Source organism: Salvelinus namaycush, chromosome 13 (genome assembly GCF_016432855.1).
Source record: "Salvelinus namaycush isolate Seneca chromosome 13, SaNama_1.0, whole genome shotgun sequence".
Classification (NCBI taxonomy): Eukaryota; Metazoa; Chordata; class Actinopteri; order Salmoniformes; family Salmonidae; genus Salvelinus; species Salvelinus namaycush.
Window position 1 is genome coordinate 7535430 of NC_052319.1, and position 72089 is coordinate 7607518.

Sequence of the window (72089 nt, forward strand, 5' to 3'; positions counted from 1 at the left end):
CTGTTTGTTTTGTTTTTACACCTGTCCTTCCTCTACCCTCAAACTCTCCCATCTATTTCTGATGTCCATCTGGTTTGATTTCTATTTGCCATATCTTTCAAGCTGTGTTCTTTCAAAAAAGTTCTTAACCTATATACGTTTTACGGACACAGTATATTTTACATTAGTTATCTTGTTATTAGTCCCAACCTTCGGTACCATTGTCACGCCCTGGCCAATGGCCAATGGCTAGGGTGTGATTAGAGTGGGCATTCTATGTTTCTATTTCTTTGTGTTTGGCGAGTGTGGTTCCCAATCAGAGGCAGCTGTCTATCGTTGTCTCTGATTGGGAATCATACTTCAGCTTTTTTCCCACCTGTGTTTTGTGGGTAGTTGTTTTCTGTTTTGTGTCTGCACCTGACAGAACTGTTTCGTTTTGTTCTACTTTGTTATTTTGTTTCCGTGTTCAGTTTGATTAAATATCATGAACGCTTACGACGCTGCACCTTGGTCTCCTACTTCAAACGAGCGTTACAGCCATTCAACCTCTCCCATCTATATCTCAACACCATCCATATTGGATTTCTATTTACCATATATTTTTCAACTGTGCTGTGATGTTTCACAAAACTTCAGAACCTTTCTATTCTCGATTGAAAGTTGAAAAAAATTTTTTTTACTAACAGTATTATTGACCGATTGACTCTGACTTTTCAGATCGCCCAGTAGTGCTATCTGCAGCGTTAGCTCCAGGTAAATATTGTAATTCTTCAGCCATTCCTGGCCCTGTGACCAAAAACAAGCTACATATGGACAGTACCAAAACAAATGATCTAGTGATTCTGTCTCTTCGCAGCAAAATCTGCAGAGCTGGGAAGGTTGTATCCCCCATATAAATAACATTCTATTGGTTGCAAGAATTTTGTATAATAATTAAGATTTAAAAAAAATTGAATCCGGCGTCGTTTTGCGTATCAGTTCATACATCATGTGCCATGGAATCGGTACGTCAAAAATCTCTACCCAACTATTTTGCAATCTATATGGCACGGCTGTCAATTTTTTGGTCCTTAAACTTTTTAATTTATCACAATTTTCTTTAACCAATTATGGTCTTTAATGCAGGGCCAACAGTTCATTACTTTCCCCCCGTCCACTTTCCTCTTCCATTTTTGCGGTAATGCTGCAATTAGTTGGTTGTAATTTTGGGTAGAGCAGACATTTCCATATGTTTTTGTTAGCTGCATGTATGACATAACTCCACCAGTCGTCTTTGTGATATAATTTACGAAGATTATACCTTTTTTAAACATCTTTTCATCCATTAGTATATTTGAGCTTAACCATAATATTTGTTCTGTCTTTTCTGGTGGATTAAATTGAAATTGCAACCAACTTTGTGGCTTGTTTTAAAATATCGATATTTGGGAGATGATTTCCCTTTCAAATAACTGAAAGTGGGAGGTTGTAATCTGAATAAAGGGAAAAAGCCCTTTCTTGAACATAGGATGAGACATTCTTACTAATTTGCTAGAGAACCAGTTCGGACTTAAGTATACATTTTGTATGACTGAAGCATTTAGGGAGAACTTATAATTTCTGCCCTCCAAATTCATATTCATTATATAAAAAGGCCCGTTTTAATTTTGTCTGGCTTGCCATTCCAAATAAAATAAAATTGTTCGCTAGGTGTAGGCAAGACCATAAGCAAATAGGTAAACTGCGATATGACTAGTGTTAATCAGGATGATTTTTCCACAAATAGAAAGGTATTTACCTTTCCATGGTAGCAAGATCTTATCTATTTTTGCTAACTATACGGGCACAAGGCGAGACCCAGAGGCAGATGGTTAGAGTCCATGATGTTTATTAACGATCCAAAAGGGTTAGGCAAGAGAATGGTCGTGGACAGGCAACAGGTCAAAACCAGTTCAGAGATCCAGAGGTACAGAATGGCAGGCAGGCTCGAGGTCAGGTCAGGCAGAATGGTCAGGCAGGAGGGAATGGAGTCCAGAAAACAGGCAAAGGTCAAAACCGGGGGAACTAGTAGAAGAGAATAGAAAAGTAGGAGCACGGGAAAAAACACGCTGGTTGACTTGAACATACAAGACGAACTGGCACAGAGAGTCAGGAAACACAGGGATAACTCCACCAGGGAAAATAAGCAACACCTGGAGGGGGTGGAGACAATCACAAGGACAGGTGAAACAGATCAGGGTGTGACACTAACTTTCTATTAAAATTTATTGGAGTGAGATCATTTATTTATTTCAGGATATGAATACCGAGTATATCCACATCACCATCAGACCATTTTATTGGTAAACTACATGTAAAACTACTTTTTTTAATGATACAATTTCGTAATATAGTACACTGGTTGTAAACCAGAGAGGTTAGAAACATGATCTAGGTCCTCTATGAGGCTGTGGAGGGATCCAAGTTGTGGATTTAAAAGAAAACATGAATCATCAGCGTACAATGACACCTTTGTTTTAAGCCCTGTCTTTTTATTCCCTTCATATTATTGTTGGATCTGATATTAATAGCTAACATTTCGAGGACTATAATAAATAAATATGCCGATAGTACCTTATTTTACTCCTCTTGACAGTTTAAAACTTTCTGAGAAGTAGCCATTATTTACTGTTTTACACCTAGAGTTACTATACATGATTTTAACCCATTTTCTCCAAAGTTCTCCAAAATTGAAATGTTCCAGGCATTTATATATAAACTCCAGTTGTACTTTATCAACAGCCTTTTCAAAGTCAGCTATGAATAGCAAGCCTGGTTTCCCAGATTTTTCATAGTGTTCTATTGTTTCCAGTACTTGTCTCATTATCTACCATGTATCGTCCATGTAAAAAACCTGTCTTATTAGAATGAATAATGTCCGACAATACCTTTTTAATTCTATGCGGTATACATTTTGCTAAAAAAAATTCATCACAACACTGAAATGTAAGGAGCCTACAATTTTTTAAATGGACTGGATCTTTATATTTCCCACTTGTATCCTGTTTCAGTAATAATGAAATCAGACCTTGTTGAGTGTCTGATAATCTACCATTTACATAGGAGTGGTTAAAACATGCTATACCTCAACTGGTATGTACACACTGCCATGTCTCTGACTTCTTCCCTATAGGCTGTCTCATCTTTGTCGGTGATCAGGCCAACCACCGTTGTGTCATCAGCAAATTTAATGAAGGTGTTAGAGTCGTGCTTGGCCATGCAGTCGTGGGTGAACAGGGAGTACAGGAGGGGACTAAGCACGCATCCCTGAGGGGCCCCTGTATTGAGGATCAGCGTGGCAGATGTGTTGTTGCCTACCCTTACCACCTGGGGGTGACCCATCAGAAAGTCCAGGATCCAGTTGCAGAGGGAGGTGTTTAGTCCCAGAGTCCTTAGCTTAGTGATTAGCTTTGTGGGCACTAAAGTGTTGAACACTGAGCTCTAGTCAATGAACAGCATTCTCACATAGGTGTTCCCTTTGTACAGGTGGGAAAGGGCAGTGTGGAGTGCGATTGAGATTGCGTCATCTGTAGATCTGTTGGGTTTGTATTTGAATCGGGGTGGGTCTAGGGTTTCCTGGATGATGGTGTAGATGTGAGCCATCACCAGCCATTCAAAGCACTTCATGGCTATCGACGTGAGTGCTACGGGGCGGTAGTCATTTAGGCAGGTTACCTTCACTTTCTTGGGCACAGGGACTATGGGGGTCTGTTTGAAACATGTAGGTATTACAGACTCCGGTTGAGGTTGAAAATGTCAGTGAAGACACTTGCCAGTTGGTCCGGGCACGCTCTGAGTACATGTCCTAGTAATCCGTCTGGGGCCGCAGCCTTGTGAATGTTGACCTGTTTAAAGGTCTTGCTGACATCGGCTATGAAGACAGTGATCACACAGTCATCTGGAACAGCTGGTGCTCTCATCCCTTCCAGGCATCCCTTCCAAAAGCAAACAAAGCAAGAGAATCAAAAACATACATTTAGCAGTCCATTCATCCGTTGGTGGGTGTACGTGTGTGTGTTAAAGCTACAAACCCATAGGCTTGGCTCTCTCATCCCTTCCAGGCTTTTCGGAGGGAGGGTGAACAATGAGGCAGTCATTCGAATGTCCCCACATGCTCTGGCAGATTTCATGGCCGGGATAAGTTACTTTCTCTTCTGGCGCACAGCTTCAGGATAGTCCTCAATGAGGAAGATGTACGTTCCCCTCAAGTTCTTGGCTCATTCCAGAACACTACCTCGTCCTTGAACCTCAGGAACTTGACAACTATCGGCCTGGGCCTGTCACCAGTGCCGGTGGTGGGTTTTCCAGTCATTTGGGCGCGCTCCAACTCAATCTCCATCTTCAGTTTCTCCAAGATCATTTCCCTCACTTTGTCCTCCATCCAGGTCTCATGTGGAGATTCTGCAATTCCGTCTACAACAATGTTCCGCCTTGATTGTCCCTCGAGATAATCTGATTTCTTTGTCATTGTTATCATGGATTCACATACAGAACTAATGTCCTCTCTTAATGATTTTCAGATTTTCTTCTTGCTGTTTTCCTGTTTAAACTCATCGAGCGGACCCTGTTCTTTAGGTCCTGGACCTCTCTGGTCAGGTTGTCCATTTTTTAAAATTAGTTTACTCCACCAGTATTTGGACACAACAGTTGAAGCTATTTTCTTGTTGTAACAACTGCTTGTAGAGTTGTGATAGTGACACCACTGTCCTCAGCGGTACTCCCACCGGCTTTGGTCTTTGTCATGGTAGCAACGTAGGCTACGCTGTTACTCCCCACAATTCCAGACAGGGCAGGTCACAGGGAAGATGGAAACAGCAACAAACAGTAGGGATCTAGACAGCCACAAGCCCGGGAAAATCCACAAAGGCTAACCGCGTCTCAGGCTGCATTCAAGCCCTCAAGGAAACCCTGCTTGCTTTATAGACAGCTAACCCTCGGACGGAATGATCCGCGAACAGACCGCAGCGTTCCCATCATCTGATTCCAACGGTGCAGTGGGATCCAAAATCAAAAGGTATCTAGCTAGTAACCAAACTTTTCCAATAGAACACTTTCAGACACTTCCAAAAGAACAAACCGAGCGCTGCCTCATTCCGCATTCAACAGGAAATGATGTGATTAATGGACTGCATCAAGCTTGTGAATGGTAAATAATGTATTGTGTCATTTTGGAGTCACTTTTATTGTAAATAAGAATAGAATATGTTTCTAAACACTTCAACATTAATGTGGATCCTACCATGATTACAGATAATACTGAATTAATCAAGGAATAATGATTAGTGAGAAAGTTAGACACACAAATATCATATTCCCCCCAAAATGCTAACCTCCCATGTGATTGTAATGGTGAGAGGTCAGCATGTCTTGGTGGTATGATATTTGTGCATCTGCAACTTTCTCACTCATCATTATTCACGATTCATTCACCTCATGGAGTACAGAGCCAAAAGAAAAAATGCTTCACTGTCCATGCCCTCATTGTAAATCTATTAAGCACTGAGCAGATAAGTCTTTCAATCTATTAAATTCATATTTGAATATGTTTGTATTCTTTGCATTCTGCGACAATTAAGCCATGTCAACAACCCTCACAGAGAATGTCCATATAACGTTAAATGTAAATATTTGGTCTGTTTTAGCATTTGGAGTCAAAAGCAAATGAACATCAACAAATTCAGTACACTGCACACTGTCATTCATCTTTATTGATCATCTATTGTATACATTTTGTGTAAACATATGAATGTCCAAGACTCCGTGAACCACTCTGGTTGTTGCTCTGGATCCCAGGACAGGGAATGGCCCAGTGGCTTATTGGTACAGAGTTTATAAGGCTGTGAGGTCACAGTTCAGTGTGCAGTAGAAGCTTGGCTTTTTTCATGTTCTTGGCCACTATGGAGAGAGGGACAAGAAGCTTGGGTAAGAATCTGTTTACCAGGGAAGTGGTAAATTCCATTTTATGTCAGGAAGAGAATTGGAATTCAATTCAGGAATTGACTGAATTTAAATTGCCCAACCTTGCTTTATGTTGTTCTGATAGTAGTGGACCAAACAATTAATTATTTTACACTTTGAGCAATTAGAGAAATAATTTGCTTCATTTCTGACTAATAATAATCCTCCTTTCGCTTTTCAGCTTTTCATTTGAGCAAGTAAAACCTTTATAAAGTATTCATCCACCCCTTCACCCACCCACCTTCTCTCCCTCTAAGAATTGTCCTTAAGCAATCTCAATACTTTATTGGTTGTATCTCCCAACTCTCTCCTCTCAACTAGTTAGTGAATTAGGTGAAGGAAGAAAGAGTAGAACCAAGTAAGTGCAGTCTGTGTTATTGGAAAACATGTGTGTGTGTGAGGCAACATAAGGATATCTGACTCTCATAGGACCTCATTAGGGAAGAAGAGGGACACTCACAGTATGGGATGTCGCTCGGCTCGTAGGTGTACAGGCGATTACTGTACTTCCCAACAAGGTCTAAACGCACGGTCATGGATGGATCTGTGGGAGGGAGAGATATTTTGGAGGACTTTGCCAAAGCTTCCAAACATAATACATCCTTATGTAGGTATAACTAGATTGTAATGCTTTATTCATACTATTCAATTTCTAACACTATGGCGACCCATAAATTACATTGATCCTTGATCAAGACCCACACATGTACTGTAAGTTATTTGGTGGTTCTTAGGCAAATCGCTACTGATTAAAATAAATGTATGCGAGGCACTGAATACAGTTACATCAAAGATCTCACAGCAAGCTTTGGACCTGCGTGATGTGTTGGCGATTCAGAACAAGTGGTGATTTATTTCCTAAGTGAGATGGCATGGTAGAAGAAGAGACCCACCAACAAAGATGATTCTTGGAACGTAGTTGCCATCTGCTGCCAGATTACGGTCTGTAGTCTCATGCTGAAAAATAAATCAAAATGACATCAAAATATACATTCCTAATCAACTACCATCTATTTAGCATCTAAATTCGAACATTTACCTCCAAGTGATGAAATAATAAAATGCATGATACAATGTACAATATGTGATTGGGATATGGTTACAACCATATAATTGCATTGCTTCCAATGAGTGTATGTTGAATACATTTTAAAAAAATCAATTACCATCAAATTGAGCATAACAAAATCCTTTTGGGCCATTTTCTGTACGGTTTTATCAACAGCAAACGCCTTCTTCAGAGCTGTGGAAGGAAGTGGGACAGAATGATATGTCAGTGAGAACCTCACCTTTAACTTCAACACACTTTATCCTCATAGTGGAATTTGTATGTATTGCTATTCTTTTGTCATACAAGCCTTTACAAATGATAATGTAGAAGGAAATGTTGCTACAACGAGACCAACTGTAAGGCAACAAAGACCTTGGTTGGGCCCTTTGGTTAGATGATGTACAGTACCAGTCAAAAGTTAGGACACACCTACTCATTCAAGGGTTTTTCTTTATTTTTGCTATTTTCTACATTGTAGAATAATAGTGAAGACATCAAAACTAAACATTTAGTAACCAAAAAAGTGTTAAACAAATCAAAATATATTTTATATGGCCTCTCGGGTGGCGCAGTGGTCTAGGGCGCTAGCTGTGCTAGCTGTGCCACCAGAGACTCTGGGTTCGCGCCCAGGCTCTGTCGCAGCCGGCCGCGACCGGGAGGTCCGTGGGGCGACGCACAATTGGCCTAGCGTCGTCTGGGTTAGGGAGGGTTTGGCCGGTAGGGATATCCTTATCTCATCGCGCACCAGCGACTCCTGTCGACTCCTGTCACCTAGCTAACCAAGGTAGCCAGGTGCACGGTGTTTCCTCCGAAAACATTGGTGCGGCTGCTTCCGGGTTGGAGGCGCGCTGTGTTAAGAAGCAGTGCGGCTTGGTTGGGTTGTGTTTCAGAGGACGCATGGCTTTCGACCTTCGTCTCTCCCGAGCCCGTACGGGAGTTGTAGCGATGAGACAAGATAGTAATTACTAACAATTGGATACCACGAAATTGGGGAGAAAAGGGGGTAAAAAAAATATATATATATATATTTTTTTTAAATATTTGAGATTCTTCAAAGTAGCCACCCGTTGCCTCAATGAGAGCTTTGAACACTCTTGGCATTCTCTCAACCAGCTTCACCTGGAATGTTTTTCCAACAGTCTTGAAGGAGTTTCCACATATGCTGAGCACTTGATGGGTGCTTTTCCTTGACTCTGCAATCCAACTCATTCCAAATCATCTCAATTTGGTTGAGGTCAGGTGATTGTGGAGACCAGGTCATCTGATGCACTCCATCACTCTCCTTCTTGGTCAAATAGCCCTTACACAGCCTGGAGGTGGGTTTTGGGTCAATGTCCTGTTGAAAAACAAATGATAGTCCCACTAACCAGATGGGATGGCATATCGCTGCAGAATGCTGCGGTAGCCATGCTGGTTAAGTGTGCCTTGAATTCGAAATAAATCACAAACAGTGTCACCAGCAATGCACCCCACACCATCCGTGCTTCACGGTGGGAACCACACATGCGGAGATGATCCATTCACCAACTCTACGTCTCACAAAACCATGGCGGTTGGAACAAAAAATCTCAAATTTAGACTCATCAGACCAAAGGACAGATTTCCACCGGTCTAATGTCCATTGATCGTGTTTCTGGTCCCAAGCAAGTCTCTTCTTATTATTGGTGTTCTTTAGTTGTGGTTTCTTTGCAGCAATTCAACCATGAATGCCTGATTCATGTAGTCTCCTCTGAACAGTTGATGTTGAGATGTGTCTTACTTTATCTCGGTGAAGCATTTATTTGGGATACAATTTAGAGGCAGTTAAGTCTAATGAACTTATCCTCTGCAGCAGAGGTAACTCTGGGTCTTCCTTTCCTGTGATGGTCCTCATGAGAGCCAGTTTCAGCATAGCGCTTGATGGTTTTTGCGACTGCACTTGAAGAAACGTTCAAAGTTCTGGAAATTTTCCGTATTGACTGACCTTTGTCTTAAAGAAATGATGGACTGTCGTTTCTCTTTGCTTATTTCAACTGTTCTTGCCATAATATGGACTTGGTATTTAACCAAATAGGTCTATCTTTTGTATACCACCCCTACCTTGTCACAACACAACTGATTGGCTCAAACGCATTAAGAAGGACAACAATTCTACAAATTAACCTTTTTTGTTAAATTAACTGTCCAAACATGTCCAAACTGTCCAAACATGTTAATTGAAATGCATTCCAGGCTGTTTGAGAGTATGCCAAGAGTGTGCAGCTATCATCAAGGCAAAGGGTGGCTACTTTGAAGAATCTCAAATATAAAATATATTTTGATTTGTTTAACACTTTTTTGGTTACTACATGATTCCATATGCGTTATTTCATAGTTTTGATGTCTTCACTATTATTCTACAATGTAAAAAATAAAGAAAAACCCTTGAATGACCAGGTGTGTCCAAACTTTTGACTGGTACTGTATGTGTGAGTATGAAAGCACAGCAGTATTACCTTGACTATGAGGACAATCTTCCATGTGATGAATGACCATCAGAGGCTTCTTACTGTGGGAACATGAGGACACAGACAAAACAAGAACACATTCCACTGCAGAATAAGTAGTGGGTGGATGTGCTTACAGAGAAGTACAACGTCTCTGGGATTGTACCAAACTTAAGCCCCTAGTGTCATTATGGAGATAAGAAAACAAATAGGCTGTGTGTGTCCCAAATGGCAACCGATTTCCTATTCTGTGCACTACTTTTGATAGCGCCCTGGTCAAAAGTAGTGCACTGTCTAGTGAATACTGTGCCTGTGCCATTTTGGGATGCAACCATATAATAAATATGAGGATTTCCGTTACAGTTTGATTAGTTTTATTGGACACGTTGAATTAATGGGGCGCAGTGATATGTGATTGTCTCACCTAGTTATCTTAAGATGAATGCACTAACTGTAAGTCACTCTGGATAAAAGTGTCTGATAATTGATTGAAATGTCAATTGTAATATAATAATTGTGAGGATATGACTGTAACATAAGCAGATAGCTTTAATGAAATGTTTCACTCTTAGACATTTGAAAGACTGCTCTAATTGTCAAACATATGCCACTAACCAAACAACGCAATTGCAATTTGATGTCTTGTTGTGTATTTTGTCTAATCTTGTTTTACCTTTCTTTCATTGTCATCAGGGCTTCCTCATAGGTATTGACCCATGCAATGTAATCTCCCCATCCTGAGACAAAATTGAGGATGGAAATCAGAACGAATGGATTTGGTGTTAATGTAATGGGGATGGAGAACTGTTTTCGTACACTCAGAAAAAAAGTGCTTTCTAGAACATGAAAGAGTTATTCAGCTGTCCCCATAGGAGAACCCTTTGAACAATCATTTTTTTGTTCCAGGTAGAATCCTTTTGGTTCTATGTAGAACCCTTTCCACAGTGGGTTCTATGTGGAACTCAAAAGGGTTCTACCTGGAACCAAAAAGGGTTCTCCTATGGGGACAGCTGAAGAACCCTTTTTTTCTGAGTGTAGTAAACTCAAATAGACGTTAGGGGTGGGGCGAGGATACATTGTTACATAATTCTTACCTCTTGAGAGAGTTTGAGTGCCTTTCCTTGTTTTCTTCTGTAGGGAAACTTCCATACAGGTGACAAAGAGCAATGCAAAGAGAGACCAGCGATACATGGTTGTCATCCGTTCTGAGGTAGAGAGAAGAGGAGGCAGTCAAGTCAAACTGTTCAAAAATACATATATGTAATACTTATGTTTATTATTTATTTAGTTAACCTTTATTTGACCAAGGAGTCATACTGAGACCAAGGTCTCTTTTACAGATGAGCCCTGAATTACATACATTACAGAAAATGCACACATCAAAATAGCAATACAAATTGCAAGCAGAAAAAAAACCGCAGTCATAAAATGAATTGCCCTAGAGGCACCAGAACGTCAAATTTTAAGAACATTTTAAAGATCATTCCACAAATAAGGTGCAAGAAAACTAAAAGCTGATTTACCGAACTCAGTAGAGACCAAAGGAATTTCCTAAGTTAATCCCCGAGACCGGGTGTGGTAACTCGTATGTCTAAAGTTTAGTAATGATGTTAGGTATGGATCGACTTTTTGTAAAAGGGCTTTATGAATGAAAACATAGCAATGTATCAACCTACAGTATAACTCTCGCCTTGACCATATAAAAGTCAAGTGTGATAAAAAGGAACCCCTTCCAAGAAACACCTGCCTTGTGCCATTTAAGGGGTAGGCCCATTTCAATACAAGTGCCTAAATGAATAGTAACAATATTCATCTATGCTTACTAAAACAGGCCAAACCTGTTTGGTTATGTGTGTCACATTTACTTCAAACTACTCCTGATCTCGATTATTGCATTTGTCATTTGTCTATTAGTATTTTTAAATTCTAAAATAAAACCCTGTACAAGTATACTGTATATTAGAGATTTTGCATAGATCATTATTGTCTGCGTAAATTCAAACAACTGATTTTGGTGCCAGTCTGTTTCTTCTTCGGCCGAATTACCAAAGGCAAAATGAAGGTTTAACATGATTGAATGTTGACAGAGATAGGCCTGTACACCAACCAGGTAATTCAAATACTGCATCAAGTCAACACAATAATATTACAAGTTTCCACTAAGAAATGTTCAATGATTTTGATATCTTACCTATTGCACAGGCATAGGAGGAGTGTCTGTAACCTATTTCCAAGCTGACAGTAACTTGGTTTTGATTTGCAGTTCTTTTTATAGACAACAGAACTCACCAAACAGGTATGGGGAGCCAGGCCTATCCAATTATTTTTAAATTATTCTCTCTACTTGTCAGTGTTCCAAACAGGACATTTTTCTTTTTGCCTAAACATTCAAACACCATCAGAATTCATAGAAAGCAGTGCACTGGGTTAGTCATAATTGATCAAATATAACTGAAGAGATGAACTGGAATGACATTCACTCTCATGGAATGGGTTGCCAATAATAATTACCTGAAAGCCACATCCCCAATAAGCCCTAAATATGACTGCAATGAGGCATATGTCACAGTGCTTCTATGGTTATATACTGTACACCATGCCACTGCCTATTTCATTTGTTAATTTAGCAAACAAGACAACTGAAAACCCAGTGCCTTTGTCACAGTCAGCACACCTACATATTTTCCCAGTCGTAGCTCATTTTTCCCAAGTTCGCAGTTAAAGTCAGATATTGCAGTTCCTAGTTAAGTTGTTTTGAGCACGTCACAAATCATGCTTCATTGACAGCATGGCCAATGTTGAATGTTTATCATTTTAAACTAGGAAAAGAGACCCTTAATCTTAGACTTGGGACCACACAGCCACACCACTGAATAGCAGGCTAATGATTGATTTGCAACGCTTGCAGTTAGCCACTGATTCCTTCCAAACCACTCGTTGTTGAATTTGCGATTTCCAACTTGTTGTGTAATGTTTATGTCCAATGGCCGATGAGCACCGATACATTTTATCTATACGTTCTCTTCATTATTTCTCTTCATATGACAAGGATTAAAAAGGATTTGCCAGTAGATTGCCGACTTGATTCATGATGATGACTGCTAGCTGAGATTTTGAAAGTATGATGTTGACATGACAGAAAGTGATTTGATATAATTTGATCTGTGGCCAATGACCGTGAGCCTTTTTGGATCAGCACTTCTAATGTAACTCTATGGCAGCACCCAAGGTGATAGCATTTGTTGGTCTACCCTTAGACTTGGTGGTGACGTAGTGTCCCCATGAGTGACAGAACACTGAGCCAATCACGGCGCAACACTCTGTATTTTCTGCTGGCTTGCCCACCACAGAAAGCAATGAGTTAGGCTGAAACACCTGCATTTTGGAGCTGCCTTACTCAAGAAAACAAAAAAGAGACCATGTTTGTATGCGGCTTTATTAACTCAATGATATATATATATTTTTTTTTACATTGTTTGTAAACTGATACGTATTAATGCCAAAATAACATGCAAAACAGGCAAGCCTGCTGAAAATGTGGGGCTCAAAAGCCACACCTGCCCTGAATGACGGGTCGCCACTGCACATGACATCCCGGCAACTTTGAGAAAAATCCCTTTATATCGGAGTTGTCCCGCCCCCACTGTTAGGGCTGGAACGCAAGCATCTCGCCATTATATCCAGTATCTCTGATTTAGCACAAGCGCATTTCAGATTAATGATGCATTGTGGGATTGGATGCTATTGACATAGCGACAGGAGTTTTGATTGAAGAACAGTCTTGTTTTCATCAATAACTTTGGGTAATTTGTCATTTCAGCAGCTGCCATGAACGGGTCAGTGGCCAAAAAGACCCAAGACACGTTAGGGAAAGTTATAAAGAAACCGCCGCTTACTGAAAAACTGCTCAGCAAACCGCCGTTTAGGTATCTGCACGACATATTCAGTGAGGTGAGTGATTAGCTAACATTGGCTACTAGCTACAAAGAGGTCTTACTAGTTAGATTGGATTTGATAGCTAGCTAGCATTTATCCCCTGCTAAAACCAGCCAACTAACCTTTCAGCATTGAGACTGAGTCATGATAATTAGCCAATTTACCTAACAGTAGCTAGCTATCAAATCAGCGTCGTTTTTCGTTGCTAGGCACTCCTGTCTGCTTGGTTTAGTAAACAAAACCAAGTCGCGGCGCCGGGAAATGTGACTTTTCACTGTATCTATGTAAAAAATATGAAATTATTTGCTAACTGGCTGGCTATTTACTCATGAAACGGTTTAAAACATTATCCTATAACAAATTAAATGGCTGCCCCTGCACTAGTTAACTCGTTAGTTAACTAGTTAGTTAGCTAGCAGGTACAGTTACATATTGTCACCGAAGTTGTGTGAGGGTGTCATCCCTGTTATGAAATGAGGCCTTCTATTCTAGGTGACGGTCAATGAGCTTATCCCTAAATGCAGCTGGATTGCTTGTTTGAATTGGGCTGTGTTCCCTAACTTACTAGTTAGGATGGCAACATGAAGGCATGGCACTGTGGAAGGGTGGTGCTTGCTTGTTATAGCCTAAATAATATAAAAAGGATACCGCTGATCATGGTTCTAAATCCATTATAATTTGTACTTGACATAACAAGTATCATGATGGCAGGGCCATGGGACAGGCAGGAACATGCCCTCATAAATGGTGCCTTCAGAAAGTATTTACACCCATAGAATTTTCCCAAATGTTGCTGTGTTACAGCCTGCATTTCAAATGGATTACAGTTTGTCACTGGTCTACACACCAGATAATCTCCAAGTGTATTTTATTTATTTTTTCTGTTCTTGAGTCATGTATTCAACCCTTTTGTTATGGCAAGCCTAAATATGTTCAGGAGTAAACATTTGCTTAATTAATTGCATGGACTCACTCTGTGTGCAATAATAGTGTTTAACATGATTTTTGAATGACTACCTCATCTCTGTACCCCACACATACAATTATCTGTAAGGTCCCTCAGTCAAGCAGTGAATTTTTAACAGATTCAACCACAAAGACTAGAGGTTTTCCAATGCCTCGCAAAGAAGGGCACCTGTTGGTAGATGGGAAAAAATAAAACTAATCTGACATTGAATATCCCTTTCAGCATGGTGAAGTTATTTATTACATTTTGGATGATCACTACAAAGATGCAGACGTCCTTCCTAAATCAGTTGCCGGAGAGGAAGGAAACCACTCAGGGATTTCACCATGAGGCCAATGGGGACTTTAAAACAGTTAGAGTTTAATGGCTGTGATATAAGAAAACCGAGGATAGATCAACAACATTGTAGTTACTTCACAATACTAACCTAATTGACAGAGTGAAAAGAAGGACGCCTGCACAGAATAAAAATATCTCAAAACATGCATCTGGTTTGCAGCAAGGCACTAAAGTAATAATGCAAAAAATGTGGCAAAGCAATTCACTTTTTGTCCTAAATACAAAGTGTTATGTTTCAGGGCAAATACAACACATTACGGAGTACCACTCTCCATATTGTCAAACATAGTGGTGGCTGCATCATGTTATGGTTATGCTTGTAATTTTTAAGGACTGGGGAGTTTTTCATGATAAAAAATAAACGGAATGGAGCTAAGCACAGGCAAAATCCTAGAGGAAATCCAGGTTGTCTGCTTTCCACCAGACACAGGGAGATTAATTCACATTTCAGCAGGACAATATCCTAAAACACAAGGCCAAATCTACATTTGAGTTTCTTACCAAGAAGACATTGAATATTCCTGAGTGGCCGAGTTTCAGTTTTGACTTAGATTTTCATGTACATTTTAGGCAAAACCTGAAAATGGTTGTCTAGTAATGATCAACAACCAATTTGACAGAGCTTGAAGAAATTTGAAAAGAATAATGGGCAAATGTTGCACAATCCAGGTGTGAAACTCTTAGCGACTTACCCAGAAAGACTCCCAGGTGTAATCGCTGTCAAATGTGTTTCAACAAAGTATTAACCTAGGGGTGTGAATACTTATGTAAATGACATATTTCTGTGTTATATATTTTTTTAAATTCTAAAAACATGTTTTCACTTTGCCATTATGGGGTATTGTGTGTGGGTGGATGAGAAAACAAATATAAACTATTTTGAATTTAGGCTGTAACACATCAAAATATGGAATAAGTCAAGGGGTATGATTAATTCTGGAGGCACTGTACGAACATAGTGTGTGATGCTGTGAGAATGGCTTCCTCGCTAGAAGGTTTGCCATTGGCTGGGTCCGTGCCACAGGCTATACCAGGCTCAGCAAAGATTATCCAGGCAGAGCAGACTGACAGATCCATCTGCACAAGACTACATCATCTTCTGAACAAGTCTGTCTTATAGGTCATTCAGGTTGCTTTTGGCCACTGCTGTTCCCACAAGCTGCAGAGCTGAGTACACTCTTAACCCCATTCAATTGGTAGTCTCTCTCTCTCCTCCTTCAGTGAAGTTTCTCACCTTTCAGTATATGCTCATGCATATTTGATGTGTGTTTGCGTGGATGACGCAATTGACCCTTCGCTAAGTCCCACCTCAGAATTTAGGGCACCAATCTCAGTGCTCCAATGGATAGCAACTGTTGTCGAATCCGACAGCTCGGACAAGCTCACGTTTAAATCGCATTAAAGATATTTTAGCTATTCGATTTTGAATTATAGGACCCTTTTAGGTAAACCCTTGCAAAAAACGCCCCTTTTTCAGAACCCTGTCTTTCAAAGATAAATCGTAAAAATCCAAATAACTTCACAGACCTTCATTGTAAAGGGTTTAAACACTGTTTCCCATGCTTGTTCAATGAACCATAAACAATTAATGAACATGCACCTGTGGAACGGTCTTTAAGACACTAACAGCTTACAGACGGTAGGCAGTTAAGGTCACAGTTATGAAACTTAGAACACTAAAGAGGCCTTTCTACTGACTCTGAAAAACACAAAAAGAAAGATGCCCAGGGTCCCTGCTCATCTGCGTGAACGTGCCTTTGGCATGCTGCAAGGAGGCATGAGGATGTGGCCAGGGCAATAAATTGCAATGTCTGTACTGTGAGACGCCTAAGACTTCGCTACAGGGAGACAGGATGGACAGCTGATCGTCCTCGCAGTGGCAGACCACGTGTAACAACACCTGCACAGGATCGGTACATCTGAACATCACACCTGCGGGACAGGTACAGGATGGAAACAATTGCCCAAATTACACCAGGAATGCACAATCCCTCCATCAGTGCTCAGACTGTCCGCAATAAGCTGAGAGAGGCTGGACTGAGGGCTTGTAGGCCTGTTGTAAGGCAGGTCCTCACCAGACATGACCGGCAACAATGTCGCCTATGGGCACAAACCCACCATCGCCTGACTAGACAGGACTGGCAAAAAGTGCTCTTCACTGACGAGTCGCGTTTTTGTCTCACCAGGGGTGATGGTCGGATTCGCGTTTATCATCGTAGGAATGAGCGTTACACCGAGGCCTGTACTCTGGAGCAGGATCGATTTGGAGGTGGAGGGTCCGTCATGGTCTGGGGCGGTGTGTCACAGCATCATCGGACTGAGCTTGTTGTCATTTGCAGGCAATCTCAACCCTGTGCTGTCTCAACCCTGTACCCCATCTCAACCCACATGAGGGAGGAGGACATCCTCCTTCCTCATGTGGTACCCTTCCTGCAGGCTCATCCTGACATGACCCTCCAGCATGACAATGCCACCAGCCATACTGCTTGCTCTGTGTGTGATTTCCTGCAAGACAGGAATGTCAGTGTTCTGCCATTGCCAGCGAAGAGCCCGGATCTCAATCCCATTGAGCATGACTGGGACCTGTTGGATCGGAGGGTGAAGGCTAGGGCCATTCCCCCCAGAAATGTCTGGGAACTTGCAGGTGCCTTGGTGGAAGACTGTGGTAACATCTAACAGCAAGAACTGGCAAATCTGGTGTAGTCCATGAGGAGGAGATGCACTACAGTACTTAGTATCTGGTGTGGCCACCAGCTGCATTAACTGTTACTTTTGATTTTGACCCCCCCTTTGTTCAGGGACACATTATCCCATTTCTGTTAGTCACGTGTCTGTGGAACTTGTTATGTCTCAGTTGTTGAATCTTGTTATGTTCATATGAATATTTACACACGTTAAGTTTGCTGAAAATAAACGCAGTTGACAGTGAGAGGACGTTTCTTTTTTGCTGAGTTTATAAAACCAATATATACAAGTCAAATGTTTGGACACCTACTCATTCCAGGGTTTTTCTTTATTTGTACTATTTTCTACATTATAGATACAATTGAAGACCTCAGAACTATGAAATAACGCGTATGGAATCATGTAGTAACCAAAAAAGTGTTTAACAAATGAAAATATATTTTATGTGTTGATTTGTTTATTTAAACCATTTTTAGAACAAGGCTGTAACTAAACAAAATGTGGGAAAGGTAAGGGGTGTCTCTCCTATATCTAGGAGATATAAGAAAGCTCAGGAAATAAATATATATTTTTTGGGACACATATTTAACCCCTTATTTTTGTTGCCACAAAACTACCTCCATACTTTCAAATGTTTGTATGGGTTACCTTCAGATGAGTCCCTTGACAATTCTGGCGGTCATAGAGCAAAACGGAGAACACAATCATGTTAGCTTATGGCTTGAACAGACGTTTTCGTGAAGAACAATTTTTGGGATGTCTCATGGTCTGACAAACACCGCTATAGCTCACCCGCCTTCCACCGCATATGCGGAAGGCCGACATAGGCGGATGCAGTGGATTGAGCCGCAGCCCCTGCAAAACATATACATTTCTAGCTTAAACTGATGGATTTTGATGGAGATTTTTAAAATTTTGTGACTTAGATTGACGCATGTGTGCGTCAATAGACTCTTAAGGATTAATGTAACTTGTTTTCTCAATTTATTATAGCTAGCTAATTTAGCGGGTGTTATGACTACAACTCCCATCTGCTGCTGGGTATAGCTTTGACTGCATGCTGACAGTGAATTCAGTCAGCTATATAGTGGCTAGCTACACTACAAACATTTACCAGGTTCCTGTGAAGCAATGACAAAGTTGCATAAAGATGACGGTCCCCATGTACTTACCACAAATGCTATGTTTGCTGTATTGTACATTGCTCTCCGTTACTCTAGCTCCAAGACGGCGGCAATTTGAAGAAACTAAAAAGTAGATTGTGCTGATTTACTGGCACATTGAGCCATGTTGCGTGCCGTAGTTTAAGATCTGGGTAGTGTTCAAAATCAATGACATCTCAGAATTCTTCCATCTTTATGCACCTTCACCATTGTAATGACAGCCCACCACAACATACCCAGGAGTTTCCTGATTAGCAAGGGGTCATCTGTATTTAATAGAAACACACTTTGAGATCGTTGTAAGGGGATTTTTCCAGAGGTTGAATGGGAAATTGAGCTTCCTGTGGAAATGTTGTCAGAGGTTGCAACAGTAATTAAGGGGGCTGGGGCTTTGCAAAGGGTTAATTACTGACCACTGACTATTTATTTGGTTTTCCCTCCACAAAAAAATATGCTCAAAATGAACGGCTTAAAATCAGTCATGCTGTACTGCATTGATAATTACAACCATATAGTGGCTAACTGCTGACTCATTTGGCAATGTATCCTAACCTTTTCTCCTATAGGTGATCCGGACCACTGGCTTCATGAAGGGACTCTATGCAGAGACTGAGATGAAGTCAGACAATGTAAAGGTAAGACATTTTCTCCATTTGATCTGGAATTTGTGAAACACCAGAACAGATGGAAATCTTGTAGGCCCCCTGCCTATGAATATGTTGCTTTGACCTAATTGTTATACTGCACTGTGACAGATCTAATGAGTTATTGTCTATTTCACAGTCATTATAAAATAAATGATACGTAGCCTAGCTCTTAAGGTGTCCGCGTGCTTCCCAACCAGAACAGTTCGTTCATATATTATGCCAAAATTGTGATGTTTTCGTCTTCGAAAAGGTTTTTTTCGGGTGGTTGTGCTCACAACAATTTCGGAGTGGAAGTCTATGCCCCTTCATCAGTCATTGGTCAACAGTAGGGATTCTTCAATGAAGTGCTTGTTTTCATTCAACAATAGACGACCCGTTTACATGAAGAAAAATAATTACTTGGGAAATACTACATCAAACATCTTAGTTAGATCTCCAATGCAAAAACGTCAGCTTAAGGAATCTCATTCATTTTATCTTTCATTAATTCTGACTTATTTGAGGAAGTGTGTACTGGCTACGGCGTCTCAAAATGGACAAACGGTACTATTGCCGTTTTTTCCCCTCATTTTTCAAGCAAAGGCCGTGACTGGGAGACCATTGAGGCTTTTGGTTTCACTCCCTCTAAAAACAGTAATAAATAATTCTAAATAACACACTGGCTTTATTTACAAATTAGTAAGAATGTCTCACCCCATGTTCAAGAATGGCCTTTTTCTCGCTCACTTTAGGTTATTTGAAAACGAAATAATCTCCAAAATGTCGTTATTTTGTAAAAGAAAGTTATTATTTTTAATTAACTTAGAATTATATAAAAGCCCATTAGATATTCTCACAGATGTATTATTAACCCTGTTTTTCACAAGCATAGCAGGCTGTGAATTCTGCAAACAATGTTTCTAGGATGGGCTGTTAGCAGGATATTGGTATATTAGCATATATTTGTCATTGCTCCCGAGTGGCGAACAATGGGGTTGCCTTGCAATAGCGGTGAGCGTGCGAGGTTCAAGGCACGAGGGCAGGGGACAGAAGACGGACCTAGCCCATGGGGAAGGGAGGAAGAGGAAAGGGGGGTGGACCCCCACCCCGCCCCACTGGGTAGCACAGAGCAACACTTTAAGGGGCATTGCACTAATAATGGCTCTGACTAGGAAAACGTTCCCACTGTTCTTAGAGCCAGTCTGCACGTTCAAACTAAAACAATGTAACTAATACTGGCGTGGAAAATGCCCCTTTAGATATGAATTCGGAGGGCAGAAGTGATGAAATATTAAAGCATTAGACCTCTCACTAAAGGCGTCAGTCAGAAGTTATACTTGAATCCGAACTGGATTTAACGAAAAATGACATGAAAAGCACACATTTGTAAATCCCAAACTTTAAAAGTAATTGGAAAGGTAGATACAAATGATTTGTGACATTGTGCTTACAATAAAGAATACACATGATGCTGTGTTTTTATTTACAGTAGTAATGGACAGCTGGAGGAATTTTGAAAGCAGGTTTTCAAACACTTGTTTTTCACAAGTGTACTGTAGCAGGTGTAACCCTATTAGCAGGGCAATAGACTCTTTATAGCCAGGCTACTGTAGGTGTGAAAATCCCCAACTTGCAATGTATTCAATGCTTAGGTACTCTAAAGTGTTACATTTGTAACTCAAAACAGCAGTACAGTATTTCTTCATCTTTATGCTTTCCTTAATAAAATAACAAGAAAAATTTGGGAAGCGATTCCATGGCACATGGTTTATGAATTGACACGCAATTTTCCGTTCCTCCTGCAAGTCCTAACAGTCAAATGCATTCTCTGCGTTGCTACAGATGCTGGTTCGATACGCGTACCGGCCGCGACCGGGAGACCCATGAGGCAACGCACAATTGGCCCAGGGTCGTCCGGGTTAGGGGAGGGATTGGCTGGCTGGGATGTCCTTGTCCAAAAACCAACAGATGGAGAACCTACACCAGTCGAGCAATTAATTTCATCAATAATCTTTATTTTAATTTGACTTTACAAACAACAAGAGGGCGTAATTACAGTCTATTTCTTCGGAGCCTAGACCTATCTAAAATAACTTAACTGGCTGAGGTAGGCTATGAGGCTTAACAGCCTAGTAGAAGTAGGATTTGTTTTATTTATTAGGCCTACTTACAATTGCAACTGGTCAAACATTTAGCATCCTACATAAAACAATTCTTTAAAGAAAAAAAGTCTGTCTGTGTCGGGATAGCCTGCTCTTGTAACGACAGAACGAACAGAACATCCTGTCTGCTTGAGATGTTATCCGGGGATATTTACCTCTCACAATAGCATTACAATTGACTAAATACAGTCATAGAGGCCGCTAAATTACTTATTCAATGAGAAAAAATCAATTTCCCCTCTGACACAATCTTGTGGATGGATGTGATTTTGATGTGCAGGCAGTCCTCGACTGACTTATGTGAAAGCCGGTTCCTGTCGTGAGTCTTGATTACGTTCATAGAGGAAAATGAGGACTCGCAGGTGTAAGTCGATCCAAACATTGTTAGCACATAAAATGGCAGTTTCTTTATTGTGCTGTATTCCTCTGAGCAAGCCACCCACAACGCACACAGGGACTCGGCACTCCTGAGCGCAGCCCTGGTTTGGCTCGATGTCTGCAATTCAATCAGCTCAGTTTGAATTGCGGCCTCATCCAGCGAGGGTGTAGTTTTCTTAGCAAGGGAGGAGTATTCTCCACCTGAGCGGACTGTGAGAGGATCACGTACAAACGCAATGATATCCTTGGGCATGCTGAAGTCTTCAAATCTGCTGGATAAATTGTCCCTCAGCTGCTTGATGAAATCTTCCATCACCTCTGTGACAATGCTGCGGCCTGATCCAAATCAAACAACTCAAGCTTCCTAGTAAAGGCCTCAAGTTGTTCCATGTCCACAACTGTTTCCCTCTTCCTTCTAACTGCAGATTTAACCCCTTTAAGTTACAGAATATGTCCTCAAAAAAAGCTGTGTGTGCAGCTTGCAGTTAACAATTCAATGTTTCTGCGTCGGGCCTCTATATGGGGCGAGAATACCACTGAATGTTCTATGCTTAGATTCATAATTATGTCTGAGATTTAATTATTTGCTAACAGCGATATTTTAATTACAAATAAGACTCACTGGCTTGGCATTGGGAAAAGATGGAGAGATGCACACATCTCTCTGTACATTCTTGTCTGAAACTTTCATTATCCCTTTCTTTTTGATACTTTTTGAAAGCGACATTTTATCTTGCGATCAAGCAAATTATTCTGAACAAGTATTGACTTTCAAAAAAGTAGTGAAGGCTACCTACTGTAGACCTGTTTTTCCCCACCAATCAACGCAAAGAGAAATGGACAAAAATAATAATTCAGGACAACTGAGCTTTGGAGAAATACGCAGATTTAAAGAGGAGTCCGTAATTTGCTTTCTAATGATCATGATCTTTTCGTCGAAGAAGTTTGTGTATTCATCACTGCTGAAGTGAAAGCCGTCCTCTCTTGGGGAATGCTGCATTTTAGTTAGCTTTGCGACAGTGTCAAAAATACATTTAGGATTGTTCTTATTCTCCTCAATTAGGTTGGAATAATAGGATGATCTAGCGGCCGTGAGGGCTCTTCGATATTGCACAGTACTGTCTTTCCAAGCTAGTCGGAAGACTTAGTTTGGTGGAGCGTCTTTCCAATTTTCTGGAAGCTTTCTTCAGGGCTCTGGTATTTTCTGTATACCAGGGAGCTAATTTCTTGTGACAATTTTTTTTGTTTTTTTAGGGATGTGACTGTACTCTTTACTCTGGTCCGTTCACTGCTCTTTCTTTCAGGCCTGAATATCAGCTGTGTTGTGAAATACAGGGCCTGGAGAGCTCAGGGGCTGAATGGAGATAGAGCTTGTTATAAGTTAAGTTAGTGGCCAGCTTAATGTTACACTGTTGGCATGGAGCTTAGGTTGTGGTTTCAACTGTGCTTATCTGGAAATGGATAACAGATGAGGACACCGTTTTGGAATGGTCTGTGCAGTGCAACACCCTTAGTTCCAGTTGTGCATTGGCACGTAACTATACAATGTTGAGATTTCCCTCAAGTGCACATGATGAAGAGGGGTTTCGCACAAGCATGTCTGCATAAACTCTCCAGTGGTCATGTGTACTCTGATATCAATGGAGGATCCACTCAAGAAAACTGATGCAAAGAAACAGGTCGAAGCAGTTTTGTTATGCTAACCTCAGAGGGGAAAAAAGACATTCCCATTAGACGGTCTTCCTAAAGCCGTTGTTCTCACTCTTTCTTTCAATCCCTCTCATCCTTCCTCTCTCCTGCAGGATAAGGATGCTAAGATAGCGTTCCTGCAGAAGGCCCTAGATGTGGTGATGCTGGTGAACGGCGAGCCCCTGTCGGTCAAGCCAGCGCGCATTGTAGCCGGCCATGAGCCTGAGAGGACCAACGAGCTGCTACAGGCCATCGCCAAGTGCTGCATCAACAAGGTTTGTTTGCTTGGAAAGACCCATGTACATGTGTAACGGAGTTAAGAACGTGCCTGTAAGCTCACTCCACAGCTAGCTTGAAATGTCGGCGATGGAGATATCGAATTGGTAACTTTTGTAGAGCTCAATTGGTTCACACGTTGTCAAGGAGGGTGGTCACGTGTGTTGCGACGCAGAGGGTCACTGGTTCGTGCACGGTATGGGGACAGGGACAGTGGAGGAAGTTAAACTGTTAGCAGCACATTGGCGTCTGTTTCACATGCGCACACCTGTAACTACACAAAATACAGACACACGCACACTCTGTCCAGATTGTCATACACATGCAACTAAATTTGCAGACACGTTTGTGTGCAATTGTAGCGCAATCTTCAGTCCACAACATCCAAAGTTGCCAAGAATTTGTTTTATTTTACATAGCCACAGCCGCAAAGAAAAGTTAAAAGGTAGCTCTTGCTGCAAATAATATGAGCGTATGTTTGTGCATTTCAGTGGCTGTCACCTATCAGCACACAAACCAAATGCTCCAGATAAGGTCATGCATGTTTACACACACTAATGATGCTTGTGGGTGAAATCTGAAGAGGATCAATTACAGTCGAGCACATTTGAATTGGACCCTGAAGACAGCCAGTTGGAATAAAGGGCTTCGAGGTCGGGGGATCTCTGCCATGCCTCCCTCAGGGTCTCGTCACGACAACTGTTCACATGCATGTAAACTAGCTAGCTAGCACAACATCAATTGTAACAAGGACCACAATGGAAATACATTTCGACTTTGTGTTTTTAATCCTCAATAATTTATGTATTGTTGTACTCGAGTGGCTGCGGCAACTATGTTAGATATTTCTAATAAAATGAATTCAGTTCATTATAAACAGACAGATGGGCAGGTAATTCTACACAAAGATTGCTGTGTGATAGTAATGTGCACTCCTACAATGCATTACTTTGAAAAATGTTCAATCCCAATAAACAAAGTTAAAGATATAGATATGGTAGAAAGGACTATCTGCGTTGACCTTATCTTGCACTGACTCTATGCATACTCCAAAGACTATACACACTATATACACTGAGTGTACAAAACATTAGGAACACCTCTTTCCATGACATAGCCTGACCAGGTGAACGCTATAATCGCTTATTAATGTAACTTGTTAAATCCACTTCAATCAGTGTAGATGAAGGGGAGGAGACGGGTTAAAGAAGGATTTTTAAGACTTGAGACATGGATTGTGTATGTGTGCCATTCAAAGGGTGAATGGGCAAGATACCATTTTTAAGTGCCTTTGAACGGGGTATGGTTGTAGGTGCCAGGCGCACCGGTGTCAAGAACTGCAATGATGCATTGGAGTCAACATGGTTCAACATCCGTGTGGAACGCTTTCGACACCTTGTAGAGTCCATGCCCCAATGCATTGAGGCTGTTCTGAGGGCAGAAGTGGATGCCTTTATGTACATAATGCATCTACCTCAAATAGCGCATACCCCTGCATGTTGGTCTGGTACTGGTACTCTCTGTATATAGCTTACTATTTGTGTTACTATTTTAGTTGATCATTTTTTTACTCTGCGTCATTGGGTAAGGCTCGTAAGCAAGCATTTCACGGTATAGTCTACACCTGTTGTATTTGGCGCATGTGATAAATACCTTTTGATTTGAAAGTAAGTTGACAATCACGTCTGTCCCCTGTGTTATGTCGTCCCAGCTGTCCAGTGAGGAGGCGGTGAAGCGGGTGCTGGCCGGGGACAAGCTGGACCCCAAGGGGAAGGCCAGCTCCTCCCGGTCCCAGGACAAGGAGAACAGAGAGGGACGAGACCAAGTGGTGAGACCAGGGGCTCCATCCACAAAGCCTCTCGAAGTGAAATGCTGATATAGTAACAGTTCCCAAACCTGTCCATATCATTTTATTAATTATGATCTCAAAGGCTAAACTGGTCCTAGATCAGCAATACTACTCTGAGATGCTTCAGACTGGACAGGATGTATTCCCATCAGACCATGACATACCTTTGAGCTACATTCTCCTCCGTATTTATTTGGACAGTGAAGCAAAGATTTTATATTTTGCTCTATACTCCATCATTTTGGATTGTAGTATTTCCATAGATATTGGTGTTACCATTTTAGAAAAGAAAGCACTTCATGTATATAGTCCCCTCATTTGAAGAGGTCATAGGTATTTGGACACATTCACTTGTGTATTAAAGTAGTCAAAAGTGCAGTATTTGGTCCCATATTCATAGCACGCAATGACTACATCAAGCTTGTGACTACAAACTTATTGGATGCATTTCCAGTTTGTTTTGGTTGTTTTGAATAATACCCCACAAAAATGCTTAACTCCCCATTTCATTGGTGATAACGAGAGGTTAGCATGCTTTGTTGTAGCCTCTGAATGGCTTCTCACTCATCATTATTCAGGATTTTTCTTAATCATGGCATTATCAGGATTCATTTAGAAGTGTTCAGAAACCTCTTATCTACTCGCTTAAAGAAAATGACTCCGGTCATTCACCATTCAGTTACTATTGGACTAAACATAAAACAAACTGCAAATGCAACCAACGAGTTAGTAGTCACAAGCTTGATGTAATGGGTGCTAGGAATTTGGGACCAAATACACAAAATTAAATTATTGTTCTATATGTAACTTCAACCTCCTAACGTAAAGGTTTGTCATACAGGGCTAATGTTTGCCTGCTACCACAGTGTTTTGAGGGTGTCCCTATGCTCACATTAATGCATCTCTGTGTGTGTGTATATGCTTTTCTATATATGTGTGCGTTTTCTCCAGGAGAAGGCGATCCGAGAGCACAGCGCCGGGGGTTGGGAGCAGAAGGACCCAGACCTGCCCAAAGAGCAAGAGGGCAGGCGGGGCGACAAGGAAAAGGAGCGCCACCGCGACAGAGAAAGGTCAAAGAAGAGCCGCGATCGAGACCGTACCAAAGACCGTGGCAAGGACAAGAGCCGGGACCGAGAGTGGGACAAAGACAATGAAAGAGAGAAAGACGGAGAACGAGACAAGGAGAGGGACAGAGACAGGGAAAAAAGCAAAGACAAGGAGTCGCACAGAGGGAGAGACCGAGAGAGGGATAAGGAGAAAGATTTAAACCCGGATAAACGGCGAGACAAGGGAGAGAAGGAGAGAGAGCTCCGACACAAACAGGGGGAGGAGAAAACCAAAGTGCCAGAGAATGGTGACAAAAAGGTAGAGTATGTCTGTCATTCCGTGGCTTTGTGCAAAATAGTCCTCAATGTAACAGTGGCTGCAACAATGCTTCTATGAGATCCTGAGGAGTGTGTGTGTGTTTAGGCCAGAGCGTCAGAGGACACAAAACACAGACCACATCCAGAGGAGCCCAGTAAAACGGCCAAACCTGAACCAGCGGTAAGCTTTAAATTACTCCAACCTCCTTTCTCTCCTATGAGCAGTATCTACTATTGTCAGTCATTTTCATATTCAACCAATGCCTACATTTCTCATTCCACTCCAGTCCTTTCTCATGCCACTCCAGTCCTTTCTCATGCCACTCCAGTCCTTTCTCATTCCACTCCAGTCCTTTCTCATGCCACTCCAGTCCTTTCTCATGCCACTCCAGTCCTTTCTCATGCCACTCCAGTCCTTTCTCATGCCACTCCAGTCCTTTCCATGGTTGTATTTTTGTTACATGTTCATGTTAAGTCTAGTTTGGGAAATGAATGTACTGTAATCAGTACATTATGAAAGTGACTTCAAGTCCCATTGAAGACCAGCAGAACACAACAACATAAATAACGTTTTTTACAGTTTGGCAGTTGCAATAGCATATGAATGTGTGATGTCAACCCATGACATTTAAAAATGTCAGATGTTTCATTCTATTAATGGAGGATATTAAGATTAAGACTTGCAGTATGTAGAAGAGTGTTGAAAAGGGATTGATTTTAAGGGTTCACCTATTACCTGGGGCAAGTGAACTAAGCATTCCCGCAAGTTGAGCATGCTCTGAGGTTTCCCCATTGGGCAGGTGATAAAAAAATTAATTAAAGTGAAAACAACCAAACTACAAAGAATTATAGTAGCCTAAAACTGATCTTTCTGATTCCTCACCAAGTGAAAGACACAATTTATGGCATTAATGGCAGTCGGGCAAGTTATCCCAGCTATGAGAACTTTTTTACTGATGACGACCCAAATAAAATGGATTCCTGTACTTATCTTTCTGATTCCTCCACTATGTGTAGGTGAAAGGAAATATATGGCACTTCTGTGTGTAAATAGCTAATTTATATTTTCAGTCAAGTGAACATGAACTTGGGTCTTTTATTTTTACATTTGAGTCATTTATCAGACCCTCTTAACCCTAATTGTAAGTCACTCTGGATAAGTGCCTTGCTCAAGGGCACATCCGACAGCTTGTTCACCTAGTCGGCTCAGGGATTCGAACTAGCGACCTTTCAGTTACTGGCCCAGCGCTATTAACTTCTAGCCTACCTGCCGCATTTGAGGCCCTTCAATTGGAATGAGTACACTTAAGTCCTTTAATGAATGTCAATTACTGATGTTTTAAAAGTAGAATTTTACAGCGATCAGAAATTTTCGAAAGTGCCATTCTTTAAACCGTAAAATTTGACTGCCTGTTGTAATATTGTCCATCGGTGTGATATAATGTCCTATGGAGTGACGCCAATCGATAAAGGGGGAAAAAAAGGTGTTTTGAACAAAATGTAAAAATGAGGCAAGTAACATCTTAATACGCAAGTAAACTAAGGACAAATTCAATTAATGAAATGATTCATTAAATTTGATTAAAAAAATTCAAGCAAAGGTGGCCACAACATTTTTGAATTGTTTAGACATAGTTTATTGCAACTATATGTTTTTACTTTCATTTTAGAATAATAATTTGTTCACTTTTGTTTTGGCCTTAACAACGACCCTTATGTCAATTCCTTGTTTATGCTCCCATTTATAATCTTGCCCCATCACCGTGTGTGTGTGTCATGGCCTTAATGCATTTGTACTCTCACCTTCAACCCCAAGGCTGAAGATGATGAGCAGGAGGTAGCTACATGCCTAACAGTAATGTAGTTGCTCTGAATGCATTTGTGTTAGCATAGATGCTAATTTGTTTCGCTTGCTTCATTTCACTTCAAGGGCTCTTACTCCTTGCTTGTTGCTAGGATAGAACACATTAGGTTTTTTCCGCAACTTTGACCAAGACAGCTGTCATCTGCAGCACTCTGCATTCATTGAGAGATTAGTTATATTTAGCACACTCTTTGTTAGTGTGAGTTTCCAGTCTGTTGCTTTATCTTCTGTTTTCAACTCCAGTATTTCAGTATTATTTGTCTAGGCTAGCCTATATTTGCTCAACAAAAAACAAAAAAATATATATACTTGGGAAGATTTAACCATGGCACATATTTTAGGTGGTCATAAGACTGCTGTTTTTTTTGTGTAGAATAACTTCAGGAGCTCAGCAATAATGATGGCGCTACCCTGCTCAACTCTTAAGGGCGCATCTCACACATTTGTACCTTTCTCTACAATACCACCAGAGATGGAAAAGAAATCTACACATTTTCTGAGATGGATATAGACTACTATTACATCCATGAACTGATGTTGAATATGCTTTAGTTGTGTGGCACAGATTTGACTTAGCTAAGATGGATCCCATTTAGTACCACATGGTCATAGGTTAGGACTAGGGTGCCATCCATAGAAATAGAAAATTGGGCCAATAACATATTAGACTGGCTAATGTAGTCTATTTCTATGCTGCTATTAGTGTGATAATGGTTCATTCTGTGCTTCTGTGCTACCGCTGGAATTATCCACTGAAGCCCATTGAAGATGCATCTGAAGAGGTATCCTTCCTTTGCCTCCATCGCTAGAGCTATTTAGCAGATTCAGAACGGCGTATAACTCGCTAGTGCAGTGTGGCTGCCTGATAGGTTCACCTACTTTAACATAGCGCTGTGAGCATCTTCAGTAGTTTGTTTGGCTGTCTTAGCATAACTTGTCATTCCATGCTGTAGAAACAAAATAATAGTAATCATAGCAGCTTGGTTTTCCTACTGCTTTACTTGCGTTGTAGCTCCCTTTGGTGGAAGGTTTGGACATAGGTCCACATTCAGATATTTACTCAACGCCGTCTTTCTCTGTTTGTAGACAGCGGAAGTCACATACAAGCAGGTAACCTCTTATTTTTAAAGAGGAGCTGCCTGTGTCCTCCTTTTCCTACGAATGACCCTGCACGTGTGCATGTTTATAAGTGTGTACACCTGCTCTCCATCCGAAATGGGACACACTTACCCAGTCATCTTCCCCTCCCATCTCCTCTCCTCAGTCTGACAGTCCAGCCAGAATACCTCGGCCTTCGTCTGCCAAGGGGCAGAGGCGCTGGCCCAAAGCAGGAGGCCAACAAGGTAACCCCAACCACCCCGCAACCCATCCGGCCTTTCGCTAAAGTCATTCTTCTGTTTACACCATAATATGAATAGACACATAAAATAGATACAAATAATTGTTCTGTTTCCTCTTTTCCAGAAGAGTTTGACAGTGAAGGTGAGTGTTTTTCTCACTGCACCGATGGTGCTGGAGTTTTTTTCTCCATTTAGTAGTCCAGGTGGACATTTCTATGCGTCTCTGTTCTAAAAGCCCTAGCCGTCAGTAGTTCTAGTTCTTGCTATCCAGTTCATCGGTTGTTCCAATAAAAAGTGTTAGAAGGGGTGTTCTCATGTCAGCATCACGTTGTAGATGGAGACACTCCGTTGGCACAGAGGCCGGTCCCCCTGGAGAACGGAGATGCCACAGACGCAGTGCCAGCCCACATGGCCCACAGGTTTGTACTGTGTGTGTGTGTGTGTGTCGACAGCTGACTAAGCAAATTAGCAATGTGCGTTAGCATGCTACAGCTCTCCATTCACTGACGCAAATCCTCCACTTTCTCCTTGATCAACCGCAACACTCAGCTGGAGTACTCTCTCTTTACACCACAACAAATTGCTCCGCTAGTCCCCGCTCATCATTTTCTCAGCGTAACATGGTGAAATAACTGACTGACTGAATGGGAGTGAGTGTTGTCGACTGTTGAGGGCCAGTAGAGCAGCAGGGTTTCTCAACTCTAGTCCTGGGAACCTCTGTATGTTCAGGTTCTCACCACAACCAAATACTGCCATTAGACCCTGGTCTATTTTATTTTATTATTCCAACTAAATACAGTAACTTTTTACCCTGTCCTGTTCCCGTCTACCTGTCTTTGAATATTTGTGATTATTTGAAGATGTGATTCTCAGTGTCTCTTGGTTAAATGGTTGTCTTTAACCATCCAAACAGAGGACTAATTACTGGTAATCAATTGGTGAAGAATATAGTGTACATAGCGGGTCCCCAGGATCAGTTTTGAGAAGCACTACTATTTATTTGTAATAGAGGCTATTGGTGAAAGAGTTGCTTTACTGGCTGGCTGATCATTCATTAGTGTGGCCCATCTTATCTCCCCAACAGGAGGATACCTCGGCCCAGCAGCGCCCGGCCTGCCCCTCCTCGGGTCAAGAGGCAGGAGAGCTACACTGACGTGACCCCAGCTGAAAGGTGACTTCCCCTCATACCTTTTTACTTCCTGTACCACTATGAATTATACAGGAGTCAGCATAGCAGCGCTGCATTTAGCAGTGCACAGCATTTTAGAGCTTTTATAAATATATGACGTAGAACAAACATGCCTCTCTGACATGTAGATTTAGGAGTCACATCAGCTCTATTTGTGACATTTCTATCTGCTACGTTCCACAGTGTTTACCTACTGAACCAGGCTGAGAAAATGTTGTACTTTGCTCCATGGCCTCCTTCCTCTAAATTTTGTGTGTGTGTGTAAGGCTGACCAGTGCCAAGCCCCCGGCGGCCGTCATCACGGAGGGTAAGAAGCTTTCTGAGGATGAAGATGAGCAGTTTGTGGTGTTGGAGGCCGCCCCTCCTCCCCCCGACATGCCCAAGATGGTGAGGGAGCACATACATACAGTACCTTCGGAAAGTGTTCAGTCCTCTTGACTTTTCCCACATTTTGTTACGCTACAGCCTTATTCTAAAATGGATTAAATCGTTTTTACCCCATAATGACACATCAAAACAGGTTTATAGAATTTGTTGCTAATTTATAAAAAATAAAAAACTGATATCACATTTACTCAGTACTTTGTTGAAGCACCTTTCGGCAGTGATTACAGCATCGAGTCTTCATGGGTATGACTCTACAAGCTTTGCACACCTGTATTTGGGGAGTTTCTCCCAGTCTTCTCTGCAGATCCTCTCAAGCTCTGTCAGGTTGGATGGGGTGCGTTGCTGCACAGCTATTTTCAGTTCTCTCCAGAGATGTTCAAGTCCGGGCTCTGGCTGGGCCACTCAAGGACATTCAGAGACTTGTCCTGAAGCCACTCCTGCGTTGTCTTGGCTGTGTGCTTAAGGTCATTTTCCTGTTGGAAGGTGAACCTTCGCCCCAGTCTGAGGTCCTGGGCGCTCTGGAGCAGGTTTTCATCAAGGATCTCTCTGTACTTTACTCCGTTCATTTTTCCCTTGATCCAGACTAGTCTCCCAGTCCCTGCTGCTGAAAAACATCCCCACAGCATGATGCTGCCACCACCATGCTTCACTGTAGGAATGGTGCCAGGTTTCCTCCACACATGACGCTTGGCATTCAAGCCAGAGTTCAATCTTGGTTTCATCAGACCAGAGAATCTTTAGGTGCCTTTTGACAAACTCCAAGTGTGCTGTCATGTGCCTTTTACTGAGGAGTGGCTTCCATCTGGCCACTACCATAAAGGACTGATTGGTGGAGTGCTGCAGAGATGGTTGTTTTTCTGGAAAGTTCTCCCATGTCCACAGAGGAACTCTGGAGCTCTTTCAGAGCTCATGGCCGGACAGCCTGCTCTAGGAAGAGTCTTGGTGGTTCCAAACTTCCATTTTAAGAGTGATTGAGGCCACTGTGTTCTTGAGGACCTTCAAAGCTGCAGAAATATTTTGGTACCCTTGCCCAGATCTGTGCCTCGAAACAATCTGTCTCGGAGCTCTACGGACAATTCCTTCAACCTCATGGCTTGGTTTTTGCTCTAACATGCACTGTCAACTGTGGAACCTTATATAGATAGGTGTGTGCCTTTCCAAATCCAATCAATTGAATTTATCACTCCAATCAGGTTGTAGAAACATCTCAAGGATGATCAATTGAAACAGGATGCACCTGAGCTCAATTTCGGGTCTCATAGCAAAGGGTCTGAATACTTAAGGTATTTCATTTTTTTTATTTTTTTTTATGCATTTGCACATTTCAAAACTGTTTTTGCTTTGTCATTATGAGGTATTGTGTGTAGATTGACGAGGCATTTTGTTTTATTTAATACATTTTAGAATAAGGCTGTAACGTAACAAAATGTGTAAGAGGGAAAAGGGGTCTGAATACTGTCCGAATGCACTGTAGGTGATTTGGGTTGCATTTGGTTGTGCTGTTCCCACAAGCATATACTGCACTGTGTCTGTTCAAGAGAAGGCAGCAGCAGTGTTGGTCCTTCTGAGTCTTTATGGTTTCTTCACTATTTGGTCCTTCCACAGGAGCCAACAGTGGAACTCCAAGGCGATGAGAATCATGGTGAGCAATCCTCGCTTAATTTGACATTGTAGGTGCTTATAATTCTAGTACAAATGGCTAGACCGTGGCCAGGGTTTGTATCTTAATAAGGAGCAGTCTGCAGTTGTTTATATCCATTTTCAGACATTTATATTAATGATATACTGATTTGATTCCTGAAAAATATAACTTATAAACGTCTCATGAGCTTAGTTCAACTGTCTTACCCCATCAAACCCCCCGAAATACACTTGTTTTACTCCAATGTTTGTAAACACTAATTGTAAACAAGCAGCATATGGTTAAACTGCAAGTTTGATCTCATGAATGGTCAGTCCTTGCATCTTTACCTCTGTCAATGAATTTGAGTGGTCACATTTCTCAAGCCCCGTTCCTCAGCTATTTACCAAAAAAAGTGGAGGGTTACCCACTTATTTGAACCTCAGATTGCCACTTTAAGGATGGTTAAAAATGGCCAACCTTTTGAAAAAAATTAATGAACCTTTTTTCATCCCCAGGTGGGCTGGTGAAAAAAATCCTTGAAACCACGAAAGACTTTGAATCATCACCATCATCTCCAAAGTCCAAAGACCAGGTAAAATGTCAATGGTGTCCTACTGATGTAGTGATCTTGATCTCCACTAGAGGGTAATGCAATGACATCATAACGACAGTGTTCCAAGTATTTGGCTCTCTCATTCCTCTCCCGTGACTCAATTCTAGACATTTTACTACCTCTCACGGAGCGTACACACCTTTTTATTTCTTGAAATTCAGTATCTTACGGATGTGGGGTTGCAAAACCCATAGCATACAGTCTATTAGCTAAAGAAAGAATCTTGCAAATCGAGTGACAAGTGTAATTGCAAAAAACATTGAACATTTTGATCTCCTCAGTGGAGCTAGAAAAACAGGATCGAGCGGGTTGATTACATCAGCGAGAATGAAGATTAAATCAGCAAAAAAATGTCCACCTTTTGTTGTAATTTAACGTGGTTGTTTCTCATTTTATGTTTTGTACGTGTTTTTGGCTGAGAAAGCGTTGCAAAAATGCATCCAAATTAGGCTTATCTAGCTCAATGTCTCAACAACCAGTTTGAGAGAAAGTATGTTTTATTTTCTTCTGTCTAGTTCACATGCCTAATGAATACATTTGATCATTATAATGGAAAATGGATTTCAATCGACTGCACCGATTTTACACCAGCTGCATCATTTTAAAGAGACAAAAGCAATAACGTGAATTTGACTAAATCTACTAAACTTAAATTCATCTTCAAATAACTTAATTTCCTTTCTGGTGTGAAACTGAGGAACTCTGGTCCCGTGTGGCTCAGTTGGTAGAGCATGGCGCTTGCAACGCCAGGGTTGTGGGTTCGATTCCCACGGGGGGCCAGTACAAAAAAGTATGAATGTATGTACTTGTAAGTCGCTCTGGATAAGAGCGTCTGCTAAATGACGTAAATGTAAATGTAAATTTAAGTCTTCCTCAGAAAAAAAATCTTCCTTTTTTGGGGTCATGCTATATCCCACTTTTCTACCTTGGCCTCCTGCCCTACCTCTCCCTGTGATTCAACCATAAACTGTTGTCTCCACATTTCATAGTTGATAGATTTTTCATTACTCTGAACATGACTTCCAGTCTGACGTAACGCCATTACTGCTGTCCCTCTTCTGTTCCCCCGAGCGTGTTTATTGGCCAGAGAGGGCTCCCACCATCAATATTTGGATAGGGAATCGGTGTGAAGGCCTCTTGTCATGCTCCAGCGGTGTGGGTTGTACGACGCTGCCTGTTTTGGGTGGTCTTTTCTGCCCGAGCGTACTGCTCCTTCCGCTCCCTGCCCAGCTGACCACCCAACTCTGATGGATGCCGGGTTTTTGCCTGTTGCTATACTAAAAGGCCCTGTCTAGCCCCCCACCCCCCTTTCCTGACCCCATCTCTCTTCCCCAACGATGTCGCCTGTCCCAGGCCAGCTGCTGATGAGCGGGGAGAATGAGTGCTCCTATCTACAAGGCATGCGCCAGGCTCCGTCCGTTGTTCCGGCTCCGACGCACATTTAGCTCATAGCAACTCAGATGGAGTCCCCCATTCCCAGCTTGCCTTCGGATGGGCGGCTCCCTCACCCGCCCCAATAGGTCAGATTTCACTGCGCGCCCCTTGTAGTTTTAATTTCAAAATAATCAGACTGGATTTCCCTTTGGTTTCCAAATAAGTTTCTGGTTCAACTTGAGCACAGCCCACAGGGTTATCGTAATTGACTTAATGAGCTTTGGGATTCCAGGCCCCTTATTATAGGGCATCTAATGGGGAGGGGGCTGTGTGTTGCTGGGGAATTCTGCAGTCTGAATGGAAGGTAGGTGTACTTGTACAAGCCATGCTATGTGCTACCCCCCTCAATGTTACTGGCCTTGCCTCGTCCGCTGTAGGAAGGACTATAATGGCTTCCTTCCTGACATGAAAGAGTTGACGGTCAGTGTAATAGAGACGTTGCTCTCTTGTAATCACGGCGGAACATGGAGGGTTAAAACATGTAAATATTGAGCTTCCCTCATCACCCGGTGTCTGGGGATTACAGCAGGACATGATTCATTCTTAAATGCTTTATCAAACATTTAGCCATATCCCGCCACACAAAGTGCACCATAGAGCAAATTCTTCCATGTTTATAGGTACGACCTTCCCCATGACCTTGCAGAACACTTGTATATTATTCTAAGATACTTCTGAGGCCTTTTTATTTAGACAGAATCGGGCCCTCGTAGCAGCTGCGTTTTCACAATGTTTTCGGGCTGTCTCCCTTTTCTTACCCCATCAAATTAGCCTTGATGAAAGTTTACAATGTATAAATAAACCCTGTGGCACACATGGATGGTTGAGTTACCGTCACGGAGGAGGAGTGCCAGAATACTCTCGGCAGAATCAGCAGGAAAATAAATAGTCCAATACCCACCAGGCCGTGTCTTTGTAAACATAATGAAATGACCCTGCAGCATTCCATTAGCCATATTTCCCTTGCAAGGGCAGCACTTTGAGATTCCAGTGGAATGAGAAAATGTTTCTGAAAAATACCTTTCTGAGACCAGACTCCAATGCAGACCGTGGCGTTGTAGGTCCTTTTTTTCTTAAGTCGCTTCGATCACACCAATCGAGTCAAACCCCATAACCTTACAAGCTAGAGGTCTTAGCAGCTTCAACCTTTGTGGTGTAGCCTACTTGGTCAAACAATTGAATCAAGCCCTTTTCCCTGTCCCTAGTCTTTTTCAGAGGTAGGGGAGGTTCCCCCTTGTACCCCTGGGTTCAGGGCAGGGGGCTCAGCTGTGACCCCCTCAGGGGGCTACACACTAACCCTAACATCCTGTAACCCCTCTCGCCCTTAGCCTCACTCTTCACCTCACTGACTTCTAGCTATTTCTATGATCTGGCTGGACATTTGGATGATGTCTTTCTTCCCCCCCAAAAATAGCAAACCTCTGAACAACACTGGACTAATCATCATCATGCTGTAATACCTAGCTCTTTGGCCTACCTCTGAAACCCTCTCTGGGGACACAATTCAGGGCCCTTGGGTAGCCTGCATTGTCTCCAACTTAGAGCCAGGAGGTGGATGGGTCTAAAGTGACGTCATCAACTCCTCGTCTCCTTTCCTTTGCCTGCTCTGTTCTGAACACGACTATGTTCTGAAATCTATCCCAGAAGCCCGAGAGAGCCAGGAGACTTGTTCATCTGTAAAAAAATAAATAATATATTACCGTGGGGATGAACGAAATAAGACGAGACGAGGAAATCCAGTTGACACTATTGGGACCGTAGTAATGCTCAGAATATATGAGTTAACATACTGATCGACACTGGAAATTGAATTTGTCATATACCCTAAGTATGTCATGCTATTCACCACAGAAACGTTGTTACACCGTCGCTGTGTGCAGTTTATATGTTTGTCGCCAGACATTTCAGCTGACCCGTAATTGAGGTTGATGAAGTGGCTTATTACATCCGTCTGGAAGCCAATACTCTGCCCTGAAATGGTCCAGTGGTGGGTAAATTAATTATTTAATTAAAGACGCCCAAGGTCTCTAACAGTTTTCACGCTGGCAACCCATTCTTCTTTTCAAAAGCCTTACTTTGAAGACAGTTATTCTCCCACCGCCTCTCACCAGCTCCTTATTACCGCTCCATAAATCATGTGCTTTGCATGTGTTCCCTCTTTAAGCAAATTAGGCATCAGAGGGTTCGGATGGATTCCACATTGCAGCGCAGCAGCCTGCCCTGCAGCCAGGCCAGCAGGTCTGTGAGGAGTTTAGATCCAGCTCTTAGTCCCCGGCATGAGACTAGATACCCATCAGAGTCTCCACAAGACATAGTAAAACATTCTGGCACGAGTGCACGTTTTGGATTGATGTACTCAGCAACACATTGTTTACAATGCGAAACCAGAGGGAACTTTCTTCTGCAAGGAAAAGCAAGATTGCAATTAATGACATATCCCTGACACCCTCTGATCTGTATGGATTGACTAGGGGCTCCTAGGAAAGACCGATAGAAAGGGAATTGATGTTCAACACTCAGTGGTCTCTGGGTACCACCTGCTCCCAGGAAGGATCATTGGCTCAGGTCTCCACCAGTGGCGGTCGGTGCCGTTTTACGATTTCCTGTTTTTCTTTGTGTGAGCATGGCCTTATTACAGCATATCGGATGACATTTCATATTCCATTCACCCAGTTCAATGTAACATCGATAGGTTTAGGCCACTACATGATACTCAAATTTGCCCTATACCCATCATGAGATTGCTACAACCTAGCCTACAAATGAACGTTTATAACGTAGGTGCACAGGGCGAGAGACAAATTGGAGTAATCAAGGTGACTGACAGTGACCCATTCAATAACGCCTTGCACACTCTCGCCTGCTTCTAGATGATCTAGGGTGTAATCATTAGTCCAAACAATTGTAAAACGGTAGGTCCATCCCCATTTCGTGCTGTTTGCTTCCGTTGCAAAAATGTTTTGCAACAGAATTGGTGGAATGAACCTTTTATCACCTGCACAACAGCCATACACAAACATCACATCTACGTGCTTTCCTCCTCATTTCCTCCCTGTGGACTTCAGTGCACAACACAACAGCTGTCTGTGATCAGGTGAAAATACCTCTCCAAGCCAAAACGTCATACCATAACCGCTAAACACAACCTGCATCGTTGTCACCATATTAGCTAACATAGTCAACATAGCTACTAGAACTAACGCATTAGTAAACCCACAATCCCACAGTAGTGTACAGAAAGCAGTTTAGCAGTTACACTGGAAGTCCCCGCTGGCAATACATTTATAAAATGGAAAGTTTACCTTGAATTGGAAGTGTTGGATAGCCTTAGCCAGCTTGCTAACATTAATATCATTCCTCTGAGTCAGTTTGTTGAGTAGGCTAAATTAGCTAGCGTAAGTGAAACTGGAAAAAAATAAAAAATAAATATCTCTGTCCTGCTTCTACTTAATTTAAGAAATTAATTTGTTTAAAACTGTCCAACTATTGTATTTCTCTCTGAGTCAACTATTCACCACATGTTATGCACTGCAGTGTTAACTAGCTGTAGTTTGTGCATTTAGTACTAGATTCATGGAAGTTGTTACTGTGTAGGTCTATGGAAGGGGGTGAGAACCTAGGAGGCTCATGGTTTTGTATTGAAGTCAATGTACCCAGAGGAGGCCGGAAAATATCTGTCCTCCGGCTACACAATGGTGCTACCCTACAGAGTGCTGTTGAGGCTACTGTAGACCTTCATTGCAAAACAGTGTGTTTTAATCAGTTATTTGTGCTCCCGAGTGGCGCAGCGGTCTAAGGCACAGCATCTCAGTGCTAGGGGCATCACTACAGACACCCTGGTTCGATTCCAGGCTAGATCACAACTGGCTGTGATTGGGAGTCCCATAGGGCGGCGCACAATTGGCCCAGCGTCGTTTGGCCAGTGTGTAGGCCGTCATTGTAAATAAGAATCTGTTCTTAACTGACTTGCCTAGTTAAATAAAGGTTAAATGGTGACGTGAATATATTTTGCATAGTTTTATCTGAAAAGGACAACTTTAAAAAAATAAAATGTTTCACTATTTAGTTTTTTATGAAATTCACTGAGTAGGATGGTCCTCCCCATCCTCCTCCAAGGAGCCTCCACTGGTCTCCACGTCAACGGCGCTTCCGTTACTGACTTCATGAGCTAATGGAAAAACCTGCCTCCTCACCCTTCCTCCAGCCACCGGACTCAAAACAAATCATGTTCTTGGGTCGGGGTGAAAAAGAAGAAAGTATGAGTGCGCTGGACTTGTAGAGCCTGACTATAAAGTGCTGGTATATGCTCGCCGGACAGAGTGCACCGTGCAAACCAGGGACGGGTTTTCTGAGGGGTTGAGGCTGTGCAAGAGGACAGAAAACAGAGCGGAGCCCGTCGGAGCTTCTGCAGCGCTCCACCGTGGCCAGCGGACTGACTGAGCCGCGGCGTGTTTGTGTAGCCGCAGTGTTTACGGGGTCGAGGGGAAAGCCACCCACATTGCAGACGACGATTAGACATTTCAATCCTCGCACACTTTGCAAACCACAGAGCGAAGGGGGGGGGGGGGAAATGAGGCAGCTTGTCAGACATTTTTGCTGGCTTCCTGAAGGAAAGGAAGACAGTTGACATTTTTTACAGTTTAGTTCTATGTAGTTTAGCGTGTTTCTAAGCTGTAATTGAGTTGGCTTGTTTTTATAAGCGAAATGATAAGAAGCTGGCTCGTAATGAAAGTTGGATTAGTGGCGCTTAACGTGAAGTTTTGCCCACCTATCTGGCCAAATACCTATTAGTCTATTATGGTTGGTCTGTTATGAAGGGGACGTTATTTGTTAGTTTACACTGTCATGTAGCGGGAATGTGTTTATTTTTTCCGGACCCGTGAAAGCAGGTGTTTTGATCTCGAGGCCAGAATGACACATTGTCCTAAGAGTTGAACTTGAAAGGGACATAATTGTAGTAGTTGTTACCGAATACTGTAGTAAAATAACTTCACTGCCATAGCCTGTTACTAAAATAAACAAGGGGTTTTAAGTCCACAGGAGTGTGGGTGGGTGCCATCTAGTGTGTGTGCGCCTGCAGTGCCACACACACCAGCCTGCAGACCCAGCTGAGTAAACGTCCCTGGCCCTCACTGTGCCAAGGGGAGGCCCTCCATCCCCCTCCCATCCTGGGGCTGAGGGGTGACTGGGGCATAGCAGAGCAGGACTCCCTAGTCACATACCATACAGAGGCCTTCACCAGCCAGTCCCCCCACATTAGGCAGCATAATTCAGCCACGCGTTTGATATTTATATACACAGCCTAGGTTTGTATAATTCCTGCCTAACATTTTTAGCCTTGAAATCCTAAACCACTAAATGCAGCCCTGCAACTGGCTCTGTACATGTGTTACTTTTTATGTGATTTGGTTGAAGTAGCCTCTGGTAGAGTTGAGAGGAGTGTGTGCATGCACATTTGCAGGTGTGTTGGCAGAGGTAGAGAATTTTAGCATTATTACAGACATCCAAAAGCTATGAAGAGTTGCTTTGCAGCACATCACAACATGTGTGACCTTGTATTGAAACTTATTAAAAGTATATTTAAGATTAACATGTAATGCGCTGAATTTATAAAATACATCGGCCAATTCAGAAGGGAAGAGAAACTTTGGAGGTAGCTCTCGACTAGAGTTTCTTTCTGGGATCACTTTCGCAATAACTGGGCTGGCACTGTATCAGTCCCCTGTAGATGGCGCACTCTGTCCATAATAAGTCTGGCACCTGAGACAGCATAGACAGGGAAACAGGCAGTTTCCATTTTACCTACTCACAAATTGGTTTAGAACGTCATAATTTGGGATATCAATGAAAACTCCATTGGGAGTACAATAAATTGTAGCCTTAAGTTTAGTTAACAGAATCATGTTCAACATTAATTCATTGATTCTATTTATAGTATTATTGGTTAAGGGTAAGTTAAGTCTTGTACCTTTACCAAAAGTGGATATACGCCAATCTTTATCTGAGACTCTTTCCCAGACCCTTTAGACAGTCATACAATGCTTTAACCTTTTCTTTATCAAGTGATCCATAGAGGGACCACTCTGAACATTTCTCAGAATACTTTTTGCACCACTTACGTACTCCTACGTGTGGGTGTGCAAGTTGTTTATTATTTTTCTCCATTGTTACTTTATCAAATCTCTAGTAACCCAGTATACTTCACCAATTCCTCCTTTAGACTAGTGTTCTATTCTTTCAGGGGTTTAGATATTTACACTAGTTGTTCTATTTAACAGCATATTCGGGAATAGTACGTTCTCCTTTCATATCTCACATACACAGATTCCCTATATAATGTTACAGATCAACGTGAATCCCTACAGACATCCACACCACTCATGTGCATCGTCAACGACTCAAAATGCCTACAGTAACATCTCGTGCTATTATCAGTGGTTCTCAGACCACGTAGACTATCGTTACATCCTATGCCATATGTATCTTCAACGGTTCGTTTGCCGCAACATCCTATACATATAAAATGACACCACGTGCTATTAGTAATGGCTGCAGACACACGGAGACACTTCTTCGGTATTTACCATACGTATCTTCAATGGTTCCAGTGGTTTTCAGACCACGTAGACACTTCTCTTTATAAATGTCAGTGGGGCCTCCTGCCCTCACTCTAGCCTTCTCTTAAGACTAGCTTGCCGCCACTTCCTATACATATAAACTCAGCAAAAAAAGAAAAGTCCCTTTTTTCAGGACCCTGTCTTTCAAAGATAATTCGTAAAAATCCAAATAACTTCACAGATCTTCATTGTAAAGGGTTTAAACACTGTTTCCCATGCTTGTTCAATGAACCATAAACAATTATTGAACATGCACCTGTGGAACGGTCGTTAACCTCTCTTGGGTACGTGAGACGTTAGCGTCCCACCTCTTCAACAGCCAGTGAAACTGCTGGGCGCAAAATTCAAATACAGAAATACTCATTATAAAAATTCAGAAAACAAAACATATTTTACATAGGTTTAAAGATTAACTTCTTGTGAATCCAACCACGGTGTCAGATTTTAAAAATGCTTTACGGCGAAAGCATACCTTATGATTATTTGAGAACATAGCCCACTAGACAAATCATTACAAACAGTAACCAGCCAAGTAGAACAGTTACACAAGTCAGAAATAGAGATACAATTAATCCCTTACCTTTGATGATCTTCATATGGTTGCACTCAGTAGACATTCATTTACTCAATAAATGTTCCTTTTGTTCGATAAAGTCTCTTTATATCCAAAAACCTCAGTTTTGTTCAGTAATCCACAGGCTCAAACGCAGTCAAAACAGGAAGACAAAAAAATCCAAATTGTATCCGCAAAGTTCATAGAAACATGTCAAACGATGTTTATATTCAATCCTCAGGTTGTTTTTAGCCTAAATAATCGATAATATTTCAACCGGACAATAACGTCGTCAATTTAAAAGGTGAACAAGAAACGCACTCTCTCCGTCTCGCGCATGAAAAAGCTCTGTGACACTTTAGGGACTGCTCTTACTTCCTCATTTTTCAGGATACAAGCCTGAAACAATTTCTAAAGACTGTTGACATCTAGTGGAAGGCATAGAAACTGCAATTTGAGTCCTAAGTCAATGGATACTGTAATGGCATTGAATAGAAAACTACAAAACCACAAAAAAAACGACTTCCTGAATGGATTTTTCTCAGGTTTTCGTCTGCCAAATCAGTTCTGTTATACTCACAGACACTATTTTAACAGTTTTGGAAACTTTAGAGTGTTTTCTATCCAAATCTACCAGTTATATGCATATCATATCTTCTGGGCCCGAGGAGCAGGCAGTTTAATTTGGGCATGCATTTCATCCAAAATTCCAAATGCTGCCCCCTACCCTAGAGAAGTTAAGACACTAACAGCTTACAGACGGTAGGCAATTGAGGTCACAGTTATGAAAACTTAGGATACTAAAGAGGCCTTTCTACTGACTCTGAAAAACCCCAAAAGAAAGATGCCCAGGGTCCCTGCTCATCTGCGTGAACGTGCCTTAGGCACGCAGATGTGACTGCAGATGTGGCCAGGGCAAAGAATTGCCGTACTGTGAGACGCCTAAGACAACGCTACAGGGAGACAGGATGGACAGCTGATCGTCCTCGCAATGGCAGACCACGTGTAACAACACCTGCATAGGATCGGAACATTCGGACATCACACCTGCGGGACAGGTACAGGATGGCAACAACAATTGCCCAAGTTAGACCAGGAACGCACAATCCCTCCATCAGTGCTCAGACTGTCCTCAATAGGCTGAGAGGGGCTGGACTGAGGGCTTGTTATCCTGTTGTAAGGCAGGTCCTCACCAGACATCACCGGCAACAACGTTGCCTATGGGCACATACCCACCGTTGCTGGACCAGACAGGACTGGCAAAAAGTGCTCTTCACTGACAAGTCGCGGTTTTGTCTCACGAGGGGTGATGGTCGGATTCGCATATATCGTCGAAGGAATGAGCGTTACACCGAGGCCTGTACTCTGGAGCAGGATCGAGGTGGAGGGTTCGTCATGGTCTGGGGCGGTGTGTCGCAGCATCATCGGACTGAGCTTGTTGTCATTGCAGGCAATCTCAACGCTGTGCGTTACAGGGAGGACATCCTCCTCCCTCATGTGGTACCCTTCCTGCAGGCTAATCCTGACATGACCCTCCAGCATGACAATGCCACCAGCCATACTGCTTGTTCTGTGTGTGATTTCCTGCAAGACAGGAATGTCAGTGTTCTGCCATGGCCAGCGAAGAGCCTGGATCTCAATCCCATTGAGCATGACTGGGACCTGTTGGATTGGAGGGTGAGGGTCATTCCCCCCCAGAAATGTCCGGGAACTAGCAGGTGCCTTGGTGGAAGAGTTGGGTAACATCTCACAGCAAGAACTGGCAAATCTGGTGTAGTCCATGAGGAGGAGATGCACTGCAGTACTTAATGCAGCTGGTGGCCACACCAGATACTTTTTTTTGACCCACCCTTTGTTCAGGGACACATCATTCCATGTCTGTGGAACTTGTTCAGTTTATGTCTGTTGTTGAATCTTGTTATGTTCATAGAAATATTTACACATGTTAAGTTTGCTGAAAATATACATAGTTGACAGGGAGAGGACGTTTCTTTTTTTGCTGAGTTTATAATAACTGTAGATAACGTTATAGATCGAAATACTCAGCTCACAGAACTGGCTGGGTTATCCATTCAGACACACACTCAGTAATCTTCTATATTACCTCTTTCACACTGGAGCCAGTCTCCTGACAGCTCTTATTCACTCAGTACTTAATCGTAATAATATATCTTATTATCCAAATTTCAATCCGTTTAACACGTACTTTCCACACTCCCACAACTCTCACATCCACATTCACTTAGTACTATTCCCAAACACACTCGGTAATCTCCCTAATTACCCCATGTTCATCTGTACACAATATGTATCACATACATATATAATAACCCCATGTGCTATCAGTAGTGGCTGCAGCCCATGTAGACACGTCAGCGGGGCCTTTCATGGTACCGTTACTTGCCCTTCTCTATAAGATTAGCTCGAACCTTCTGTCATATGTATCACCGCCATGGTTCCTCTAGTCTCTACAGTATCTATAGTCCCTATAGCATCACAGTCCCTATAGCATCCATGGTATCAATAGTTTATATAGTCATAAATGCTATGTTCTCTATAGACTCTATAGTCTATGCATATAGAATAAAATAACATGCATATAGAATAACACACACATTCACTCAGTACATATTATCAACATTTCAACCACTTAACTAATATTTCTTAATATCCAAATTTCAAGCTTTTATTATCCAAATTTAAATCTGCTTAATAGGAACATTTATATCCTGTTATTATCCCAATTTTCAATTAGCTTAATAGTTTTCACTCTCACAAAGCTTTCACATCCACATTCACTACACTCACACAATTCACATTCACTTCGTGCTGTTACTTGACTTAGGACTAGTGGTACCCTCCTCCAAGTAACAGCACAAAGTGAATGTGAATTGTGTGAGTGTAGTCAATGTAGATGTGGGAGTGGAAACTGTTAAGCTGATTGAAATTTGGATAATAACAGGATAGAAATGTGCTTAAGTAGATTGAAATTTGGATAATAAAGCTTTTTTTTTTTTTTTTTACAAATTCATTTAAATTGACTTACTGAAATCAGAAGACATGTCCCTCAATTGCTCGCGGGGAATGTATCTCCTCCTGGGCCGCTCACAGTAAGGGTCTGGTCTGGGCGGGTCCCGTCGTCTTTTGGTCAGACGGAGCTCTACCGGGGCAGTCCCGTTAGTTATCTTATATACTGCAGACAAGTTATATTTGCATGATTTAGCTTTATTCATCATTCATAATTAATTCATAATTTACGTTCGCTTCATTCATGTGACCGACCAATACCTCACGAGGCTTCTTCTCTAAGCTGAGACCTTGAAACTGAGAGATCTTTTGTTCTTAAAGCAAGGGTCTGGGTGTACTGCCAAATTGCAGATACTGATTGTGAGGATTCGTTCAATCAGTCACTTGCACGAACACGAAAATGACTCATTAGAAAAGCACAAACATCCAAAATCCAGTTAATCCAGTTTTTCTATATTGTAACAATCTTTCTTGGCTTCTCTCCTACTCCATCCATCTATCCACCCCTTCTCTCTATCCCTCCATCTATCTATCATTCCTCCTTCTCTCCAGACCCAGAGCCTGGTGTCGGAGGCGTCCAGGAAGAAGGAGCGGGACCTGGTGTCGAGGGAGATTGAGCGGCTGCGCTCGTCCATCCAGACAGTGTGCCGCAGCGCCTTGCCCCTCGGCAAGATCATGGATTACATCCAGGAGGACATGGACGCCATGCAGAACGAGCTGCACACCTGGAGGAGGGAGAACAAGGAACATGCGCAGGCCCTGCTGCATGAACAGAGGTTTGGAGGGCTACACACACACATCTTACACAAACACACACTAAAGCAGGGTACTCCAACCCTGGTCCTGGAGAGCTACCGTCCTGTAGGTTTATGCTCCAACCCTAATCTAGCGCACCTGATTCTAATAATTAGTTGGTGAATAAGCTGAATCGGGTTAGTTACAACTGGGGTTGGAGCGAAAACCTACAGGAGGGTAGCTCTTCAGGAACAGGGTTGTAGAGCCCTGCACTAAAGCCTGGAGGTAGGAAAACAAGGAGCACACACAGGCCCTGATGCAGCAACAGATCTGGAAGACCACCAACACACACATTCTCACACACACGACTTGGCATACATTTATATTTTGGCGTGTGTGCATCTTTTCCAGAGTGACGGACAGCGCGGTGGAGCCTCTGAAGGCCGAGCAAGCCGAGCTTGAGCAGCTGATCAAGGAGCAGCAGGACAAGATCTGCGCCGTCAAGTCCAACATCCTGAAGAATGAGGACAAGATCCAGAAGATGGTAACCAGCATCAACTTCTCCTCGCGAATATGAGGGGGAGCCAAGGTCCAAATAAAGGATTATCGCCCTTAAAAAAGGACAGAGCGTTCAGGGTGAGCCTGGTTCTTACTTAGTCTGGTGAAGTCCGAAATGGAGGCCTCAACTGCACTTTTACACACCCACACTGACTGACTGGTTAGGGGAGAGAGGGTTCGAAGTCAACCCCCTAGGGAGGGAGAGAGAGACGCATGTTATTTTGCTAGTGCTCCATCCACTTTAAGTTGATTAACACACCTTTACTACACTGAACAAAAATATAAACGCAACATGTATAGTGTTGATACGATGTTTCATTAAATTAAAATATCCATACGAACTATTACCATAGTTCTCTCAAATTTGATGCACAAATTTGTTTAGATCTCTGTTAGTGAGCATTTCTTCTTTTCTCCTCCATTTCTCCATCCACCTTATAGGCGTGGCATATCAAGAAGCTGATTAAACAGCATGATCATTACACAGGTGCACCTTGTGCTGTGGACAATAAAAAGCCACTTTAAAATGTGCAGGTTTGTCACACAACACAATGCCACAAATGTCTCAACTTTTAAGGGAGGGTGCAATTGGCATGCTGACTGCAGGAATGTCCACCAGAGCTGTTGCCAGAGAATTTAATGTACATTTCTCTACCATAATCTGCCTCCAACATTTGGCAGTTCTTCCAACCAGCCTCATAACTGCAGAACACGTGTAACCACGCCAGCCCAGGACCTGCACGTCTGGCTTCTTCACCTGCGGGATTGTCTGAGGATGGGTGGGAGGTGTGCTGAGAAGTATTACTGTCTGTATTAAAGCCTTTTTGTGGGGAAGAATCATTCTGATTCGCTGGGCCTGGCTCCCCGGTGGGTGGGCCTATGCCCCCTTAGTCCCACCCATGGCTGCAACCCTGCCCAGTCATGTGAAATCCATAGATTAGGGGCTAATGAATTTCTTTCAATTGACTGATTTCCTTATATGAACTGTAACTTACTTAGTCCAATTTTTGAAATTGTTACATGTTGCGTTTATTTTTGGTCTGTATAGTTTCTTGTTTTTTGACATTACATACTGTATGTGTTGTGGGAATAAGGCTTGATATTGGAGTTCTTTTACAGCTTCAAGCAAAGGGCACATGGACCAAGCCAATACCCTCCACATCTACTTGATATACATTTGATACAGACATCTGTAATTTTTTAACATGTCTGTCTATCAACAATTCTGTTTACCTGAAGCTTCTTCAAAGCCTGTACAAAGCAATAGATCTGAGGTTTGCTGAGGAGCTAGGGACGCCACGAGCAGGAGACATGGCAGTCCTTTGACTCTTCCTTATGTCAACCACTATGCTTGTCCCAGATCTGTTTGTGCGTTCTGGCCAAGGTCAGCAAGACATCAAAAACAGACCTGGGATCAGGCTAGTCGAGCACCACTGTGCTTTGAGAAATTGGGTTAGTATAGAACTGTGTCCACTCATTGAAAGAGTAGCGTTGGAGTTAAAAGTAACATGACACTTTCATAGATAAAAAATATATAAATATATATATACACTACCGGTCATACTCATTCAAAGGTTTTTCTTATTTTTTTTTTACCATTTTCTACATTGTAGAATAATAGTCAAGACATCAAAACTATGAAATAACACCTATGGAATTATGTAGTAAGCAAAAAAGTGTTAAACAAATTGAAATATATTTGAGATTCTTCAAATAGCCACCCTTTGCCTTGATGACAGATTTGCACACTCTTGGCATTCTCTCAACCAGCTTCACCTGGAATGTTTTTCCAACAGTCTTGAAGGAGTTCCCACATATGCTGAGCACTTGTTGGCCGCTTTTCCTTCACTCTGCGGTCCAACTCATCCAAAACCATCTCAATTTGGTTGAGGTCGGGGGATTGTGAAGGCCAGGTCACCTGATGCAGCACTCCATCACTCTCCTTCTTGGTCAAATAGCCCTTACACAGTCTGGAGGTGTGTTGGGTTATTGTACTGTTGAAAAACAAATGATAGTCACACTAAGCCCAAACCAGATGGGATGGCGTATCGCTACAGAATGCTGTGATAGCCATGCTGGTTAAGTGTGCCTTGAATTCTAAATAAATCACAGACAGTTTCACCAGCAAAGCACCTTGTTAAAGTTAGTTTCTTTGTTCCTTGTCAATCATTGGCTCATTGGTTAAATTAGCATTATGACTATCTTCAATTAAATCATTCAAAAACCTTTATTAATGCAATTGCAGACATAAGTTGACACTCGGAAACATGCGTTATGTTCCTGTTAAGTTCTGCATCAAAGAAAATGTCCCAAGTTATTTTATTAAAACTAAAGTCCAGCCCTAGTGATGTCACTGCCTACGTCATTATCTTCTACAGTCGTGACCAAAAGTTTTGAGAATGACACAAATATTAATTTTCACAAAGTTTGCTGCTTCAGTGTCTTTAGATATGTGTCAGATGTTACTATGGAATACTGAAGTATAATTACAAGCATTTCATGAGTGTCAAAGGCTTTTATTGACAATTACATGAAGTTGATGCAGAGAGTCAATATTTGCAGTGTTGACCCTTTTTCAAGACCTCTGACAGCATGCCAGGGCGGATTGCAATTAACTTCTGGGCCACATCCTGACTGATGGCAGCCCATTCTTGCATAATCAACGCTTTGAGTTTGTCAGAATTTGTGGGATTTTGTTTGTCCATCCACCTCTTGAGGATTGACCACAAGTTCTCAATGGGATTAAGGTATGGGAAGTTTCCTGGCCATGGACCCAAAATATTGATGTTTTGTTCCCCGAGCCACATCACTTTTGCCTTATGGCAAGGTGCTCCATCATGCTGGAAAAGGCATTGTTCATCACCTAACTGTTCCTGGATGGTTGGGAGAAGTTGCTCTCAGAGGATGTGTTGGTACCATTCTTTATTCATGGCTGTGTTCTTAGGCAAAATTGTGAGTGAGCCCACTCCCTTGGCTGAGAAGCAACCCCATACATGAATGGTCTCAGGATGCCTTACTGTTGGCATGACACAGGACTGATGGTAGCGCTCACCTTCTCCGGACAAGCTTTTTTCCGGATGCCCCAAACAATCGAAAAGGGGATTCATCAGAGAAAATGATTTTACCCCAGTCCTCAGCTGTCCAATCCCTGTACCTTTTGCAGAATATCAGTCTATCTCTGATGTTTTTCCTGGAGAGAAGTGGCTTCTTTGCTGCCCTTCTTGACACCAGGCCATCCTCAAAGTCTTCGCCTCACTGTGCGTGCAGATGCACTCACACCTGCCTGCTGCCATTCCTGAGCAAGCTCTGTACTGGTGGTGCCCCGATCCTGCAGCTGAATCAACTTTAGGAGACGGTCCTGGCGCTTGCTGGACTTTCTTGGGCGCCCTGAAGCCTTCTTCACAACAATTGAACCGCTCTCCTTGAAGTTCTTGATGATCTGATAAATGGTTGATTTAGGTGCAATCTTACTGGCAGCAATATCCTTGCCCGTGAAGCCCTTTTTGTGCAAAGCAATGATGATGGCACGTGTTTCCTTGCAGGTAACCATGATTGACAGAGGAAGAACAATGATTCCAAGCACCACCCTCCTTTTGAAGCTTCCAGTCTGTCTGAACAATATTAAACTTCATAATGTGTATATATTGTTAATCTGTAGTCTAGGACCCTATAAATGTAAGGAGGGAGGGGCCTTATAACCCTTCCCCTTCTATTAATACAACGTAAGCATAATCAATTATAATACATCAAACATTTGGTACAGCCCCTATCATGACCCCTAGGTGAACCCCTTTCAACCCCCACACCATAACACCTCCTCCATGCTTTACGGTGAGAAATACACATGCCGAGGTCAATCCGTCTCACAATGACACGGCGGTTGGAACTAAAAATCTCAAATTTGGACTCCAGACCAAAGGACACATTTCCACTGGTCTAATGTCCATTGCTCGTGTTTCTTGGCCAAGCAAGGCTCTTCTTCTTATTGGTGTCCTTTAGTAGTGGTTTCTTTGCAGCAATTCAATCATGAAGGTCGGATTCACACAGTCTCCTCTGAACAGTTGATGTTGAGATGTGTCTGTTACTTAAACTCTGAAACATTTTATTTGGGCTGCAATTTCTGAGGCTGGTAACTAATGAACTTATCCTCTGCAGCAGAGGTAACTCTGGGTCTTCCTTTCCTGTAGCGGTCCTCATGAGAGCCAGTTTCATCAAAGGGCTTGATGGTTTTTGCGACTTCACTTAACTTTCAAAGTTCTTGAAATTTTCCATATTGACTGACAATGTCTTAAAGTCATGATGGACTGTCGTTTCTCTTTGCTTATTTGAGCTGTTCTTGCCATGATATGGACTTGGTATTTAACCAAATAGGGCTATCTTCTATATACCCCCCTACCTTGTCACAATACAACTGATTGGCTCAAACGCATTAAGGAAAGAAATTTCACAAATTAACTTTTAGGAAAGCACATCTGTTAATTTAAATGCATTCCAGGTGACTACCTTATGAAGCTGGTTTAGAGAATGCCAACAGTGTGCAAAGCTGTCAAGGCAAAGGGTGGCTATTTGAAGAATCTCGAAATATAAAATATATTTAGTTGTTTACAAATGTTGGGTTACTACATGATTCCGTATGTGTTATTTCATATGTCTTTACTATTATTCTACAATGTAGAAAATAGTAAAATAAAGAAAAACCTTTGAATGAGTAGGTGTTCTAAAACTTTTGAAGTTGTCACTTGTGTTTTTATGATGACAATTTGTAGACACTGCCCAAATTGCATGTGGAAACTTTGTGATTTCAGAGTTCATAACATGATTGCTCTTTCATCTGAATTGGTTTTCGGAAAAACAAATCCCCACCTAGTGAATATGACATGTTTTATGGAGTTTAATTTACATAGATGTTTTTTATTAAGATTAATAAGCAATGATTTATAAGATGAAGCCATACTATGCTGGTGAAATTGCACTAGAATATACGGTTAATGAATGAAAATGTGAAGATGAAAAAAGAAAGAAAGTGGATCACAGTCTAAGTCCCTAACACAACATTTTACACTAACATGTTTATTTGTCCATGCTGAAAATAACATTTTCGTGCTGAACTTGTTTCACTTACGAAGCCAAAACGGTCACTTCAATTGGATACAGAACCACACTGCACGTTTATTACATTTAAATAGTTATTTACCTTCTTACACAAGTGTAAACAAGTAATACTGTATACATATTTTAATCCATAATTTCATATCAGTATTATTAGCTAGCACATCAAATGTACATGTTAACATTGTACTGCAAATTAATTAACACTTTAAAATAATGTGTGCTTATTTAACCTGTGTAGTAACACTGTAATTTCTTTAGTAAGAGCATTTGCTAGGGTATTAAGATACATTTAGTGCTTGAGCAATTTAATCTTAAGTCTTACCAAAAGGAATATATATATATATATATATTATATATATATATATGAAATGTAACCTTTTATTTAACTAGGCAAGTCAGTTAAGAACAAATTCTTATTTACAATGATGGCCTACCCCGGCCAAATCCGGACGCGCTGGGCCAATTGTGTACCGCCCTATGGGACTCCCAATCACTGCCGGATGTGAAGCAGCCTGGATTCGAATCAGATACTGCAGTGATGCCTCTTGCACTGAGATGCAGTGTCTTAGACCGAGTGGTGTACTTTTTACTGAATTTCCTACAAAGCAAGGCCCATTTAGGGAACGCTTAGTATTTCCATGTATTTTTAATAAAGTTTATAGTGTAAATGGTCCTATTTGTTTCATACTCACAGTTATGTATATTTTGAGTCTGTATCAGTTCACAAATGAGTATCATTTTTGTTGTGGAGTGAAATGGTTGTATTTAAATAAAAGAAATGAATGTCCTTTTGATTATTTTCATTAAACTACAAACTTATTACACAATAAGCAAGGAGGGTCTGTGATTGAGTATGGTTTGGGGTATACTGTAGACTCTTTGCTAACATTAGGATGAAAAAGAATGACCGATATTGGCCTTTTATAGTCTTGGCCCTTCTCTATCGGGATAGGTTATACGGACACACCTGGTGCCCAAATTGATGATGCATGTCGAGTGTGAAGACTAATGGATTCGGTTCAGGCTGTCATCCTGATGATCCTTTCCCAGGCCCAGCTGGCAACACCAGCAGCTTGGTGCTAGTTAAAACTTGTAAAATAAAGGGATGTTTATTTTGATGGGAGAGGAATAAATAACGTGTAGTATTGGTCACTATCTCCAAATTGTTCCATCCCACTTGATTTTATTTTGAGTAGGATAGCAGCCTACACAAGAAATAACTTTATAGTAACCATCTGGAGGTCACCCTGATACAGTCTACACTGCTCAATTGGGAGAGTTTATGCTGCATGCCTACAACACTGGGCAGTGTCTTTCGCTCCCTCTTGCAGCAGTATGGAGAGTGAAGTAGCTCGGTAGTGTAGGCAATATCAGGCCAGGGTGATAATTTAAGGTTTTCGCCGAAAATGTCCAAAGTTACGGCATTAACGTTTAAAAAAATATATATATATATCACCTTTTCTCCCCAATTTTCGTGGTATCCAATCGCCAGTAATTACTATCTTGTCTCATCGCTACAACTCCCGTACAGGCTCGGGAGAGACGAAGGTCGAAAGCCACGCGTCCTCCGAAGCACAACCCAACCAAGCCGCACTGCTTCTTAACACAGCGCGCCTCCAACCCGGAAGCCAGCCGCACCAATGTGTCGGAGGAAACACCGTGCACCTGGCCCCCCTGGTTAGCGCAGACTGCGCCCGGCCCGCCACAGGAGTCGCTGGAGCGCGATGAGACAAGGATATCCCTACCGGCCAAACCCTCCCCAACCCGGACGATGCTAGGCCAATTGTGCGTCGCCCCACGGACCTCCCGGTCGCGGCCGGCTGCGACAGAGCCTGGGCGCGAACCCAGAGACTCTGGTGGCGCAGCTAGCACTGCGATGCAGTGCCCTAGACCACTGCGCCACCCGGGAGGCCCGCGGCATTAACGTTTAACATTTTCTTACAAAAGAAAGTATAATCACTGATAACTGAAAGATTCGGCAGACACGTTTCAAATTCTTGCTGAAGTTTCTGGCCACAAGCATGAACTAAAAGATGACTGACTGAACTGACTGAAACGCATCCGTTCATCTCGACTCGTTGCGCAACAAACGTCATCGATTTGGGCACCAGGCGTGTCCGTCTAGCCTCTCCCTTCTCTATCGATTAACAGCTGTATCCAGCCGTTGGTCATGGCATATTGGCCATATACCACAAACCACCAGGGTGTATTTTTGCTATTATAAACTGGTTACCAACATAATTAGACCAAGAAAGCTGCAGATCAGAAGCAGCTGACGCTCGTTCGCACTTCTCAAACTACACCTTGCCCAAACCGGCTGCGCACTTGCGCCATCGTGCGCTATCGTACATACATTTATTCCCCCCCCCCCACACCAAACCCGATCACGACACGCAGGTTAAAATATCAAAACAAACTCTGAACCAATGACATTAATTTGGGGACAGGTCGAAAAGTATTAAACATGTATGGTAATTTAGCTAGTTAGCTTGCACTTGCTAGCTAACGTTAATTTGTCCTATTTAGCTAGCTTGCTGTTGCTAGCTAATTTGTCCTGGGATATAAACATTGAGTTGTTATTTTACCTGAAACGCACAAGGATCTCTACTCCGACAATTAATCCACACATAAAACGGGCAACCGAATCGTTTCTATTCATCTCTCCTCCTTCCAGGCTTTTTCATGTTTAAATTATATGGTGATCGCATCTAAACTTTCATTGTATTACCACGACTACCGGCAAACCAGTTTGTCTATCTATCACCCACGTGGGTATAACCAATGAGGAGATGGCACGTGGGTACCTGCTTCTATAAACCAATGAGGAGATGGGAGAGGCAGGACTTGCAGCGCAATCTGAGTCAGAAATAGGAATGAGTTCTATTTTAGCCCTTGGCGTCGCAGACGCTCGTTGGCGCACGCGAGCAGTGTGGGTGCAATAATTGAATAACATGGATTTCTAAATTTATTTTGCTCCCGCACGCGACGTGTCCGGTCTGGTCAGCATATTAGGGCAGATGAGTCATTCAGTGTGGATCAGCGTTTTATAATTTTTCCTACCCTCGCTCCCCTTGTTAGATATTATGCACGTTTATGGCTTGATAGCAAATGTCATTGCCTTTGAGCTGACCAGACGTCCCCGTTTTCCGGGGACAATCCTCGTTTTTGGTGGCCTGTCCCCGGCTGGAGCTGTCCCCGTTTTTAACTGTGCGTTAAAAACAGACCGCAACGTGAAATATTTTACTTGGCAAGAAAGACCGGGCAGCAGAGCCTACGGGTTGACGTCGCAATCGTGTTGTTCTTGTTTAGGCCAACAGAGGGAGCTGCTCTCTATAGCAGCTTCATTCACTCTTCTTCTACTAACTACTTGCTTGCGATAGTTTTAGGGAAAACTGCTGTGGAAAACTCGGCCAGAAGCTAGCAAGTATCAAGTGAATCCACAACATCACCACAAACGTCTTTTCAAGCCGGGTAAATTACAATCGTTTGAGATACTAGCTAGTGATGTTATAATGTCAAAATGTATTATATAGATAGATGATCTGCTCTATAAGGTTTTAAATAGGTTATGCTAGCTAACGTTAGCTATGTAGACTAAGTTAACTAGCTAGGTTAGCTAGCTACTGTTATGGTAGCTAGGTTAAAAAACGTTCACATGTAAACATGCAGTGGATGGGCTATTTTGAAAATATCATTATATGAAATGAATTCGCAATTAATTCAGAGAATATTTTTGGAGATTACAATTTTAGTGGTTTGGCATTATAATAAGTAGTGTGAAAATATATTTAGAAATGTTCATGGATAACATTAGCAGTGGAGAGGAAGGAGATGAGGAAGACTGGATAGGAAGAAGAGGGAAGGAGACAGAGGAGGAAAGGTAAAGATATGATTACAGAGCCTGCCAATTTATAATTCCAAACAATGTTTTTGAGATAAAATACAAACATGAGGCAAGCAATGGGAATCTGTTAAAATACTTTGGTTATCTAATAGTATGCTATTTATTAATACAGATTGGAGAGGAAGGAGAAGGAACAATTTAAGGGAGTAAAAAGAGTGAAGCAAGGAGAGTGTAGAAGAGTGAGGTGGAAAGGTGGAGAGAAGGAAAGGAAGACGAGTGAAGGAAAGAGGAGAAAGATTGGAGGAGAATAGAAAGTTAAGAGAGTAATTAAGAGTGGCACAAGGAGAGTGAAGAAGAGCAGACAGAGGAGATACAATGGCTCTTTCCAAGAAACGGAAATGCACTTTTTATGATAAACATGATGAGAGAATTTCCATTTAATACGCTCAGGTCAAGACGATAGAATGGTTCACTGCATCCTCTCTTTCAATTGGCAGCCGGGGAAGAACGGCAGTGGTAGAACATCAGCAGACGAAAAAGCATAAAGCCTCTGATTGCCCGTGTTGGTATGTCCTCTGTCACCACATTCTTCAAGAAGGTAGAGCCTTCCCAAGAAGAATATGGTGTAGCTGTGGGGGAGGGTGTCTTTGCATACCACACTATGCGACACAATCATAGTTACATATCTATGGACTGCACAGCACAACTGACACGGAAGCTTTATGAGCAAAAGTTTACATGTGCTAGGACAAAATGTGACGCCATAGTGAGTAACGTGTTAGTAACATGGGCAACTACTTTGGTAACACAGGACCTAGACCAGGTTGAATTTGTGTCCCTGTCCATTGATGCGTCCAATCATGGACATGTAAAGCTGCTGCCAATAGTAGTCAGATATGGTAAGATATATGATGGCAGCACATTTGTGGAAACAAAACTGCTTGATTTTGTTGAATTGAATGGAGAAACAGCAGAGGAAATTGCAGCTGAGGTCCTGGTAGTCATCCAAAAATGTAACCTGGAAAACATTCTCTGCCGACAACAAATACCAACTTTGGAGGACTGAATAGGCTGGGGAGAGTCAATGTCCATACCAAAGTTAAAAATGCTCTGCAGCGGGAGGTGATTGGCTTAGGTTTTCCTGCCCACATCATTCATAACACGACCAGAACAGCTTTGGATATGATGTTGAGTATCTGCTCACAAAGATATTTGAATATGTTCATATTTTCACCGTCAGAGTAGAAAGACTGAAGGGCTTTTGTGAGTTTGTTGGCCAGGAGTACCATAACATTTTAGGACACAGCAATGTTCGCTGGATGTCCATGCTCCCTGCTCTAGAAAGAGTGATGAAAATGTATGTGCCATTGAAATCCTTTTTTATTTCCGAAGACAAATGCCCTGTTGTCCTGCGAACAATGTTCGAAGATCCACTGACTGAACTTTGGCTGGTCTTTGTCCATGGAAACTTGACTGTATTCAGTGACACGATCGAGATGCTTGGAGGCCAGGACCACTGTGCTGTGGACTCCGCTGCAATTCTGATTGTCTGATGCCTCTACTGTGAAGGGGGGCCGAATGAGAGGGGAATTAGTCAGGTCTGCCATGACCTGACCATTCTTTGACCATGCGCGTTCACATGAGAGGGAGCTCTGTTCCATCGCTCATCTGAAGTCAATGTCATTCTCCGGTTGGAACGTTATTCAAGATTTATGTTAAAAACATTCTAAAGATTGATTCAATACATCGTTTGACATGTTTCTACTGACTGTTACGGAACTTTTGGACATTGTCAGCTTTTAGTGAACGCGCTTCCTGACGTTGGATTTGTTTACCAAACACGCTACAAAAATAGCTATTTGGACATAAATGATGGACATTACCGAACAAAACAAACATTTCTTGTGGAAGTGGGAGTGCATTCCGACGAAGATCAGCAAAGGTAAGTGAAGATTTATAATGCTTTTTATGAGTTTTGTTGACTGCACAATTTGGCGGGTAACTGTATGGCTTGCTTTTGTGGCTGAACGCTGTTTACAGATGATTGAATATTGTGTTTTGCCGTAAAGCTTTTTGAAATCTGACACAGCGGTTGCATTAAGAACAAGTGTATCTTTAATTCTATGTAAAACATGTATCTTTCATCAAAGTTTATGATGAGTATTTCTGTTATTTGACGTGGCTCTCTGCAATTTCTCCGGATATTTTGGAGGCATTTCTGAACATGGCACCAATGTAAACTGAGGTTTTTGGATATAAAAATGAACTTAATCGAACAAGACATATACACTGCTCAAAAAAATAAAGGGAACACTAAAATAACATATCCTAGATCTAAATGAATGAAACATTCTTATTAAATACTTTTTTCTTTACATAGTTGAATGTGCTGACTACAAAATCACACAAAAATTATCAATGGAAATCAAATTTATCAACCCATGGAGGTCTGGATTTGGAGTCACACTCAAAATTAAAGTGGAAAACCACACTACAGGCTGATCCAACTTTGATGTAATGTCCTTAAAACAAGTCAAAATGAGGCTCAGTAGTGTGTGTGGCCTCCACGTGCCTGTATGACCTCCCTACAACGCCTGGGCATGCTCCTGATGAGGTGGCGGATGGTCTCCTGAGGGATCTCCTCCCAGACCTGGACTAAAGCATCCGCCAACTCCTGGACAGTCTGTGGTGCAACGTGGCGTTGGTGTATGGAGCGAGACATGATGTCCCAGATGTGCTCAATTGGATTCAGGTCTGGGGAACGGGCGGGCCAGTCCATAGCATCAATGCCTTCCTCTTGCAGGAACTGCTGACACACTCCAGCCACATGAGGTCTAGCATTGTCTTGCATTAGAAAGAACCCAGGGCCAACCGCACCAGCATATGGTCTCACAAGGGGTCTGAGGATCTCATCTCGGTACCTAATGGCAGTCAGGCTACCTCTGGCGAGCACATGGAGGGCTGTGCGGCCCCCCAAAGAAATGCCACCCCACACCGTGACTGACCCACCGCCAAACCGGTCATGCTGGAGGATGTTGCAGGCAGCAGAACGTTCTCCACGGCATCTCCAGACTCTGTCACGTCTGTCACATGTGCTCATGTGCTCAGTGTGAACCTGCTTTCATCTGTGAAGAGCACAGGGCGCCAGTGGCGAATTTGCCAATCTTGGTGTTCTCTGGCAAATGCCAAACGTCCTGCACGGTGTTGGGCTGTAAGCACAACCCCCACCTGTGGACGTCGGGCCCTCATACCACCCTCATGGAGTCTGTTTCTGACCGTTTGAGCAGACACATGCACATTTGTGGCCTGCTGGAGGTCATTTTGCAGGGCTCTGGCAGTGCTCCTCCTGCTCCTCCTTGCACAAAGGCGGAGGTAGCGGTCCTGCTGCTGGGTTGTTGCCCTCCTACGGCCTCCTCCACGTCTCCTGATGTACTGGCCTGTCTCCTGGTAGCGCCTCCATGCTCTGGACACTACGCTGACAGACACAGCAAACCTTCTTGCCACAGCTCGCATTGATGTGCCATCCTGGATGAGCTGCACTACCTGAGCCACTTGTGTGGGTTGTAGACTCCGTCTCATGCTACCACTAGAGTGAAAGCACCGCCAGCATTCAAAAGTGACCAAAACATCAGCCAGGAAGCATAGGAACTGAGAAGTGGTCTGTGGTCACCACCTGCAGAACCACTCCTTTATTGGGGGTGTCTTGCTAATTGCCTATAATTTCCACCTTTTGTCTATTCCATTTGCACAACAGCATGTGAAATTTATTGTCAACCAGTGTTGCTTCCTAAGTGGACAGTTTGATTTCACAGAAGTGTGATTGACTTGGAGTTACATTGTGTTGTTTAAGTGTTCCCTTTATTTTTTTGAGCAGTGTATGTATTGTGTAACATGAAGTCCTATGAGTGTCATCTGATGAAGATCATCAAAGGTTAGTGATTAATTTGATCTCTTTGTGCTTTTTGTGACTCCTCTCTTTGGTGGAAAAATTGCTGAATATTTCTGTGACTTGGTGTTGACCTAACATAATCGTTTGTGGTGCTTTCGATGAAAAGCCTATTTGAAATCGGACACTTTGGTGGGATTAACAACAAGATTACCTTTAAAATGGTATAAGATACATGTATGTTTGAGGAATTTTAATTATGAGATTTCTGTTGTTTGAATTTGGCGCCCTGCACTTTCACTGGCTGTTGTCATATCATCCCGTTAACCTCTAATTCCTCCCAAACCCGGATCCGGGAGCACCCCCATCAGTAAAAAAGCTGACTAGCATAGCCTAGCATAGCGTCACAAGTAAATACTAGCATCTAAATATCATTAAATCACAAGTCCAAGACACCAGATGAAAGATACACATCTTGTGAATCCAGCCATCATTTCTGATTTTTTAAATGTTTTACAGGGAAGACACAATATGTAAATCTATTAGCTAACCACGTTAGCAAAAGACACCACTTTTTTTACTCCACCAGTTTTTTACTCCATCAGTAGCTATCACAAATTCGACCAAATAAAGATATAAATAGCCACTAACCAAGAAACAACTTCATCAGATGACAGTCTGATAACATATTTATTGTATAGCATATGTTTTGTTAGAAAAATGTGCATATTTCAGGTATAAATCATAGTTTACCATTGCAGCCACCATCACAACTCTCACCAAAGCGACTAGAATAACTACAGAGAGCAACGTGTATTACCTAATTACTCATCATAAAACATTTCTTAAAAATACACAGCGTACAGCAATTGAAAGACACAGATCTTGTGAATCCAGACAATTTCAGATTTTCTAAGTGTTTTACAGCGAAAACACAATATAGCGTTATATTAGCTTACCACAATAGCAAACATCACAACAGCATTGATTCAAGCCAAAAATAGCGATAACGTATAAACCACCAAAAGATATTAATTTTTTCACTAACCTTCTCAGAATTCTTCAGATGACAGTCCTATAACATCATATTACACAATGCATATAGAGTTTGTTCGAAAATGTGCATATTTAGCGGCACAAATCGTGGTTATACAATGTGATTAGTGGCCAAAAATTCAAGCAATCTGTCCGGCGCCATCTTGGAGAGGCATCTATTCTAATCGAAAACTATTCATAAACTTGACTAAAAAATACAAGTTGGACAGCAAATGAAAGATAAATTAGTTCTTAATGCAATCGCTGGGTTACATTTTTAAAATTAACGTTACTTCAAGCATACAGCGTGCGCTAAAGCGAGACGCACCGAAATTCATGGCGGAATTATTATTTGACATTTGTCAACATAAGTACGAATTAACAGCATAAAGACTGCTTACTATTAGCTGAGCTTCCATCAGAATCTTGGGCAAGGTGTCCTTTCTCCAGAACAATCGTCTTTGGGTTGAAAGATGTCCTCTTGTCCTGTCGAAATAGCCGCTAACGTTAGCCACCCACTGGAGAGGTGTCCAACTCGTGAAAGCGCATCAGAAAGAAATCCAGGAAAATCGCAATAAACTGCTATAAACTGCTATAAGTCGGTTTAAATTAACTACCTTATGATGTCTTTAACACCTATAACGAATAAAAACATGACCGGAGATATAGAACTACTAAAACGAAAGCGTTTGCAGGACGCCATTGTGATGTCTTCTTGCGCCAGGCGCACCGTTGAAAAGGACTGTACTTCCGTTCCACGGTCTTATATAGGGTCCCAGATTGCGCAATCCACTCCATTCAAATTCTCCCCGCTTACTGACATCTAGAGGAAGACGTATGCAGTGCATGTAGCCCGATGGCTTACATGGGGACTTATAAACTGGCGTCAGAACAGGGACATCGATTTCTGAAATCTCACTCCCTGACAGGAAATGTGCTGCAGAATGAGTTCTGTTTCACTCAGAGAAATAATTCAAACGGTTTTAGAAACTAGAGAGTGTTTTCTATCCAATAGTAATAATAATATGCATATTGTACGAGCAAGAATTGAGTACGAGGCAGTTTAATTTGGGAACGAAATTATTACATAGTGCAAATAGCACCCCCTATTGCCAAGAGGTTTTAACGGGATTGCAGCCATAAGAAGATAAGCAAGATGTAGCTTGCTTAACTTCTCTAGGGTAAGTGAGACGCTAACGTCCCTCCAGGCCAACATCCGGTGAAACTGCAGAGAGCTAACATTTTAAATACACCATTCGTTGTTTTAAACATTCTTGTAAATACATGTATCTTACATCATTTAAAAGATGAACGTCTTATTAATCCAGCTGCTGTGTCAGATTTCAAAAAGGTTTACTGCAAAAGCAAACATGCGATTTTCTGAGGACGGCGCCCCACACACACAAGTATTACTAGCATTTTCCAACCAAGCATTAGTGTCACGAAAGTCAGAAATAACAATAAAATAAATCGCTTACCATTGAAGATCTTCCTCTGGTGGCAATGCCAAGTGTTCTAACTACACAGTGAATGTTCGTTTTGTTTGATAAAATCCATTTTTATAGCCTAACACGAAACATTTGTAAACTGGTTGCGTCGTGATTTCCGTCTCAATCAACTTTGGACGAAGCGTTCGTGGTAATTACACACACTAAACAAATGTTTATCCAGTCATGGTTGGTTTCATTGCAATCCTCTGGTTGTTACTAACACAACCATACATGATGGCTCTTTTCCAAGCCATCCCCCCCCCAAAAACAACATATTACAACCTATGTGTTGTGATAATTGTGTGGTTTGCTCTATAACCTGTTAGTTCATATGCCTTGACACCGTGTTATATAGGCCTAAGGCCGAGACAATAGGAAGACCGTGGCAGAATTAATCTGGTGAAGTCCTCAAAACATATTGTAAGTAACAAACAGTTACATGACCTACAGCATGGTCAAGCAAGATAATGTTTCCAGCATTTTCGGACTAATAAACAACTATTGATTTAGAACCATGGAGAGTTACCGCATGGCGCAAAGAAAACAGGCGCTGCCTCCACTATTCCAGCACCATTTCAACTTCAAAATGTTAACATCATCTAATCACCTATGCTTAGTCGAATAGAGTGACAACCAAAAGATACCAAAAAGGATTTAGTCCAATCAACGTAAGCTAAATATGATGTGGCTATCGATGGTATTAATTTCTGTGTGCATGCTCGCATGGGTGCAAGTAGAAAAACATGTTGACTCACCCTACTTGTAGAGAAACACCAATGCCATCCTCCTCTTTCATGTTGCCTAAATGTGTTTGCCCTTTTTGACCAGAGAGCATCAGATAGATATGCTACACATACTGAGACAGAGGGGTGATGTTTCGTTTGCTCGGATGCTTTCTCCGGTGAGATACATTCAGCCTCTTGCGAATTTAATTAAATTTATGAAACAGAGAGATTAAATATTTTTTTTCTTTGCCAATATTGTGGGGAAGCCTGGCTTCCTTTGAAATCCATGAATGCACACAACTGATGCGTCTATGCGCAAAATAAAAAAACACAGGATATTTGTATCTCCACTTAGCTCCACTTTGCTTGGTATGTGATATCAACCAAAAAAGCAATTTATTGATTGTAATCAATTTGCGGGGCACAACAAAAAAGAAACCAAGCCAAGCATCACGCAGTTCTTCTCAGCCAGGTCACCAGTGATACAAGTAAATATTCGACGTCCATCAATGTCTGAGGACATCGGAGGATGACATGGAAACCAGTCATAAGCGTCAACAGTGAGGGCATTGTGGATGGGTGTAAGCGTCCGCCTCTGATTCCAAGGGTTGCAAGTTCTATTCCAGCGATAGAAAGCTTTAAAAAAATATATTAAAAAAAAACATTGTTGTGTTCTGTTAATAAATATGGATTCCTCTGTGAAAAAACAGTGTAGAATTGCAGGAAATGTTTTTAAAAATTCTAATTATTTTTTGCACCTCAACTTTCAAAGTCAGCAATCCCTGGAGCTACCTTTAGAAGGTGCTATTGAGACCACTGTTGACCTTCATTGCAAAATAGTGTGTTTTAATCAGGTATTTGGTGATGTGAAATTTAGTATTGTTTTATCTAAAAACATTTTTTCTGAAATGCCTAACATTTTTTCTGAAATTCACTGAGTAGGAATTTCCTTCCTTCCTCCTCTGAGGAGCCTCCACTGATATGCATTCACTTTTATTGTGAGTAAGTCTATGCCATCTTGAGTTACCCATTTTATCAAGAGATACCATCTTACCATTCAAATAAAATATTATCGTTATGTAATTAAAAACAAAGTCAAATGTATTGATTGATTTGAAAATTAATGCAGTAATGTCTGTCTCTGGGAATATTTGTCAGCAACATTTAAAAATGTAATGATCATGAATATCGGCATAATATATTGGCCATCGGCCTCCTTGACTCCCAAAAATCTGTATAGTCCCTAAAAAATCCATATATTTCATTCTCTAATCTTAATGACTGGTCTGGGTAGCTCGTGTTGCATTATGAGCCGATTGACAAACAACCCGAATGTGTGTTTCTGATGGGTTCACCCAAACTCATCGTGGCACGACCTAGTCACACTTGTGAGGAGACCCTCTCCTTTGAAGTCTAGCCCAACGTGACATAACCAAAACATGTATTAAATCATCTCTATTATAACATCAGCCGCTGGACTGTTTTTTTGGCAATCCATAAAACAGCTGCGACGCACACACAAATAATTAAGAAGCCTTAAAATCTCTTAAGTGAGGTTTTTGTCTGGGGATAGAAGTTAGGATATAGAGGCCCCTTTAGAGGCAAGTGGGCACCTGCTTTAAAGCAAAGACTGGCCTTTGTCTGAAGTTGAACAGTTGGATTAGTGCAGGCTGTAGTAGCACATACAGCCACTACTCCCATTGTCTATCTGTGTTTGCCCTCTTGCTGTAGGACTAAAGTAAACTCTCCTGGAAGACAGGCCTGAAGTCAAATCAAAATGTATTTGTCACATGCGCTGAATACAACAGGTGTAGACTTTAAAGTGAAATGCTTACTCACGAGCCCTTTCCCAACAATGCCCAAGTAAAAAGTACAAAAATATAACTTTTTTGGGGGGGGGGGGGAATAGTAACACAATAACATAACAATAATGAAGCTAGTATTTACAAGGAGTATCGGTACTGAGTCAATGTACGAGATAATTGAGGTAATATGTACATGTAGGTAAGGGTAAAAGTGACTAGGCAATCTGGCTAGATAATAAACAGAGTAGCAGCAGCGTATGTGAAAGTCTGTGTGTGATGTCCATGTGCATGTGTCACAGGAGGCTGCTGAGGGGATGACGGATCATAATAATTGCTGGAATGGCGCAAATGGAATGGCATCAAACACATGGAAACCATGTGTTTTAGGTATTTGATACCATTCCACTTATTCCACTCCAGCCATTACCACGAGTCCATCCTCCCAAATTAAGGTGCCACCAACCTCCTGTGGTGTGTATATGTCTGTGTGTGTGTTGGAGTATCAGTGTAGTATGTGTGAGTGTCCATAGAGCCAGTGCAAAAAAAATAAAGTGACTTGTGCCAAGTGTGGGGTTTAGGAAATGGCTGTCTCTTTATCTTTAGAAAGGTCTGAGTCCATCCAACTCAAATGTTTGGTCACTGAGCTTCAGAATGGTTTGCTTTGCTAATGAGTGACTTAATCCGGTGAGTAGGCCCCTAACACAACCACCCTCCCACCCTACCATTTCTAAATCTGACTCTGTTTTGCACTTTAGATATTGCTTCATGTGACACAGCCATACTAAAATCCATTATGTTAAATGGCATGATAAAAGAGTAACTTGACACAAACAGCCATGATATAAAGAATTTACTTTTAAAAAGAAGCAATATGTTTGACAGGTTCCTTGTTCCACTGTTGAGCAACCTTTGGTGTTTACAGAGCTGGGGGGTTCGGGGGTCCCTACGGTCCAGTACGTTCAGAGTGACACACGGAGCCGCCGGGCCTCCCCTGTTTATTTTAAGAGGCCGCCGTCCAGTGTCCATGGTTCTGCTGTCGTCAGGCAGCAATAAGCCATGGCCGCATGCCGCTTCGCCCGACGTGAAACCTTCAACAGCGGTACAGTCAAGTCACTTACCACAGATAAACAATGAGACGTAATGCTGCCTCAAGTCAAGCCACCCAACTCACACTCTCAACTCACAGACTGACTGTTGGTCCTAGACCCTAGTCTGTCTTCTCTCTTGTAACCCATGAATGAGGCTTTATTCTCGGGCAGGCCTTAGGTGCTGAGTAGTCCCAACACTTTCAAATACTGTTCAAAAAGGTTATTAATAACCATGGCCACTGAGTCATAGGTCAATTTACATCAATGAAGATGGACACCTTTTAATTTGTCCAGTGCATGTGTGTGGTCGCTATATTATTCATGATATTTATCAATATTATACTCTATTTGAACCAGAAATAGGTTCCACTGTATACCTATCACCTATGCAATTCATTTAGTCTGTTCTAATAAAAAAGCAATGATTTGGGAATGCAACATTCTCTGTCCCCTAAATTTGAGCCTTATCATTTCAGCAAGCTACATAACTTAACACAGTGGCCCAATATCTCCTTTCTCCTAAAGTATACACTCGTTCACTCTCACAAATTTCCAAAAAGCATTGGATTGGTGTTGATATGGGTTAGAGCGTTTCCACTATATTTCTTATATCAGTAATTTCCTTTCAATAATCGTAACAGTCATTGGATCCTGGGACCTGATAACCTGGACAACTACATCCAACAAGAGTCAATGTAGTTTTGATAATTGATATTCAGTTTCCTAGTTCTGGTGCTGTTTCATAGTAGATGTTTCTGTATGACATGTTAGATTAAAGAATGAAGACCGACACAAATGTCAAGTTCAATAGCCATGTTCAAGCATTGTACAAGTCCCTACATACGGGTCCGGGGAACAGCCCAGCTAGACGATTACCTATCAACTACACTCCGTAACATTAGACTCCCAGCAAAGAAACTTGAGAAGTTATTGTTAGGGAGAAATGGCGGACGGTGGAAACATCGAGAGGGTTGTTGACGACCTGCCCATTGAGTCCAATATCATCGATTGTCCACCTGTCAGCGTTTCGGACCTACTCAGCACAACAGCTGCAGGTAAAACACAACATGCTGAATGTTTACACTGTTCTACCACCTAGCAGTGCAAGAGAACACAGCAGCATTGGTGTGAGAAACTACACTGAGTTTACAAAACATTAAGAACACCTGCTTTTTTCATGATATCAACTGGCCAGGTCAATCCGGGTGAAAGTTATGATTCCTTATTGATGTCACTTGTTAAATCCACTTCAATCAGTGTAGATGCACGGGAAGAGACAGTTAATACCTCTCTGGGATATGTTGGACGCTAGCGTCCCAACTGGCCAACATCCAGTGAAAATGCAGAGCGCCAAATTCAAATAAATTACTATAAAAATTAAACTTTCATGAAATCACACATTCAATATAATACACTAAATTAAAGCTACACTTGTTGTGAATCCAGCCAACGTGTCAGATTTCAAAAATGCTTTACGGCGAAAGGAAACGATGCTATTATCTGAGGATAGCACCCAAGAAAACAAACACAGACCATCATATTTCAATCCTCCAGGCAGGCGCGACACAAAACGCAGAAATAAAGATATAATTCATGCCTTACCTTTGACGAGCTTCTTCTGTTGGCACTCCAATATGTCCCATAAACATCACAAATGGTCCTTTTGTTCGATTATTTCCGTCGATATATATCCAAAATGTCCATTTATTTGGCGCGTTTGATCCAGAAAAACACCGGTTCCAACTCTCGCAACATGACTACAAAAGTTACCTATAAGCTTTGTCTAAACATTTCAAACTACTTTTGTAATACAACTTTAGGTATTTTTTAACGTAAATAATCGATAAAATTGAAGACGGGATGATCTGTGTTCAATCCTGGAGGAAAACAAAGTGTAGCGAGCCTCTGTGTAATGCGCCTCTAACAAAGAGTACACTTCCCTCGAGCATCATTCGGAACAGTGTTACTTCTTCATTTCTCAAAGGAAAAACCTCAACCAATTGGCTGGGTTTTTCATGCTCAACAGTTTCCACCAACCATGGTCCACCACCCAAAGAACATCCAACCAATTTGACACAACTGTGGGAAGCATTGGAGTCAACATGAGCCAGCATCCATGTGGAACACCTTCGACACCTTGTAGAGTTCATGCCCAGAAGAATTGAGAATGTTCTGAGGTCAAAGGGGGGGAGTGGTGGGGGTATTATTGAGCATTTTAAAATGATCCAAATCCAATGTCCCTGTGGTGACAAAAACAGAAGAATGAATGACAGTTGCAGTCACTCCTCATTGATGAGCTCCAAGATACTATACTGAACAATTTTACTGAGTTACAGTTCATATAAGGAGATCAGTCAATTTAAATAAATTCATTAGGCCCTAATCCAGTGTTTCCCAACCCTGGTCCTCGAGTACCCTCAACAGTACACATTTTTATTGTAACCCTGGAAAAGCAAACCTGATTCAATCATCAAGCCCTCAATGAGTTTAATGAGGTGTGTTTGTCCAGGGCTACAATTAAAATGTGTATTGTTGGGAGTACTTGAGGACCAGGGTTGGGAAACATGGGACCAACACTTTACATGTTGCATTTATATTTTTGTTCAGTATATAATATAAATAAACAAATTCAGAAATTATGGAATTAAAATGAGGAATAAACTCTCATTTAGGATTTCCACAATGTTTCTATACACCAAATGACTGTCATTTTTAAAACACAAAACTGACCTATGATCAGCGTCTAGGGTCAACTCCATCCTACTCCTACCCTGCCCCCTGGGCTGCTCTCTCCTCTCACAGTCTGGCTTCAGCTCTGGAATCCATGCCATTGGCATAAATCTCCATGCTCACCCATTCTACTCGCTTCTGCTTCCTGTAGGCCTTGAAGTACAGATAGGTGGAAATAGCCGTCGCTAAGGTCAGCAGCACTACGACCAGTCTGATGGTGAAAGCAGACAGAGGAGAGGTTGTGAGGGATAGTAGCTCACTTTTAGAGGATAAGTTATGAGCAAAAACGTGAATCTCATAAACACACCTGTAGTTCCCTTGGTGGGAGTCATTAGGGGCCTAATTTATAAATGTTGTATAACATGCGTGTGCCAGTTTTCACGCAAAAACTGGCATTTATAAAAACTGAACTTGACATGAGAATGTGCTTATCCTCCCACAAACTTTCGACCGGTGGTCACCAACCGGTAGATCTCCAAGGCATTCCAGGTTGATCACCAAACATTTCAGAAAAAAAACAACAACGATAAAGCCTTGTGTTCCTATTTTTTCATTTTGCGCGGTTGGTGCACTTGATTCAGCAGCCTTAGCGCAGAGAAGGCAAAGTGTTCCCATTTTCAACCATTTTATGTGTCTGAAGGTAGAACTCTGCATACCCGGCAGGCCCAGAGAGCAAATCAAGTGCACCTATAGGCCCATGGCTGGCCAATCAGATAGCTCAGATCACCATGTCGGCACAGTTTCCTTGAAAAATCTACTGTAAAAACAAACCTCAGACACACAGCAAAGTTGAAACCTTTAGATTTAAAAACCATGTATAGAGAGAGACACAACGAATACAGCAAAAAGCTGTTGTTTTATGAGTATGTTCATGTTTAAAGGAATATTTCATTTTTTAGCACATTAGACCTAATTTTCCACTTGCTTTTAGTGTTGAAGCATCACCCAGACAGTTCCATTCCTGAGATTTTTTGGGCTGGCTTCGTTGCTTGCATGAGCCATATAATGGTTGTGGCCATACTCACCCCCTCCCAAAAATGCTTCAAAACGTCCCCACAAGAAACTCTACAGCCATCTCATGTCTTTGTGGGCTATACACACATGTCAATATCAAAACATTTGGCTATTTCCACTATTACGAGCATACATTTGTATAACTCAAACCGTGTTTACTTCCGATGTTGCCCTTATCTTGTAACTAATTTCTATGTCACTACTACATCCGCGCACTGCTAGTCTTGCACCATATGTGTAGCTACTTTTGAATTTTTTGAATTTATTTTAGATTTAGATTTATTTTTGTATCATTATACAAAATGATCAGCAATCAACAACTTACATCCCTACATAAAACATATCTAACAAATATAAACAAGACAAATAATAGCGGCATCCTGAGTGGTGCAGCGGTCTAAGGCACTGAATTGCAGTGCTAGAGGCATCACTACAGACCCGGGATCGATGCCAGGGTGTTTCACAACCGTCCGTGATTGGAAGCCCCACAGGATTGCGCGAAATTGGCCCAGCATCATCGGCGATAGGGGGTGGTTTGGCCGGGGGGGCTTTACTTGGCTCATCGCGCTCTAGCAACTCCTTGTGGCGGGCCGGGCGCCTGCAGGCTGACCTCGGGTGAGCAGTGCTTCATCTGACACATTTGTGAGACTGGCTTCTGGGTTAAGCAGGTGGGTGTTAAGATGTGTGGTTTGGCGGGTCATGTTTCGGAGGACGCATGACTCAACCTTCGCCTCCCGAGCCTGTTGGGGAGTTGCAGCGATGAGACAAGACTGAAAAATTGGAGAGAAAAATGGGCAATTTTTTATTTTTATTTTTTTAATATATAAGAAAATACATATAATTCTTATGTTCCAAAAAACAAGTGTGCAAGATTTTCTCCTTTTTTGCAAAGAACTCAGATATCAACAAATTTGGACAACATAGAATTACATGGATATATCTTATGTAGAATCTTAAAGTGCACTTCCTTAAATTTGTATGGTATACAATATTTGTATCAACCAAGCTTTTTTCCAGACAATGTCAGGAATAAGCATGTTCGCCAAAACAATTCCTCTAGGCGTAAGTTGGTTCTGTGAATGGATTTTTTTTTAAATCTATTTGTTAAGACAAGATTTCTCATGTAAGCCCACGCCTTCCAAGCTGAGTTCTGGATAAGCTCTGTGATCATCACCAAAGCTAAGATGAGCTTTCATTCGTGTAATTAGACCACGGGGAATGGCTTTGATCACATAAATAAACTCTCAGAAAGGTATCGAAAACTCATTCAATGTTATAAATTGTTAATATGAAAGAATATTACCCCTATTTTCAAAAACATAGAGAACAAAGTTAATATTCCTCATGCCAGCTAGGGTAGAACAATAATTTTTTCCTTACAGTTATTTATTTATTTATTTTCTTTCACCTTTATTTAACTAGGCAACATAGAATTACAGTTGCAGTCAGAAGTTTACATACACTTAGGTTGGAGTCATTAAAACTAGTTTTTCAACCACTCCACAAATGTCTTGTTAACAAACTATAGTTTTGGCAAGTCGGTTAGGACATCTACTTTGTGCATGACACAAGTAATTTTCCAACAATTGTTTACAGACAGATTATTTCACTTATAATTTGTCACGTTCTGACCATAGTTCTTGTGTGTTTTGCTTGTTTTAGTGTTGGTCAGGACGTGAGCTGGGTGGGCATTCTATGTTGTGTGTCTTGTTTGTCCGTTTCTATGTTTGGCCTAATATGGTTCTCAATCAGAGGCAGATGTTTTGTGTTGTCTCTGATTGGGAATCATATATAGGTGGCTTGTTTTGTGTTGGGGATTGTGGGTGGTTGTTTCCTGTCTCTGTGTTTTCTCTGCACCAGATAGGGCTGTATCGGTAAGCCACTTTTGTTATTTTGTAAGTGTTCACAGTTTTGTCTTGTTTATTAAAATCATGTTGAACACGAGCTACGCTGCGTCTTGGTCCGATCCCTGCTACACCTCCTCTTCAGACGAAGAGGAGGAAGGCTGCCGTTACATAATTCACTGTATCACAATTCCAGTGGGTCAGAAGTTTACATACACTAAGTTGACTGTGCCTTTTAAAAAGCTTGGAAAATTCCAGAAAATGATGTTATAGCTTTAGAAGCTTCTGATAGGCTAATTGACATCATTTGAGTCAATTGGAGGTGTACCTGTGGATGTATTTCAAGGCCGACCTTCAAACTCAGTGCCTCTGCTTGACATGTGAAAATCAAAAGAAATCAGCCAAGACCTCAGAAAAAAATTGTAGACCTCCGCAAGTCTGGTTCATCCTTGGGAGCAATTTCCAAACGCTTGAAGGTACCACGTTCATCTGTACAAACAATAGTACGCAAGTATAAACACCATAGGACCATGCAGCCATCATACCGCTCAGGAAGGAGACGCATTCTGTCTCCTAGCGATGAACGTACTTTGGTGCGAAAAGTGCAAATCAATCCCAGAACAACAGCAAAGGACCTTGTGAAGACGCTGGAGGAAACAGGTACAAAAGT

At 41.8% G+C, this 72089-nt stretch overlaps 2 protein-coding genes across 2 annotated transcripts; one reads left to right on the forward strand and one right to left on the reverse strand.

Moving 5' to 3' along the window:
- Positions 1–5842: 5842 nt before the first annotated feature.
- Positions 5843–11700, reverse strand: LOC120057837 (anterior gradient protein 3-like). Its single transcript, XM_039006300.1, has 8 exons — positions 11663–11700; positions 10566–10676; positions 10145–10208; positions 9481–9533; positions 7122–7198; positions 6849–6912; positions 6416–6499; positions 5843–5892 (listed from the first exon to the last, which is right to left on the reverse strand). The coding sequence occupies exons 2-8, from the start codon at positions 10669–10671 to the stop codon at positions 5843–5845; spliced, it is 498 nt and encodes a 165-aa protein (XP_038862228.1). The 5' UTR covers positions 10672–10676; positions 11663–11700.
- Positions 11701–13299: 1599 nt separating this feature from the next.
- On the forward strand, positions 13300–47377 carry LOC120057742 (TRAF3-interacting protein 1-like). Its single transcript, XM_039006221.1, has 15 exons — positions 13300–13422; positions 19128–19196; positions 23530–23691; positions 25404–25520; positions 26493–26906; positions 27012–27086; positions 30034–30112; positions 30234–30251; positions 30444–30528; positions 31194–31280; positions 31565–31685; positions 33291–33327; positions 33825–33901; positions 46106–46329; positions 46700–47377. The coding sequence occupies exons 1-15, from the start codon at positions 13300–13302 to the stop codon at positions 46863–46865; spliced, it is 1854 nt and encodes a 617-aa protein (XP_038862149.1). The 3' UTR covers positions 46866–47377.
- The last annotated feature ends 24712 nt before the right edge of the window (positions 47378–72089 follow it).

Excerpts from the sequence above, each read along its gene's own strand:
- LOC120057742 (XM_039006221.1), top strand. The coding sequence starts at position 13,300 with ATGAACGGGTCAGTGGCCAAAAAGACCCAAGACACGTTAGGGAAAGTT. Across the intron at positions 27,087-30,033 it reads CGGCCAAACCTGAACCAGCG|TCTGACAGTCCAGCCAGAAT; the intron begins GTAAGCTTTAAA and ends TCCTCTCCTCAG. Across the intron at positions 31,281-31,564 it reads GACGTGACCCCAGCTGAAAG|GCTGACCAGTGCCAAGCCCC; the intron begins GTGACTTCCCCT and ends TGTGTGTGTAAG.
- LOC120057837 (XM_039006300.1), bottom strand. The coding sequence starts at position 10,671 with ATGACAACCATGTATCGCTGGTCTCTCTTTGCATTGCTCTTTGTCACC. Across the intron at positions 10,209-10,565 it reads CACTCAAACTCTCTCAAGAG|GATGGGGAGATTACATTGCA; the intron begins GTAAGAATTATG and ends ATTTTGTCTCAG. Across the intron at positions 5,893-6,415 it reads GCCGAGCGACATCCCATACT|TGGCCAAGAACATGAAAAAA; the intron begins GTGAGTGTCCCT and ends CTCTCTCCATAG.